A 53,138-nucleotide genomic window follows, 5' to 3' on the forward strand; every position below is an offset into this window, starting at 1 on the left:
AAAACTGACACTATTTAGTGTTAAAGGTCCCCTGACGTTCACAGCAGTTTACTTCTCCACAGTGCCTGACAGTCAGTAGTGACGGGGACAGTCCCCCCCTGGGGACACTCAGGGTTCAGTGTCCTGCTCAGGAAAGACACGATGGAAGTAAGTGGGGTCTGAGCCCGGGTCTTCTTGTCACAGGCGAGTGTCGAAGGCCACTACCATTCCCACATGAAAATGTCCCTTTGTGAGATTATTTAAGCCTGTGCAGGCCACCGACAGTGGCTGGACATCAGGGGACAAAAAGGAACCTTTAAATGACAGTGACTCCGCCCAATCCGGTATTTTCTCTTTAAGAAGCCTAGTTCGACCCTAGTTACTAATAGAAATTTCTAAACCACAGTAATTGTGCCACTGATCTTGACATTTTCGTGTTGTATGTGAAAATGAAAGTGAAGGGACTGTCCTCGACAAATACTGCAGCACCGCACACGGTGACAGGACTAATAAAATGTGACGAAATGTAACTCATAGAAACGTTTTCTCTCGCTGTCGAGGTTCGGTTCGTTTCTTTTTTCGTTCTTTTTTCGTCTCATTTGAAATCCGCGCGTCACAGTGGGGCTGGACACTTCACGTACGAGCCCAGGCTATAAAGGGAATAAAAAGAATTTAACGGTGACTAAAGTGAAAGGTTGGGGTGGAGAGACGAGACACTCACCTGCTCTGCACTGCGGTGCGACACGAAGTGCTGCAAATGTCGCTTCCAAGCTGCGTCTCAGCTGCTTTCGGTTTCAGGAGCCGCGTCCGGGTTGCCAGATCAGGCTCCCAGACTCGGGGTTGCCAGGTCGAGACACCAGGCTCCTTATTTTATTCGCATTCATGACACATCTTTCTGAAAATGTATTTGTATTCAATTCTGTCCATCAGCTTTCCAGGTCAGAGACACCTTCTTCATCTTGGTGGACGTGAGATGTGAAACTAAACAGGAAACCCACATGGCGTTCCATTATAACACTTCTGCACACACTTTAAAGCCTCCAGTGTAAAATGAACATGGCATGATCCTGGTCCAGAGTTCAACCTGGAAAAGAAAAACTCACAGTGACTCCACCCCTCACATTTGGTGTTAAATGAACACTTTGACAAATTTGGCCGACCGGGCGGAGCCGTCGAGCGTTTTCTTTAGTGGAGTCAGCAGAAATGAAATCAGTGTGCGGGTGCAACCTCCACTCCTGGAGATTTCAGGCAGAGTGAAATCTCGAAACACGACAGGCCGATAACAGCACCTTGTATTTCAGCTGCTTTTTACTTGCAGTGAACTGTACGTATCGGAATATATAATCGTATATAATCGGATTGTTACCCATGTATGGAGATGATTGGGCAATCCAGGTTCGAAAAAGTTTGGAGTGGGCTCATGAATCCTTCTTGCAGGGTTCATTTAACTTGGGTATTTTTACTGTCAAGAAAAGCAATAGTTCTTGTGGCTCATTGTAACTAATTGGATCCTTACCGTTCCAGGAATTTTACAACCGGAAATATTCCCTGTAGTGAGGGCACTAAAGGAGCTTCTGCATGGTGACAAGGGTCCGTGGTCCAGGTCCCTACCCAGTGAGGTACAAGAACCGGTCCTCTCCCAGTATCCGTGTCCACGTCTCTTGTTGCTTCTCCAGGACCTTCATACATGATAAGCGCGACCTGTCGGTGAACATCAGCAAGAGGTCCAGGCAGGCATACTTCCACATGCCGAAATTATTGATCCTGTTTTTAAAATAACAGTTCCATATCAATCCCAGGGCTACTTTCAAGGGCCAGGTCGGCTCACAGCCATCGGTCAGCGTGCGGAGCAGGGCCCACAAGCTCGACTCTTACACAATCTAGTACACTACGTAGAGTTCAGTTGGACAGTTTTGGAATTTATTAGCCTACATAAGTAAAAATAAAGTCTGGGGATCCATCTCGTCTGTCATTACTCTGAATTTTTATATAATGTCGGTTTCCAACATACTTTCTTTGGCTTTCAAATGAAAGTAGTAGACTCCTATAATATTAATATCCAAAATATGACAATGCTTTTCCACCAAATACATGAAGTAGTCATTGTGTCTGTGGAAGGTTGCTTCATATGCGGCAATGTAAGGTTTCTTGTGTAAACATACGCGTAGGTCCTCCAGTACATTCAAAGACTCTTTATTTTTTAAAAAGTTAATGAATTGTTATTCTAAGTTCATTTTTTATTCTTTAGAAAATGATTGTTTATTGTTTTTAAATAGGTGAGCGTGAGGCCCGATGGCTCCGCCCACATGTCTCCACCGCGGCCTGGAAGATCGTGAAGATATGGGACCTCTTCATCATCATTACAGTGAGCTGATAATGACGTCCAGTAGGGACAGAGGAGGGGGCAGCTGAGCAGGACGTCCTGGAATCTTCTTTAGGACTGAAACCAATCAATCTCAGATCAAACCTGAAGAATCATACGGTAAGAAACTGATTTATTCTGAGATTTTGCAATAGGACTTACTATTAAAGATGATTAAAAATGTGCTTCCTTTCGCTTCCAGGCCGCGGTGAATTCTACATTCATCCGAGTGGAACTCGTCTCTGAACTTCCAGAAAGTTGACACTTCATTTAGGACGGAATTCCCCCGTTGTTTCTTAATGAATCTAAAGCAAACTTCAAGAAGAAATCAGACAAGAATCGGCAAGAATTGGTTCGGCTTCTTCTCAACGACTGAGTGACGATGATGAAGGAAATTAGGGTGGAGACGTCTGCTCCAGGTCTCGCCATGCTCTGTGTTGGTGAAGTTGTTTCGTTGGTTGGGATTCTGCTTGGTGTGTTGGAGTGGTTGGTGTGTTGGTTTCTGCTTCTGTCCTTTCCTCCCTTTAGTTGACCCCTGGCCTTTAGTTGACCCCTGGCCTTTGGTTGACCCCTGGCCTTTGGTTGGCTTGGTTGTGTGTGTCTGTGCGTTTCCTGGTTGCTCCCTCACGGAACCCTCTGAGACCTTTATCCTCTCCAAAACATGGTCACGTGACTGACTTCCCCGTGACTACTGGATACATGAAGATGCTTTTCAGAGGTCAATCATTGTTGATACCAGGAGACGAAGGTGAACGTGGACCATGGAGCCGGGGGCTAGAAGGGAAGTCCACCGTGTTCATTCAGGCTTTGAAGTGGTACAAGGAGAGAAACAACTCAAAGAACCACACAACATACATAAACGTACACGTGGTAAAGATTATTAAAAATTCTTTTAAAACGCAGACTTTTGCATCGGAAAATGAAAATAACAAAGAGTTAATTAAAGAACAAAAGAACGAATTATGTGCTGATAATGAACACATCGCCTATTTAACGGAAATAGAAATTCTAAAGAACAAGAATGGATTTAGAACAAGAATTGTTGAGAATGTGAAGAAGAAGGTGTCTCGGAGCGATTGGAGGAGCTTCGGCGCCGCTTGTGGCCCCGGTGCACCCCCTGGAGCGCCGCCAGCGAAGCAAGATACCGCAAACACGACCGTTACTTCACGTATCTGGTGAACAAGTACCACTGCGTGCTGCAGATTCCCTGGTTGGCGGTCGATTACTTCTAGCTGAGAGGGGCAGGGGGACGGCTGGGAGAGCACGTCATGTAAAGGGTAGAAGAGGTGGACCCCCACACTCTGTATTTACACATGTGGCACGACGCCTGCGAAGACTGGCCAGTCGAACTCTACGCGGTCTATCAGATGATGGAACAGAGGAACATGTGTGCCCTGCTCCAAATGCTGTACGACGGCTGTGACCCCATCTGGCCTCTGAAACTGGTCCTGGGATAGACCTGGCACTTGTATTAATATACCTCTTTTGCCATGTGTGATTATCCCTGCTTGGACCTCTTGCTAATCTTCACTGACCAGTCTCGCTTGTCATGTATGAAGAAGCTGGAGGAGCATGATGTCTCCTGGATACAGGTACTGGGAGAGAACAGGTTCTTGTACTTCACTGGGAAGAGTCCTGGGCCACCGAAGCTCCTCACCATGCAGAAACTCCTTTAGTGCCCCGGCTACAGGGAATTTATCGATTTGAAATATAAGTGCTTCGAAAGAAATGTTTTGCTTGAGAATTTTTTTGGAGAGGAACCTTCTGTCTGAGGAGGCTCTGTACAGAACAATAAACTACATTAGCGCAAGTGTTCACCCACGGGTTTGGGCCCAAGTTCTTCCATACAGAAGACCTCATACAGGTTCCCCCGATCCAAAATGATTCCAAAGCTATTCCATGTTCCTAAAAACGAAGTCCCACCATTAAAACATCCCTCATGTAACTCTGTTCCTCGTTGCTGCTCCTGGCTCCTATACATAGAGTAAATATTTAAATGAGATGAGGCTATTTACTTACTGTACCGGGTAGCTGCCAGCCTGCCACCTAGGTGGAGACTACACTACAAATATATGATAATATGATATGCGCCTCATCCAGACACCATGAGTATATGAGCCCACTCCAAATCAGTTAAATATAACACTTTCAGTGTAAAGTCTGTAAAAGTGACACTAATTAGTGTTAAATGACCGTGACTCCGCCCCTTCCCAGGTAACACGCCCATATGGGTGGTACACAGGTACCAGACAGGTGGTCCATATCAGCCCCATCTTCATATGACCCCCAGAACCCAGACGGGGAGCACACACGTATGCAGTAGAGTTGTATGATCCAGGTCCGAACAGTGAAAACCCTCACCAGGATTTTTAATCAACCTCTCCAGCAGTGTAGTTCTGGTCCAGAAAGAAAAATTCTCCCTCACTGGCTGGTGTGGGTCTTCTTCATGACGGCGGGTGAATCAGGGGCGACTCTTGCTCCCCGTCTGGGTCCAGTTTAATTAATAAATCTTTTTTTAATAAATAAATCAATACATTTTATTAATACAAGCAGAAAGGTGTGTAACTTTTATGGTGTAAATTGATTTAATAAAAAAAAAAAATATTTATCTTTCTGGACCAGAACTACACTGCTGGAAAGGTTGATAAAAAATCCTGGTGAGGGTTTTCACTGTTCGGACCTGGATTATACACCTCTACTGCACACATGTGTCCTTCAAACACACGTTCCTGCAAACTCATTGGGGACATAAGAGGACATCATTGAGATGCGGATTTCTTTACCGTGACGAAAAGTGATCACATGTTCTTCAGCACCCAGAACTCTTCCTTGGGCTTGATGTTCCAGATAATGTACCTGCTCAATGCTCTGCGCTCCGAAACGAGCGACCTTCCTGTTTACATGGTGAACGCCTGTCATCCATTACAGAGAATGACAAGACATTTCAATTACATTTATTTACATCTGTTCATCCGAGAGGTCCTCCTTCCCTCCAACTACTACACACATTTACATTTTACATTTACAGCGTTCACCAGACACCCTTATCCACTCAGGGTTAAGTGTCCTGCTCAGAGACACGATGGTAGTAAGTGGGGTTTGAACCTGGGTCTTCTGGTTCATAGGCGAGTGTGTTACCCGCTAGGCTACCAGCAACCACTTGTTCCACCACCTGAGGAACCGAAGGTTGTTGATCACTAGATATGTAGCACACAGAAAGGCAACGTGAGAAGAAGATAACATCTAAAGATGTTCATGCACGCAGACAGTGTCCAGACCACCTTGATGAACACTGAATCATTTTCAGGCTTTGCTTAAGCGTCACTACCAAACTCCCCCCTGGTTTCACGTGGACATCATGAGAAGTTGCTTGAACTTGAAGCCTCCTGCTCAACATGAAAACTCAACAGAATTTAGAGACCTTGTAAAGGCTACACACTCCCCACCTCCAGACCTCCAGACCTCCTGCTCACTGAGCACTCTTGCGCTGAAGAACATGAGATGGTCCAATAATCACAGATCATTTCTTCATTTTCTGATTGGTCGGTGGCATCAGGTTCTCACCACCAGCATAATCAATCCTTCCGTCTGGCTCAAGCAAATTAACCAGAAGAATTAATGATTCTAATCTAATCTAAACGATTGTGTGACTGTAGTAGTTTTACATGCGATTTGTTGGACTAATAAAACATCAGCCAGAGGTTTTCACATCATCGCATCTCTTTAATACACGATTTAACCATCCAATTACATTTTACAATTTCAACACATGCACTGTGGTGAGATTTCCCTAGATGCCTCCTTCAGATGATCAGTTTCCTTTATAGCAGACCTTTCTGCAGCACCTCCATCTTCTCAGGAAGTCTCGCGTATGATTTGGAGGTTCTACAAATGTTGAGTGACCAATAAGTGGCATTTAGTGCAGTTGTCCCTCCATTAACACTTGTTGTTGAGACACTTGCAGGAGGAACCGCCATGAAGGTGCCGTGGGGACCACTGGTCCATCCATTCATCTTCTAATCCCACTAATCCAAATCAGGGTAGCTGGAGCCTATCTTCGCCCACGTGGCAGGAACGACGCCTGGACAGGACACCAGACCATGAAATCACATCAGTCAACTGCAACTGATCGCAACTCTCAGATTCTTCTTCAGACAAGAAGTGACATCAAATACAGGATCATGTGCGGACAGTAGATGACCCTCAGCACCATGCTAGAAGATACAGTCTTCATTTATCTGCTTGTGTCCTCACTGGTAAGAGATCAGAGGGTGTTTATCTAAGGACGGAAATGTAGTTTCTGGAGATATCCAAGCTTGACCAAACTGACCTTCAGACAACAGAAGACTTATTTCTTGATGGAGAGAACATTTTCAGATGCATCTTGACCCTTCCTGAAGGTACTTCTGGCTGCTGTGAGTATTACATCACCAGCACTGGAATCTGGATCTACTGCTGTGTCTGCTGCTGAAATCGCTCCACCCACAGCCCCAGCCACAGCACCAACCACTGCAGCACCTATCCCCAAAAAAGCGGCTAGTCCTCCACCACCTCCACTTTTCATGACCCCTAAGAGTCCTCCAGCTGCACTCATGACAAATCGACCAGCAGCACACGTCCCCAGAAAGCCACCAACAAGGAACCCTGTTGCTCCGGCGAGGAATTTGTAACTCAGCAACTTCCACTCAACCCTTTGCTTGGCTTCTTCTCTGACTTCATACTCAGACAACCTTCCTGCTGTTTCCATTCTTACCTTCTCCTGGTCCTCCTGTATTTTTCTCTCCACAGCCTGCAGCATCTCGGGTGTAGCAGCCTCCTCCGTTCCTTCTCACCATCTCCTCTATGTTGTTCAGCAGCTGCTCCACTTGAACCAAGTTGTTCCTGTAGTCATCATGCGGGAGGTTCCAGTCCTTGTTATCTACAACGTGGCAGCATCCTTCACATTTCTGCACCAGATCATTGAGTTCTTCACTCTCCTCCACAAAGTCCTCAATCTTCTGCCCAGCACTGAGCTGATCTCCATGGGTGAACAGGACCACAGCGTATCTGAAGGCCTCTTCTCCAAATGACTTTGTGAATTGCTGCACGGTCTCTCTCTCATGTTTGGTGTATCTCCCTACCTTGAGTACAATGATGAAGGCGTGGGGTCCAGGAGAACATTCCACTACGCATTTCACGATCTCAGGATAGAGTTTCTCATCAGGACAATGCGTGTCAAAGAATCCTGGAGTATCAACGACCACAACTTTTCTGCCTTTGATGGATCCACGTTCCACGGTGCACTTCCCTGTTTCAGAGTGGGGGTGAGGTCCTCACCGAGAACGTGCTTCTCTGGAGTATCGTGTTGGCAGAACTACTTTTACCATCTCCAGTTTTACCAATCAGCACAATCCTCAGTTCCTCTGAGATCCCACAATGCTCCAGTGATGCTTCTAACAAACTCTGTTCTGTATGGACCTTCTGCATCTCTACTAGTTCCTCTACCTGCTGGAGCAGTCGGTTCACCTCAACTTCTTCTCCCACCACCACTGCAAAGCCCTCCTGTACGTAGTACAACCTCAGGTCTTCTGAGAACAGGAACAGTTTTTGCTGCATGATCTCCAGCCTGTCAGTATCCAGTTCATAGTACACTTTGTAGTGGGTCTTCAGTGTCTGAAGCACATCATTCAAATGAGCGTCCCATGCCTGCCGGTCGTGCCGCGTCTGTTGTGATGTCACCACAACCACCTCATCTTCATGACAGATTTGGAAGGAGGTTCTGGCAGGAGAGAGCAGCTGTTTCAGATGTTCTGCAGCCCGTGGACTGTCCTGCAGGTAGTTAAGAAGGTGAGAGTCCAGCTTCAGTGCTTGTGACACCTCATCACCAGCAGATGAAGCCTGGGGAACAACAGAAACTTTCATTTCATCAGATTTGGAATACACATATAACATTTTTATCAGAGAACCCCATAACTCACCGACTGAGCAGCTGTGGGGTCATCACCAGTCACGGAGACGTGGATTTTCTCATCATTGAATAGCAGGATCTCATGTTCTTTAATGTCCAGAACTTTCTCCTGATCTTTTTTTTGGTGGGGTGAGAAAAAGAAGAACTTTAAGTTACAGGGACCCACGCACGACCAGTCACAAGCAGCCACGGGCGGGTAATCCAGGTCCTCAGATGTATTTTGTACCAAGCTTGTAGACATTTACATCATTACATTTTTACATTTACAGCATTTATCAGACGCCCTTATCCAGAGCGACTTACAATCAGTATTACAGGGACAGTTCCCTGGAGCAATTTAGGGTTAAGTGTCTTGCTCAGGGACACAATGGTAGTAAGGGATTCGATTCGAACCCGGGTCTTCTGGTTCATAGGCGAGTGTGTTACCCACTAGGCTACTACCACCCTGAGCGGGAGGTGGTTAATCCAGGCAATGTGAACTTTATTGATGGAGATTGAGACATTATAATATGTTATAAAAGGTTGATTAAATAATCAACAAGAGATATTTCAGCTTCGCATAGGAAGATCAACCTTAAATTGTACAAAACAAACAACCGATAGACAACTTAACAGTAAAAAAAAAAAAAAGTTACAAAAAAAGACAAAAAGTGTTTTTCATGACGGTGGGTAAATCAGGGGCGACTGTTGCTGGATTCAGTTTAATTAATAATTCAGGTTAATATTTAAACATTTTGTAAATTGATTTCATTAAATTTGTAAAATTTTAATTTCTTTTCGAAACTTGAACTCTACACTGCTGGAAAGCTCTTAATGGAGCATTTCTGCATTCAAGGTCGGAACAATCATATTTCTATACATTTTATAGAAATATGATCTAAAAAGTGTTAATTAGAACCACTTTTATTTCTCAGTAACATCAGCAGTAAAAAAGGCAATTTAATTTTTGCTGTCAACGTCGATTGTTCTTGATGTATCTATTTTAAGTACATCCTATATTTTTTAAACCTTTTATTCCAATATAATGCAATACGGGATACAACAAAAAAAATAACATTTATGCGACGCCACTGTGTTCAAATTTGAAGTCACGTGTTTCCGCCTACCGTGGAGGTCACGTGTTTCCGCCTACCGTGGAGGTCACGTGTTTCCGCCTACCGTGGAGGTCACGTGTTTCCGCCTACCGTGGAGGTCACGTGTTTCCGCCTACCGTGGAGGTCACGTGTTTCCGCCTACCGTGGAGCAACACTCATCTGCGCAGGCGCAGTGTGGAGCGACAGTGCCGGTTATAAAACTAGTTAGACTTCAGTTGTCTGATGGCAGAAAAGTCCATCTTGTTCCGCTGTTCTGTAAATATTTAATTGCTCTCGTCTCACGCCGGGTTGTAATAATTGTCACCTTCTTTTCTCCGGAAGGAGATCTTGTAGACGCGCTCCGCCACCTTCTCCAGGAGTCCACACTCGCCGCCGCCGGACTTCCTTCTGATGGTGAAGAAGTTCTTCACCTTCTCCTGCTCTCCGGCGGTGAGGTCCCTCGCTGTGAAGAACACCGGGTGCTCCATGGCGCGACAAGTCAACGCGGAACCTCGGGGACAACGCCCTCTTCTGTCACGTGACCCCAATTCGAATAATCTCGTTTTTCTTCTGTGCTGTGAAAGGGTGTTTTCAAAGGCCGGAGAGGTTGTCAAAAAAAGGAATCTCTTAAAACCAAAAACAGTTGAGAAATTGTTATTTTTTAATAAAAATGAATAAAAAAATTCCCTGTTCTGTACATCATTGTCCAAGTTACACGACTTGCCCTTTCATATAATACTAGCATTTTGTGAAAATATTCACACATAATACACTCGCAGTATTTTATTATACACGCATGGAATCATTTATGTAGAACATTTATTTGGTCATACATGCTTGTAATTACACACCTGGCCAGTAGGTGGGGTCGTGTGCACATGAAGCTTCGAGAAATGAACCCTTTTCTCAAACCATTTGGCTCAAGTGGTGCGACATGACAGGTGGGTAAATCAGGGTAAATCCTGCTCCTCATGTGGGTTCAAATTAAGGTGGGGCTGATATGTGTGTTGATCATGGCGGTGGGTCAATCAGGGGCGACTCTTGCTCCCCATCTGGTCTCGCTCACATGAAGTGAGAGTTAAAGTCAAGTGAGTGTCATTGTGATGACACTGCAGCACAGTACACGGTGACACAACTACAACATTTATTTCTTATAAAGCTCAAAATCACATACATCTCAATGGGCTTTGACAGGCCCTACAGTGGACACCCCCACACTTGACCCACAGAACAAAATGTGCCTTCTGCATGACAGGCGCCCGGGGAGCAGCGTGTGGGGACCGTACCTCCATCAATGGGACCTCAGTGGCACCTTGGTGGGTCGGGATTCGAACCCGCAACCTTCCGATTACGGGGCCGCTTCCTTAACCGCTAGGTCACCACTGCCACATGGGGCCACCAGTCCAGGCCATATACAACCCTATGGCCCCACATGAACGTGTTGGCTTGGTGGGGACGTCTACATGTATTACTGTGGTCCTCTTTGTGTCCAGAAGAACATCCATGGCTGCGATGGAGATTTTAATAAATATATTTATCTGATGTTTTAAAAGAACATTGCGGTGGAAATGACTTTTTTTTTGTTTTTTTTATTTTAAAAGGTCATGGTATGTTAGAGCTAGCATGAATAAACAAAGTAAAATGAACTGTTACAGACACCTAGTCGCTGTTTCTGTGATGGAATGATTATGCAGCCACATTAATAACTTTTTTTTAATCATCTCCTGAACCTCAGAATTTTCTGACCAGTTGTGAAGGTCTCTTCAGCAGCTCGTATTATTACTTCACCAGCGCTTGCATCTGGATCTAAAGCCACGTCGGCTCCCACGAACGCCCCGCCCGCGGCCCCAATCCCAGCCAGGACGCTCATAGCTGGTGAGGCTGGTACGGCCTTCAAGAGGGAGAAGGCCAGAAATGCACCAACCAGGAAGCCCGTGGTTCCAGCCAGAAATTTGTTTCTCACCATCATCCATTCAACTCTTCTCTTAGCTTGTTGTCTGATTTCCAGTTCAGGCAAGCGTCTTTTTTTCCCCTCCATCCTAATCTTCTCCTGCTCCTCCTGTATTTTCCTCTCCACAGCCTGCAGCATCTCGTTGGTGTAGCAGCCTCCTCCGTTCCTTCTTGCCATCTCCTCTATGGTGTTCAGCAGCAGCTCTACCTGCATGCTGCTGTTCCTACATTTGTTATCTACGACGTGGCAGCGTCCTCCACATTTCTGCACCAGCTCATTCAGTTCTTCACTCTCCTCCACAAAGTCCTCAATCTTCTGCCCAGCACTGAGCTGATCTCCATGGGTGAACAGGACCACAGCGTATCTGAAGGCCTCTTCTCCAAATGACTTTGTGAATTGCTGCACGGTCTCTCTCTCATGTTTGGTGTATCTCCCTACCTTGAGTACAATGATGAAGGCGTGGGGTCCAGGAGAACATTCCACTACGCATTTCACGATCTCAGGCTTGAGTTTCTCATCAGGACAATGCGTGTCAAAGAATCCTGGAGTATCAACGACCGCAACTTTTCTGCCTTTGATGGATCCACGTTCCACGGTGCACTTCCCTGTTTCAGAGTGGGGTGAGGTCCTCACCGAGAACGTGCTTCTCTGGAGTATCGTGTTGGCAGAACTACTTTTACCATCTCCAGTTTTACCAATCAGCACAATCCTCAGTTCCTCTGAGATCCCACAATGCTCCAGTGATGCTTCTAACAAACTCTGTTCTGTATGGACCTTCTGCATCTCTACTAGTTCCTCTACCTGCTGGAGCAGTCGGTTCACCTCAACTTCTTCTCCCACCACCACTGCAAAGCCCTCCTGTACGTAGTACAACCTCAGGTCTTCTGAGAACAGGAACAAGTTCTTTTGCATGATCTCCAGCCTGTCAGTATCCAGTTCATAATAAACTCTGTACTGGTTCTTCAGCTTTTTCAACACATCATCCAGCTGGACCTTCTGTGCTTCCTGGTTGTGACACATCGGACCTGATTTGACTATAATTTCCTCTTCATCTGGATGAATCTGGATGGAGATGCCGAGAGGAGATAGCAGGTACTGCAGCTGATGATCTGCTTGTGGACTGTCCTTCAGGTAGTGGAGAAGAAACGGGTCCAGTTTCATCCCTTTTCTTAGCGCCTGAGCAACGTAAAAAAACGTACTTAAAACCTCGTACCGTGGACCACAGTTTTAAAACTGAGTTTACCTGGTGACCGTCACCGTCCTGCAGGCCGCTGGCGGACGTGAAGCATGGAGAGACAGAGAGATGGATCTTCTCCTCGTGGTGGAGGGAGATGGCATGTTCTTTAGCACCCAGAACCCGTTGTTGGGCTTTTGAAAAAACAGAATAAAAAAAAAAGTGAATCATTTCGCTAGGAGTGAACCACATGACCCAGGTTCGAACACCATTGTGTCCCCGAGACACTTGTCTCCAGGGGGGACTGTCCCTGTCTTTGGATAAGGGCGCTTTTGGTAGTTTTTAACACACCGTTCTGCTGCCGTGTGGAATATTTTCCAGGTGAGTCAGTTCACTGGGAGTGGAGTGAGCCACGCCTGCAGGATCCCATGGTGCCACGGCAACGCCAGCGCTGATAATGGAAGGGAACTTGTCTGGCGAGTCACGCCGAACAGTGGCTGGTTTCATTGTGGGCGTGGCCTTGGCTCTCCCGTCACAACAGCGTTTAATGCCTTTGCCGGGATGAGGATTCCCTTGGGAATACGGTACGTGTGCAAATCCACAGATCACCGTCACAATCTGACTTCACGGATCCTTTACTAAAAACGTCTCCAGGTGGAACACCTGGTCAGCAGGTTTGAGAAGTAAAGGTAAAAGGTAAGGTAAAAATCTTTCTCACCTGCTTTTTCCAGAAAACTGATCTTGTAGACGTCACCAGAAACGTTCTCTACATCCCCGCACTCCCCACCACCGGACTTCCTTTTTATCTGAAAGTGCTTCCTGATCCTCTCCTTCTCCCAGTCAGTGAGCTCTTTGGCTCTGAAGAACACATGATGCTCCATGGTCCACCATGAGAAGCCGTCTGATCTTACACTTTCACTTTGGGGCGACTGGCTTCGCCAGGAGCAGGAACAGCCCATGCCAGAGGTGCCTGAAGAGCTGAGAACCACGTTCAATGAAAGAAGAGCAATTCAAAATGTTCAATTCCACTTACATTTACATTTACAGCATTTATCAGACGCCCTTATCCAGAGCGACTTACAGTCAGTAGTTACGGGGACAGTCCCCCCCTGAAGACACTCAGGGTTAAGTGTCCTGCTCAGGGACACGATGGTAGGAAGTGGGATTCGAACCCGAACCCACTTACAGACAAATGGAACGTTGACATGGATGATGATTTACTCAATAAAGGACAATAAAGGCGCGTGAGTTCACGTGAAAGGGGCGGGGTTATGACTGTGAGTGTAATTGATTAGAATTGTTATTCTGGGGGGAATTTTGGTTTTCATGAATATGAGTTCAAACCACGACAACAAGAAACTATAAATAGAACCAATTTACAAAAATAATGATGAGGGAGAATCCAGCAACCATTAATACGTTTCTGTCATGAGTTTCGGGTTGGTCCAGGGTCTCCTGATTGTTATCAGCTGTGTATGATGGTATAAAGCTGCCCCGTTCTGTAATACTTCCTTATCCAGAGCGACTTGCAGTCAGTAGTTACAGGGACAGTCCCCCCCTGGAGACACTCAGGGTTAAGTGTCCTGCTCAGGGACACGATGGTAGTAAGTGGGGTTTGAACCCGGGTCTTCTGGTGTGTTATCCAGTAGGCTACTACCAGCCTAGTGTATTAAACCCTCATTTCGTGACGTCGTGCGTATGCGTTCTTCTTCCTCGTCATGTCCAGCCATCGTGACGGTTACGTAGATGTCCATAAGCTCATTTCTACTGGGAAGACAAGTCACATTGTCACACCTTATTACCAGGATAACCGAGGTATGTGGATAATCCACATTTCTGACGTACGTCAGCTGTGGAGCCCCGCCCGTGCTGTGCTCACATGCCGTACATAAACCTAAAAGCGAAAGTGAAAATGTGCTGGTCCGTTTTGCACAAACCAGCATAAAAAGGAGATTTGCCGTGGACCATGGAGCACAGCGTGTTCTTCAAGGCAGAAGACCTTTCTGACAAAGACAAGGAGAGGATCAAGAACTACTTCAAAATAAAACGCAAGTCTGGAGGCGGGGAGTGTAGCGACGTGGAGAAAGTTGCAGAAAACTGCTACAAGATCTCATTTCTGCAGAAAGAAGGTGAGAGCGCTCGTCTTTTTTAAATAGAAGGATGTGGCAAACGTCACTCTTTCATCCTGCTTTCATCTATGTGTACAGACCAGGAACGGGTTCTGCTGAGAGACCATGAAGTTCTCCTCCAAAACCAAAACTTCCACATCTCGCTATCTCCTCGTGCCACAACGGAGCGTGGCGAACAGGTCAGCTCCGGGTTCTCCTCAGATTTGCAGGTTTTAAAGTCACCTTGTGAATGGATTTGAAGAAGGTATCTGAAGGACCGGCAGAACCAGTTCTGACTGGTCCTGCGTTCATAACAGGAAGTCACTAGCATGCACATGCATATTCTAGATTCTATATTCTATTATACCCCGCATGCATTTATTTGTCTTTCATCAGGCGTTGTCCTCTGATAAAGATGTGGAGCGCATGAAGGAATTTGTCAAGTTCGAGCCCTACCTTCTTCACTATCTGAACGACAGTCCGAAAGCCACAAATGACCTGAAAGTCCAGCTCTCCTGTCTTTGTAGTTCTTTTCAAGTTCTTCCAGAGCAAGAGAAAATTGTAGCATTTCAGGCAGCAGGAGGTCCAGGGTGCTCCTGGCCGACGTTTGAGAAATGGGTGATGCAGGTGGAGCACGTGATTGGTGCCCTGAACCAGAAGTACTGCTGCCATTTTGAAGTGGATCCCGAGAGGCTGAAGATCATGCAGCAAAACCCCACTCTGTTCTCAGAGGACTTGATCCTGTACAATGTAGAGGTGGGCTTTGCCGTGGTGGTGGGACAGCTGGATGAGGTGATGAATCTTCTGGACGCTGTGGATCAAATGGGGCAGAACATGCACGTTCGTAAGGACTGCGATGTCTCAAAATCTCAGTACGCCCTGGTCCAGGAGGATTTTGAGAAGGATGCGAGTTTCGAGTATCCTCATGTCAAGGTCTCTCGGGACAGCACCGAAACTCTGATTCTGGAAGGTCCGGAAAAAGAAGTTCATTTGGCCTCCAAGAAACTTCTGGAGAAGGTGAGCAACATCCGGCGGAAAAAAATCCAACTGCAAGAAACCATCTTAGAGTTCCTGGTAACCAGTGGAAACGTGCACACGTATGAAGTTCGCTTCCAGCAGAGTCTGCGCTGCCCAGTCATGCTGGATATAGGTCCAGATCTGACCCTGTCCAGCACCTCTCCTCAATCCCTGGATGAAGCTGCTGCTGCGTTAGAGAGGGACCTGAAAACCAAGACCGTGATGCTTAATCGAGCTGAGGTGGAATCTCCCGAAATGGACAAGTTGAGGAAAGCCCTAAATGATGCCCTTCAGCAGGCCAACCGTGGAGGAACGAAAGTGGAGATGACCTTCCTAGCTGGAGATGCTAGCTCGCTGGTGAGCTTGGTTGGGTTCTCAAAAGAAGTGGACAGTCTGAACCAACTTTTGCTCGACTACCAGTTTAACCAGGCTGAGATGAGTGATTTTGTTTTGCTGCCGTCTCCGGCCATGGTGGACCATTTCTCCAGAATACTCCAGTTGGTGACCCTGAACTGCAGTGGTCTGAAAGTGGCTGCAGTAAAATGTCCCTCGCCCCGCGTGGAATTTTCCGGCCCTCGTCAGCTGGTGCAGGACTTTCGGATGGCCCTCAACACGGCCATAGGAGGTCTAACATGCACAAAGTGGAAAGTGGAAGGTCCAGGGTCTCCACTGTACTTTCAGCATGAGGGAAAGGATAAAATTGCTCTCCTTGAAAACAACCACAACGTCGTGATTTCACCGGACCTTAACCAGCAGGACCGCTGCTGCAGGCAGACTGGAAGGAGCTCCACAACTCCGACATCATCTAGCCCCATCCCAGCACAGCAGCAGATCCATCAGAATAAACCAGACCTGCAGGTGGTGTTAGGTGGCTTGGAAGATCAGAAGGTACGTGATCATATATTCAGAATTCTCCAGGAAATATCAATGTCTTAACCAATGGGTCATGTTTGCATAGGTGGAGGTCCTGGTGTCTCCAATGCTGAACACCGAATTGCATTCCACCGCAATCGGCAAAGCACTGGCAGCCAAAGGAGGGGATCCGTTCCAACAAAACTTCAAATGCTCCAAAGGCGGCGCAGGGGATCTCCATCCTGGAGACGTTCTTGAGGTGGACGGTACTGTAGCCATGGGGTGTCGAAAGGTCTTCTTCATACAGTGTCTACCCTGGGATCTCCGAGGCAGCGGTGAACAGGTCTGAGATCCATCAGAGGCAGGCCAGAGAGCCGACTGGTTTTGGAGAAAGTCTGAATATGAGGAATAAATAGGTTTTGACAGTAAAGTGAATATTTTTTATGTGTTATATATGTGTTATTGTGGTGTTGTGGCTTCCATTTGCACGCTCAGGCGTTACGCGCCGGACTGGCCCGAGTCCTGGATCTCTGCGTGCACCAGTCGTGGAGCTCCGTGGCCTTTGCTGTCATGGGGCCCGGAATCGCCCTGCGGACCCCCGTCAGGGAGGCGTCTCGCATCCTGGCCGAGGAGATCGGCGCGTTCGGCCACGCGGGGACCACGGGCTCCCTGTCCACCATTCGCGTTGTCGTCCCGCCGAGCTACGGGGACTCTAAAGAGGTGGACGCGTCCCTCGCCTCTGTAGGCCCGTGGTTACAGACAGGCGGGCTTACTGTTGAATTTCTCCAGATTTTTCAGGGCGTGTCCAGTTGCCTGAGCTCGCAGATACTGGACCGTTCTGGTCGAGGAAAGTTGCGTTCAGTATTTTTATATTTATATTACATGTACATGTGTTCTAAACTCCGACTTCTTCATGCTTCTCCCTGCAGCCGTCTTCCGGTCCCTGACCACCGACCTGGACGACGTTGTCCTGCACGTGGGAGGAGTCCAGCTTATTTTGGTGTTTGGAGACATCACCAACGAGACAACCGATGCTGTAGTGAACAGCACGAATTTTACCAACTTTACAACTGGTGGGGTGAAAATGCTCACCAATCAGCGCTGACTCCAGACCAGTATATACATATATGCATATATTTGAATATAAAATGATTTATTTCATATTCTCTACCCCTATAGGCGTATGCAAAGACATCCTGACTGTGGCAGGATCGGAGGTCCAGAAGAACCTCGAATCAGGTGAATTTTCGAACATGTCCTACGTTGTCAGATAATGACATCATTTACTCATTACCGTCGGAGTAGCTCAGAGCGCCACCGTATCAGGATTCCTGAGGACCCGTTGTCCTTTCCGCAGCTCAAGTGACCCGTGGGACCGTCCACATGACACAGTCCGGCTCCTTTCCGTGCCGGGCCATCATGCACGTGTGCGGCGAAAGGGACGCCGGCGTGATACAGGGACTGGCCCGGGACGTGGTGCTGCTCTGCGAGCGCAACCGCTACCAGTCGGTGGCCATTCCCGCCATCTGCGCCGGTCAGTACGGCCTCGGCCGCTCTCGCTAACGAGGACACCGTCGTCCCATACGAACCACCACCCTGCGCCTCTGCAGGTCAGGGCGGAGTAGATCCTCGCGTAGTGGCCAACGCCATTCTGGGCGGGGTGAGAGCAGCCACCTCCGGCCAGACCGTCCGGCACGTCACGACTGTTCGGCTGGTTCTGTTCCAGATCAACGTGTTCCAGCAGTTTAAAGCGGAGGCGCAGTCAACGGTGGGATCAAGTAAGACAGATTTCGTTGGTCTTTAGATGTCCTCCAGGAAAGGTGTCCAAACCGAAGCTAGATAGCAAACCAAAGATCCTGAACTCAAACACTGACATTTAGAAGAACTGGTGTTGGAAACAAATCCATCAATTTCCATTCCTTGGACTTTAAGGCATTACGATGTATTCTAGATAATGGTGATATCAGCCTAAACGTTGTGTTTAGATGGTTTTGGTCAGACCAACCAAGTTCTCTGAGATAACATGCATTTCAAATAGCACCATGATATATATGTCTGCTTCTCTAGCGCCCACTCCACTCAGGCTGAGCAGATCATCGAGCCAGAGGCTCCAGGACCAACCACCGTCCATAACACCAGACCTCAGCTCTCTCCTGCGGCCAGCTTCTTCTGCTGAGGAATCGGTCACCTTCACGCTGATTGGTCTCTCAGCCATCGACGTGTCCCTCGCCTGTGGCGAGCTGCACCAGGCCTACACCACACAGTGCACCACCTACACCATGACCCAGGAGGCCATGAGCAAGCTCCACGAGCCGGAAGTGACCCAGCTGTCCAGCAGGATGCAGGACCTTGGGATACGTATAGAGGAACCATCGCAGAACGGCGATATGGTGGTTAGTGGGCTGAGGAACGGCGTGAACGAAGTCATCCAGCTGGTGCAGGTGGCCCTTGCCAGGGCGGTGAGAGAGTTTGAGCAGCGAGACCTCTATGGAAATGTGGGTGGTGGTGTCTGCTGGGTGACAGAGGGGACTGGGAGAGGTTCCCCAAGGAAGCCAATCAGACGCTGGAGCAGGGCAGGAGCAGCAGCGAGGTGATGGACGGGCAGGGACGCAGGTGGAATGTGGATCTGAAGAAGATGACCGCAAGCGCAGTGGGCTCAGTTCGCCCGTACAAACTTAAACGATTGGAGAACCTGTCCGGTAAGTCAGAGAGAACAACCTAGCTCCTCAACTGCTAAGATGTAGATGCATCAGCTGCGTGTAGATGACGGTACATCTGGTTTCAGATTTCACGTTACCGCTGTACTGGGACGCGCTGGAACGTGGTGAGAGCCTCCAGCTGATAGCCCTGCTCCAGTCCACTGCTGAGTACGGCAAGATCAAGGGCGACTTCAAGCGGACCGCTAAGGACAAAACGGTGATGAAGGTCTGTTGCTGCTGAAGCTGAAACTCTGAGGACCTCTGCAAGTTCACGCCAGACAACAATAATCGTATTAATATGGCTGCAACATGTGCATATCTTCGCAGATTGAGCGCGTGCAGAACGTCCACCTTCGACGAGCGTATGAAGTTAAGAAGCGGCAGCTAGAGGACAAGAACAGTGACACGGTGGGGGCCGGGGAGAAGACGCTCTACCACGGCACCACAGCACAGGCCTGCCGCTGCATCCAGGAGAATGGTTTCAACCGGAGATTTGCGGGACAGAATGGTAGCGTTGTCCCCGACTCTTTCTGACCCTACTACGTTGTCGAGCTACTGGGCAATACGTTTCAGACCTGATGTTGGACACAGTGATGGCCACAGAGTAGAGACGCAGCAGGAGACCTTGACTTGGGGGGTGGACGTCCATCACAACGGGCCGGTTATAATCGTAATCTAGCGGGTAAAAACGCTCACCTATGAACCAGAGGACCATAAAATCACAGGTTCAAACCCCGAGTGTCTCCAGGGGGACTGTCCCTGTCACTACTGATCCCAACGTCTGGATGGTAGATGGGTGGTAGTAGCCTATGACCCAGAAGACCCAGGTTCAAATCCCACTTACTACCATCGCGTCCGAATGGAGACTAGTAAATCCGATACCATGGTGTTCGGTTGTGAGCTTCCAGACTGGACCTTCAGCAGTAACATCCTTGTCTTTGTGTCCCTTTGTCCAGCTACTCTGTACGGAGAGGGAACGTACTTCGCCGTGAACGCCAGCTACTCTGCCAATCCCACGTACTCCCGGCCCGGGGACGACGGCACCCAACTCATGTTTGTTGCTCGGGTTCTGACTGGCGTTTGCACCGCGGGTCAAAGCGACATGAAGGTTCTGCCTCCCATCTCTTCCCAGCAGCCTCAGCTGACGTTCGACAGCGCCGTGGACAACGAGCAGAACCCCAACATGTACGTGGTCTTCCACGACATCCAGGCCTACCCCGACTACCTGATCTGGTTCAAATGAGCACGGACGTTCTCAGGTCAGCAGATATATCTGTCCAAAAAAAGGCCTCCAATGAAGGGAATGGACAATGGACTTCTTTAGTTCCTTGAAGACGTTTTGCTTCTCGTCCGAGGAGCTTTGTCAGTTCTGACTGGGATATGGTAGCTGTTTGTTGGTCCTCCTCCCTTCCCCCTGAGTAGACAGGGTTGTTGGTCCCTGTAGGGTTGGACTGGTCCCCTTGAGAGTTGGTTTGATGAGATGCAGAAGGGTGTGAAGTGGACTGGAAAGGTTTTGGATTCAGGTGCACCTACATTATACAGAGGCCGGGGCCTCAGGTTTCATCTTTCCAGCACTAAACCTGGTTCGAATTCAAAAGGGGACCAGTCCAACACAGCAAAACGTCTTCAAGACTCATTTTCATATTCAATGTTGAGAAATGCAGTTAGATTCTATGCAGCCGGTTTTGGGTTTATGCCTGTTGTTTCTCTTATGAATAAATGCTCAGTTTTCATTCTCATATGTTGAAGAAATAAAAGTGAAAGTTCGTTTCGGTCCATTGCGTCTTGCTTTGTTTGACTGTTTGAATAAAAACTTTATTGTCAGTTCTGAAATGTACTGTAGAGGTATACAGAGCGGCAGCATTTACAGCACATGAATATATGAATATCATATAAAACATTCTGACAGTTCGGTTTAGATGATGGTGATGGAGATGAAGTTCTGTGGTGCAGCAGTTTACTGCTGGAAAGGTAACAGTCCAGGTTCGTGTAGGAACTCTGATGGAATGTCTGTTCTGGATGCTGTGATGGCATCTGCTGGATGGACGCAGTGAAAATAGTCCATGTGAGGGGTTGTGCAGCACAATGCAGGAGGTCTACCTGGTGCAGGGCTTCTGGAGGATCTCCTGCAGCCCCCGATGATGATTCCAGCTGTTTTTACAATCTGTTTGAGTTGAGATGCAGCTTTTCAGGTCACTCTCTACTGGTCCCTGGTGAAGCTGAGAAGATGGAGGTGGGCCTGCTTCAGACGTCTCAGGAAGTGAAGATGCTGCTGTGCCTTCTTATTGATGGAGGTGGTGCTGGTGGTCCTGGTGAGGTTGTCTCAGATGTGAAGTCCCAGGAACCTGGTGTTCTTTACAGCCTCGACAATGGAGCCATGGATGCTGAGTGAAGCAACATCATGTCCGTTGTTTTGGTCTACAGCCAGCTGCTGATTCAGTGCTGTACACATGTAGCCCTGCAGATATTTTATTCTGATGATATTCATTTTACAGGAGCTGATAAATGCCTGGATGAGGGCTTTATTTATTAGTGTGTTGTATTTGCATATAATGTATATTTGATATACGTTATGTATTTCCTTCCACTTTCACTCACTCAGAGACCGGAAGAGAAGGAGAGGAGGAGGATGGAGGTATAATAGGGACATAGCTCATGTATTTAGAACCTTCACAACATATCGCGCTAGTGGGAAACGGACAGTGACCCGATTACGATACTGGACATTATAGTTAAATTACGAGCGCGGCGTGGCAGGCAGGTCACTGGGGGCAGGACACCGCTGAGGCCGGGACCGAGGAGCTCTGCTGGACACCAGGACCGGTCCTGAGAAGGTTTCTTCATGCCGCTCGGCCGGATGACAGGATTAAGGAGCTATCTGGAGTGTAATATTATTTCATTGAACTGTTCATGTTCTAATCATTAATATAATATGTAAATATATTTAGTAAATTATTAGTTAGTGTTAGACTGCTGGTGTTAATTTGTGAATTGAGTGGTTTTCCTTAATGGTAAGTGGTGAGATACAATTAGCATTTCCAGAATTTAACCATAGTTGTACTAGTTAAATACTGAGGTGCAGAGGTATCCCTGGCTGGGCTAGGGGCGCTACATAAAAATGTAATCATGAACAGTACATGAACAGTCCAATAAAATAATATTCCACTCAATATATATAACCACTTAAACTCAGAAATAAAAGTCCTGTCCTTGTTTTCACACTATTTGTGGGGCTATGAGTTGCTCCAGGGAGACTGTCCCTGTAACTACTGATTGTAAGTCGCTCCGGATAAGGGCGTCTGATAAATGCTGTAAATGTAAATGTAAAACTACTGGTTTTGTATTTAGTTCCAGTTTTACCAGGTTATTCCTGTGGGACGTTCATCCATTTCATCTGTACTCACATAGTCCTCCCATGGTACAGGTTATTATCAGCAGAAGAACACAGATACAGGTCAGCAACACGATGACCATCAGACAGGGTTTTGACAGGACTGGCCAGCGTGACTTGGTCTGTGGTGAGGCATCAGCCAACTTGACCAGCACAGATCCACCTGGATCATCTAACCAGACAAAGACATACAAAGAAGGTGAAGGTGACGACCATTGTACGTGTGACAGAGTGCTCAGGAACCTGAAGAACAACAGGACGCTACCTGGACCACTCACACCGGCAACCTGGTCAAGAAGGTCCAGCACCATCTTTTCCTTCATCCGGCTCAGAGGGCGCTTAAGAACTTTTACACCTGCACCATGAAGACCATCATCACGAAGCAGGACAGACAAGCTTGCTACACATATTTCTGAACTAAAGCCAGGAAGATTCTGAGAGATGTCCCATCAATGGACTGATTCCTCTGCCGAGGACAAGGAAGCCTAAACAGCGGTACCGAGGAGGAGCTTCTCTCTCTCGCAGAAAGACAAATAAAAGCGCTAGATTTCCCACCTACAGCAGAAAGGTCCATGTTGGGCCGAGCGTGTCATGACGGTGTGTAAATCAGGGACGACTCTCGCTCCTCATCTGGCTTCGGTGTAATTAATAAATCGGGCCATAACTTAACACAAGAAAAGCGCGTAACTTTACGATATAAATTTATTCATTCAGTTTTTCAAATGGAAACGGAAATCAATACTATAAGCAGTCCCAACAGCATAACCATGGTAACAATTAAAGCGTTCTAACAGTGGTCCTTTGCAAAGACGACCCTTTTGACCCCAGCATCTTTTTTCAGTTCTTTGTTGTTCTTCTTCTCTTTTTTTTTCATGGAATGAACAAAGCTGTAACTTTCCCTGGATGTATATATGTATATAAATAACTTGTGTCTCTTATCAGCACAATTTAACATGGCCGCTGAGGTTGAGGATTTACACAGACACGCGTGTCATTGAGGGTTAAAAGCAGGGGACACATTTGGTGGTGTCCCGCGTCTCGGCCTGGTGCTTTTTTTATTGCTTCCTCTACCGGTTGAAATTTGTCTTGCTCGCCCTCTCTCCGATTTTAAAAACGCAATCATGTGAAATATAACTGTATTTAAATATATGATGTAGATCATCGGTCAAAGAAAAATTATTATGAATATTACAGCAACCACTCCAAAGAAAATTGCACCGGCGCAGACAAAGACTTCGTACGTTATCGGTTCGTCATCCTTATCTGTCAGTTTAAGGTAATTCTTTTATTTGTCCACTTAAAACAATATACCAATAACCATGTAATAACTAATACCCATATATAAGTTCTATTTAAAAATCACTACTTTTTTGGTAATTAGATGAACAAATCAGAGTTCAATTATTATGGTGATTATTTTAGAACTAATATAATGAGACTGCCTCATATTCAGATGAGTCTTTAATTAATTTCGGTTCTGTTGCACCAGGACACAGATGCTGGTGACGTAAAGTTCAAGCGAACAATACTAACAATATTACACCAGTAAGTATGAATAAACCCACGCAGAGGGCGCAAGCTTCATTCAAACTGAATAGCCGGACCTCCTTCATAAGCAACACATCGGCCCAATCCCATAATCCTCTCTTCTTTCCTGATCTCGTCTTTCTCTTTTCCTATTGCATTCGGAGTAAATAATACCACACACACACATGTAGATGTATATATATATATATATAGTATTTTTGGACAATTTGAAGAAATAGAAGAATTTTGAGAACTTCTTAACCAGAGTTTATTTCACATTTTATTTCAAGCATTTTTACAAAGCACAGTACCAACATGAAGAGAACCAGCATCCGGCAACCAAAGCCAGATCGATTTCTATATGGGACCAAAAGGTGCCAACTGGTCGTGCGCTTTGGTTCTTCCCTTAACAGGGTGCAGTTGTGCTTTTCTTCTCCGCTCATATTAGTGTTCTTTCATTGCGTTCTCTGTGCTTTGGTGTAAGAGGCATCACGTCTCTCCACACTCTTACGGCATTTCCCTCCTTTATTCTCACTTCCGTTTGTTTTTTTTTGGAAGGTTTTATGTCAGAATTATGATAATTCACAGAAGGACGACACAAAACATTGTCACGACAAATCCTACTAGTACAAGTAACAAACCGAGCACAACTACGCCCAACACGCCTATTTTTCTGTAGCCTCTAGATCTACAGTTTGTGTGTGTGGGTTCGTCATATAACGGAGCGTATTCATAATCCATTTCAATTATATTATCAGATCATTTAAGTTGTTTTATATAAATATCTTCCTACTTGAAACATTGAGAATTCTTTTCAGTGCTTGTGAACATTATGGACAGAAACTAAAGACTTTCTGGGGAGATTAATAAATACGACTATCACTAGTGAAGAAGCACGTCTGAATGGCTGAAATTGAAATTAAAGAAGTATAGAGAGGGTCTTATTAAAATGTAAAATTAATGAACGCAAATGACTGAACGACGAAAAGGAAAAGATAAATGACCATTTCATTATTTTGATGGGTGTAATAAATCAGAATGGAAAATCACTTCATCACATCCATGCACAAACATGAGCTGAAAAGCACTTAGAATTTTGCAAAGAACAAGAATTTTTATTCACACAGGAGACCTCGTTCAGCAGAAATCTCTTCAATGGTAAATTCTGGATATGATCATTGTATCTCACCACTTAGCATTAAGGAAAACCACTCAATTCACAAATTAACAGCAGCAGTCTAACACTAACTAATAATTTACTAAATATATTTACATATTATATTAATGATTAGAACATGAACAAGTAGATCAAATAATATTCCACTTAACAAATATATCACAACTCAAAAGCAAAAGTCCTCAAAAACTCAAAACAGGCAAAGTGAATAGTTGAAATAACCCGGGTACCCCACACTATTTGTGGGGTACCCGCAGGCCACAAAATGGCTGCTTCTCTCTCGCAGAGCAACAAACCAAAAAATACCAGATAGCTCCTTAATCCTGTCATCCGCCGAGCGGCATGAAGAAACCTTCTCAGGACCGGTCCTGGTGTCCAGCAGAGCTCCTCGGTCCCTTCGCTCGTAACGTAACTACAATATACTCTACTGCACCGCAATACCGCAGGTAGTACAGATATTACGAATATCAAAAATACAGTAAATACGTATACAACACGTTATTCCTCCGTTCATACAGCAACACCTCATCCAGGCGTTTATCCGGTTCTTCAGCAGGGCCACACACACAACTTCTCAGTTAACCGCATTACCAGATAAAGAAAGAGGAACTGAGAGATAGAACATTTTCCATTTGCTTCTGATTTAGATGCATGAAGATAAGCTGCTAAAAGAGACGTGAAGAGATGAGAATTTGCTTAAAAAGTAAACCTGCTTTTGTTCCTCAAGCCACTAAAGCAGCGAGCATGTCCAGCAGTGCCATCTACTCCAACGTGAAGATCAAGGCGAAGCAGGCAGCGGTGGAAGCGTCTGGTACAGGTTTGCTCCTGCTTTTTCATTCTGGAGTCCCTGCTGGATAAACGTGAGATGGTTTTATTGACTCCTGTGGAGAGCGACTCGGGCGTTTAGAACGTCTCATCCGCAACGGAACTGAAAAAAGGTCAAAGTAGAAGTAGAGGATGTTCTGTTAGGTGGACATAGTCTGGATCTGTAGTCTGTGGCTTAGAAAAAGAGCTGAAAATAATACAGGTTCAATGGAACAGGTTACGTTACGGTGGTGTAAAACCTGACCGGCTGTAATAAATACTGCATCGAGTGTAAAAATGTAAAATGCCGTAATTCACAGCTGAATTTTGCTGTAAGAACATCATCATAAAACACAATATTGCTGTAATATTTAGGCAGAACACCGGAGTGTCATGTTCACCAAGAGGGTTGGGTTGTTCTGTTTCAAACTCTACTTCACTTTCAGTTCCTCGAAATGGTTCTTAAAACGAGCAGCTCCCACATCATCAGGCAGCGTAGCGTAGAACCGAGAGAGATGAAGAACATTGTGGGCCTTCCTTGTAGACCTCTTCAGTTCAGTCCCACTGTAGCCTCAACTTCCTCTACTCTGGTGACCACAGTGGAGTCTTCTGGTGTCGGTAGAGGTTAACGTGGCCTTCAGATGTTTCCTCAGACTACACTTAGCTGTATGTCCACTGTATGACCACGGTATGTCCACTGTATGTGGGTTCTGCATATTCTTTAATTGTTTAGTTCACACAAAGCTGGAACTTCCTCAGCACGTTTCCATTTTGTTCTGAGCTTCATTTTTTTGTCTCTTCACCACCAGCTGCAGACAATGATGAACATGACATACTCTGAAGTCAACATCCCAATCACAGGGCAGACCTTATGGTGTGTCAGAAAACTCAGATATGATAAGGACACATCAGAGGAAAAGGACAATAACCAGCTACTGTAGACTGAGATGCCTTCAGAAATTTGACAGTTCCACCTTTCTTTAATGCAGGAGCTGAAGGAAGAGATGTCATCTATTCAGTCATTAACCAGCACCCTCAGAGTATGTTGTGGTAAAAAATGAAATAAATCTTCACATATACGTGTGAAGAGTCGTCACCTTCACCTTCTTTGTATGTCTTTGTCTGGTTAGATGATCCAGGTGGATCTGTGCTGGTCAAGTTGGCTGATGCCTCACCACAGACCAAGTCACGCTGGCCAGTCCTGTCAAAACCCTGTCTGACCGTGTTGCTGACCTGTATCTGTGTTCTTCTGCTGATAATAACCTGTACCATGGGAGGACTATGTGAGTACAGATGAAATGGATGAACGTCCCACAGGAATAACCTGGGTAAAACTGGAACTAAATACAAAACCAGTAGTTTTTCTTGTCCAGTTCCATGTCTGATCCAACAGCTGGGCTAAGCTCCACTGGGTGGGTCCGTCTTGGGAGGTGTGGTGGTAGCCTAGTGGAATAACACACTTGCCTATGAACCAGAAGACCTAAGTTTAAATCCCACTTACTACCATTGTGTCCCTGAACAGGACACTTAACCCTGAGTTGCTCCAAATGTCTACACATAGTCTAGAGTCTAGAACATGTAGGCAAACACTCATTCTGAGGCTGTAATTGTAGTGATGATGGTGATGATTTGTCATCAGATGCTGTGATGAAAAGAGCCACGCAGATGAGAAAGAAAGGCTGATATCGGATGGTAGAGGTGAGTAGAGGATCTGATTGAAAGGTCAGACCATCAGTGTAAACCAGTCCTGGTCCAGGGAAGCCACCAGGTTTGGAGACTGGGTTGGCCCAGTAACTGCGTTTTTATTTCACAAGAGTCAAAGAAAAACCTTGAAAAGGCTTCTGCAAACTACAAGTCCCTGGAATCCAGACTCAACATCACCCTGCAGGGGCTTAATGGCCAATCTGTCAGGTCAGTGGGAAGTGTGTGTTGAGTTTAGTAGAACTTCTCCAATGTGGGCCCATATGGGTTGTATGTGTGGTCTGTCCAACTGATGGGCTTTAGGTGATCTACATGGGCCTTGTAGACACAACTGTTCCACCAAGAGGTTTCCAGCAGTGTATAGATCAGTTTTAGAAAAAGTAATGAAATAATTGTACAAAAGTTACACACCTTTCTTGTGCTCGTTTTAGTCAGATTTATTAATTATGCTGAACCCATAAGGGAGCAAGAGTCGTCGTCCCTGATTACCACCGTCATGAAAAAGACCAACATGGACCTCACTGGCTTTTCTCTTCTGCTAGTACCGTGTGTTGGTGGCTTTATTCTACTTGCAGAACTTAAGAGGCTGAGCCAGTTTTGCTGCTTCTTCTCTTATTTCTTCTTGGAGTTTGAATTAGAGGCAGTAAGGAGTTCTGTTCTAAACTGATAAACCTGCTTGAACCCTTAAAGCAGAAAAGTCAGTGAGGGCCATGTTGGTCCAAGTGTTTTTCATGACTGTAGGTCCCCATCAGAGCTTGCCCACATGGGGCCACCATGGAACCTGCAGACAAACTTGACTTGGACCCAGCTGGGCAGACCACACCAGCCCATATACGACCCGTTCGGGCCCCACGTGAACGTGTTGGCTGGGTTGTTTCTCTGGATAACATCAGTTTCATATGAACAGAGTGTCATCGAACCCTGACGGAGCAGAAGGAAACCATCAGCCTCATCTCCAAAGAAAAACAGGACCTGCAAAGTAATTTGTCAGGTCAGCTGCTATTCTCTATCGGTGTCCATGTTAAAAAGTCTATTTTATATGTTGTTTTTTTATATTCTCCTCAACAGAATCTAAAGAGGAGTTGGTCACATGATCTTCTGTTCTGAAACTGCAGAATAGCATGGACATTAAGAATCAAACTATTCCCAGCAAAACATGTTAAACAAAGTAATGAAACAGGATAAATAGTATTAATGCATTTAATATTAGTTCTAATATGTGATGGTGTGTCAAAGTGTTTATTTTGTGCATCATTGGTGGCAGAAGATCGTCTTTTATGAAGGACAGAAAACAACATAATTCATCCACTAAATGCATTCAGTCATTGACAAAAAAAAACGATGTGAATTTAGTCAAAGCAGAAATATTTTTTAACACAGTAAAGTTAACAACAAAGACACGTTCAGTGTAAAGTCTGTAAAAGTGACACTAATTAGTGTTAAATGACCGTGGACTCCGCCCCCTTCCCAGGTAACACGCCCATATGGGTGGTACACAGGTACCAGACAGGTGGTCCATATCAGCCCCATCTTCTTATGAACCCCAGAACCCAGATGGGGTGCAAGAGTCGCCCCTGATTTACCCGCCATCATGAAGAAGACTCGGTCCAACATGGACCTCGCCGGCTTTTCTGGTTTTACGTTAAAGTAGATTCTTGGTGCTTCTGGAGTTGGACTGTACATGAAGTCATTTTTATCTTTAAGTGCTTGTTGTGCATAATTGACCATTTTTATTAAAATGCTGCTGAAACTGGGATTTAGTTGCAGAGACTGAGGCCTGGACCAGTAATGAACTGGTCTGGAATAAGACTGGACAGAAGACACATGGTCAAGTTAGACTCTGACTCTTCACCTCCATCTTCTCTCTATCAGATATCCAGCAGGAGAAGCTTAGAAGCAAAAAATTACTGAAGAGCATAGAAATGTTTAAAAAAGGTGAAAAAATGTTAATTTGTTAAATATTTTATAATAATTATGAACACATTATACACACTTCAAACTATCTGAATTGTCCTGCTTTAGATTCCAACAGGCCACGTTCAGACAGTGTTGTGGAAGGTGAGTAAATGTAGTTTTATTCAGTGTTTAGTTCTCATGGTGAAGTGGTGATGTGGTCACTCTGCTGAATACAGGTCTTCAGAAAGGTTGTCTTCTTGGTTGGGTGTTCTTCAAGGAAAAGTGCTACTACGTCTCCACTGATACGAAGAATTGGGAAAACAGTCGGGTCGACTGTGAGGAGATGGGAGGACATCTGCTCAACCTAGATAATAAACACAAGCTGGTAAGATGGAGAAGTTCACTGTCTGGCTATTTATTGAGATTTAGTCGTTTTCTTCTCTGAATCCAGAAAACTGGAGTTTCTATCAAACGTTCTTACCTTCATGTAACTTCAGTGGTGGAACATTCACAATAATGGTTCAAAAAAGGAAAAAGCCACACCAGAATTTAACAGAGGCGGGTGGGTAATCCAGGTCCAAAAAGTAAAAATCCTCACGGTGGTTCTTGTCAGTTGTTCTATCCTTTCTGTTCAATTTAAGGAACAAGTTCTTGTGAGAATTTTGATACAGATTGAGAGAATAATAAATCTCAGGTCCATTCAGGTACTTTTTTATGGCAGAACATGTTCCTGAAAGTAAAAGTGAAGTGATTGTCACTTGTAATACACAGCAGCACAGCACACGGTGCACACAGTGAAATTTGTCCTCTGCATTTATCCCATCACCCTGAGTGAGCAGTGGGCAGCCATGACAGGCGCCCGGGGAGCAGTGTGTGGGGACGGTGCTTTGCTCAGTGGCACCTCAGTGGCACCTTGGCAGATCGGGATTCGAACCGGCAACCTCCTGATTACAGGGTATGCTTAACCGTTAGTCCACCACTGCCCCATAATGTCTAGTAAACAGAACAGAAGAACCAACACACAAGTTTAATATTAAAAGACAAAATCCAGGTCCTTCTTGGTCCAAGTGTTTTTCATGGCGGTTGGTAAATCAGGGGCGACTGTTGCTGGGTTCCGTTTTAAATATTAATTCGGTTTAAAACTAACACAAGAAATATGTGTAATTTTGTAAATTGATTTAATGAAATTTATGTCAAATTTCTATTTCATTTCTAACCCTGAACTACACACTGCTGGAAACCTCTTAATACAACAGTTCTGCATACAAGGTTGGTAATAAAACCTGGTGAGGACCTTTACTTTCCGGACCTGGATTACCCGCCTCTGCACAGCTACAGATAGAAATATCTTACCTGGAATGGAATTAAAACGGCAGCGTCTTAAGAGGGTCTAGAAGATGTGGACCTTCTTTTCCATGGTGGTGCTACAAGGCTCTGGTGGAACATCACCATGATGCTGTGTCTAATAATGTGTCCCATGGGCTGATCTCGTGTTTACAGAATTCAGTTAATCAAGTTGTACATTAAAATATGAGCAGAGAACGTACTGAATTATTCATTTTCAAATATTTACTTCAACACAAAATATAATAATTATATTGGCCGTAGTTACTGGATTGGAAATGTGACTAAATATTTTGGGAGGTAAAGAGTTTGTATTTATTTGGATTTCTTATGACTACTTTTCATTTTTGATACACGCCGTATATTACAGAGTAACAAGAGAAATTATTTCACTTTATTTCAGAAACAGAGTCTGGAGAGTTCAGTACAGTCCTGTGTTGCCGTGTATTATCAACCACGGTATTATCGTGACTGTAACTCTGAATTGAGGCGAGTTTGTGAATCCAGTCCAGTAAAGTAACACGCTGCTCGTATTCAACATACAGGAAGTGAAGAACATGCCGGATGACTGTAGAACAATCGTTAGAACGTCTCTGGCGTTTATTCATCATCCGCTAGCAGCAGCATACAAATGCATCAAGAACTGTATTTTTACTGATGTTAATGCATGTTTTTTATATATCGGTTTCATAGTTTTATGTTCATATTGTTTTATTCTAATTCATATTACATGGTTTTGGTGAAATATATGTACACACACTTTAATAAAATACTTTTTAAAATGAAGGATGTGTGTTTTCATTATTGACAGGACTTTTTTATATTCGTACCACTTTCTTTACGTGGCCACCAGCTTCAGGTGGTTGATACCGGGACCCACATGGGCACTGAGGGTGCAGCGGGTCTAACAGCAAATATTAATAAATACCAGACCAGAATGTAAAATCCTGCAGCTTTACACGAACCAGCACCTGCCCTCCACATGAAGAAGTGAAGGTGACGTGATCGTCATTGTGAGACCCTGCAGCACAGCACACGGTGACACGGTGAAATGTGTCCTCTGTATTTAACCATCACCCTTGGTGAGCAGTGACCATGACAGGCGCCCGGGGACCAGTGTGTGGGGACGGGACCTTCATCAAGGGACATTGAACGTCCTTTACTGTTTAGGAGAAGAACATTTTACCACAGGACCAGTGGCATGCATGTCCCAATAAAGAGATATTAATAATGACTGATAAATACGTGTATTCTGTACTAAATCTGAATGATAAGTTTCATTCTATTTCCCAATAACACAATTTAAAGCCACAATCTTGTAGTTGAGCGGCCACGTCGCCCCACCACCGCACCACCATGCAGGGCAGAACGAGTCCGGTAGCGGCCGGTAAAGCGTTTCACCAGATCTACACGCTGCATATTAACATAACGGGCAGAATCTGAACACAGATTTTTTATTTTCTGCTTGTGTTCCGTGTTAATTTTTCATATCCAGATTCCAACACTTCTGCAGTAACGTCAGAGGTGTCTTTATATCATTTAAAACTACACTAATAGACCCGCTAGTTGCTGTATGTAGCGCTTCTTCTTCTGCGTTGTGTAATTTTTTTTATTTCGTTTCTTGAACCGCAATGATGAGCCGACACCCAAGAGATTTTCCGTGCAAAGTGTATTCTGTACAAAAGCAAGGTCACATCAGAACATCGCGTCACAAATCACGTCTCTCTGCACCTCTCTCTACAATATACAGTAATAACAGAACATAAAAAAATATTCACAAAATAACACACATGCAAAATATTCCGAATATGTACATAAATTAAAATAGAAGAAATAACTTTTTACACACAAACCCCACGCACCTCTCACAGCTCATGCCATGTGTCTAAGAGGACTAAACCGGGTCTCCAACCCACTAACCCAAGGGCACGGCCGCATACAACCACTTTTCGGGGGGTGATCAAAGTTTTAGAACCCACATAACTTTTTATAATAATCATAAATTGAACAAACAAAAATACAGAAACATATTTAAATAACCAGAAACATTAACACATTTTAACATTCTACAATTAAACAAACACCCGGATTGTCATTATAATTCCCTTACCCACATCAGAATACAGGTAAACAAAATAAAAGTCTTTAGAAAATAAGAAAATAAAAGACACAAAAAAGAAGAAATACATTTATAAATCTAGTGTAACCATTTAACTGCGGCACATGTAGATCCTTTTCCCCAACTGGGGTCTCTGATTAGGGCCTCGGGCAAAAGAGGTCGTGGTCCAGGCTCCTGTTCATGGCTTCCTGTTCTTCCACCCAACACGTTCATGTGGGGCTTATATGAGGTGGAGATGCGCTGGTCTGGTTCTGCCCCAACTGAGTCCTACTAGTTGGGTCCACATGGTGGCCCCATGTGGACAAGACCAGGTGGGCTTTAGGTGGGCTTCACATGGATCTTAAACCTACACGGGCCTTTTAGACACAAATGTTCCATCAAGAGATTTCCAGCACAGTGTCTAGATCAGGTTTAGAAAAAATGTATAAATCAATTTACAAAAGTTACACCCATTTCCTGTGCTGGTTTTAATTCATTAATGAAGCAGAACCCAGATGGAGAGCAAGAAATGAAAAAAGTCTCGGACCAACATGGACCTCGCCGGCTTTTCACTTTTTTTTATTAAAATGATGTGTTGCTTGCGCTGTTGTACCAGATCTTGCTGATTCTGTCATTATTTCTTATTGAAGTTAGATTTAGGGTTGCTAGTAATAACTGAGGGCTTCTTTTCCACATGATTCTCTTCTGTAGATAACGGCACAGCAGTTATTTTAGATGTACTGACTCTTTAGAATCGACATCGCTGAATCAGTTCTTCACCCCTGATCTTATCTGCTCTCGCAAGTTAAGCAGGGTTTGGATTAAACTTTGATGAATGTTTCCAGCTGAACTATCTTAAGACTCTTCTGTTAGTTCATTTATAAAGTAAGTTTTGGTGACATTTTCAAACAGGCAGCGCTTACGGCCAGACCACCTGAAGAACGCCCCTTCTCGGCTGATCTTGAAAGTTTAGCAGGTTTTTGGCCTGGTTAGTACTTGGATGGGGTTAGTACCTGCCTAGGAATAGCTATAAGTATTTATTCAGTTGACCTATATTACATTTCTTTTGTTGGTTTATTACTAGAGTAACAGGTTCTGGTGCCAAACAACCAGAATCCAAACAGCCATACCCATCCAACACTTTCATGTGGTGCCCATATCGGTTGGAGAGTCAGTACATCTGGTGTGGTCTGCTCAACTGGGTCCCTGATCATTTTATTTGGGGGTTCCATGGTGGACCCATGTGGACAAGCCCACATGGGCAGCAAGTCACCCTGATTTATCCACCGTCATGAAAAAAACTTGGACCACCATGGACCTCACTGGAACATTTAATTTTTTTAGAAGAAAAAATAATTGAGATGGACTCAGGAATGGTTCAAACTCGGGTATTTATTAAAGCTTGATTTTAAATACAAAATATTCACGCTTTTGCTGAAATAAAGATGGCTAATAAACGTAGTTCCTCGTGTCTGATCTGCTCATCACACCTACACGTGACAACCACCATCGTTGGACTCATTCAGGATGGTCACGAATCTGCATACCGACAGGAAGTATACAACCTGGTATACAACCTGGCGCTGAACAAGCTCCAGACTGTGGAGGTGACAGTGGACTCCAAGATATGAGATGTTCCTTAACACTGCTCCCCCTCACCATATCAGACAGGCCAGTGTCTTCTGTGGAGATCTTCAAGTTCCTGGACACGGGCTTTTTGACAACTGAACTGCGATCTGTTCACTATTGCACTTTATGTACACGTGTATTACCTTAATAATCTTTAAATTTTTGAGTATATAATATTTGATTTTGTTGTATCTTGTTGTTACGTCCCTGGACGTATGCTCCTACGTGTTCTGTGTGGCTGGCTGTGTTTTTGTGTCCTGTCTCTTTTAGGTTTACTTTGTGGGAGGAGTTGAAGCCTACCAGCTCCACCTTTAAATTGTATTTTTGTCACATACACAGTCATACACGGTATGATATGCAGTGAAATGTTTTAATTGTTCTACATAAATGATCACATATGTGTATAATAAAATACTGTTTGAGTGTATTCTGTATTATATGATATGGCAAGTGATGTACAGGACAGGGGAATTTTTATACATTTTTATTCTGAAATAACAGTTTCACACCAACTGTTTTTGGTTTCCTTTTTTTTGACAACCTCTCCGGCCTTTGAAAACACCCTTTCACAGCACAGAAGAAGAACGCGAGAGCAAGATTATACAAATTGGGGTACAGTCCTTTTTGCCTGTCAAAAGTACCTCCAAACTATATAAACTCTATCCAAACTCTAGTATCCAAACTATTAAAACTCCTTTAAAATTCTGAACTGACCGCAACTCTCCATATCGCCTCAAACCTTGCGGCAAAATCTGAACCGCTTCCTGAAGCAGTCACGTGGTACAGCTGGCAGCTTCGGAATACACCATTTTAGGCTCCTTCCCTAAATGAAGCAAGCCTCAATACGTGCTTCGCAGAAACACCCCCTCCAATACTCGATACACGCTACGAAGCCTCGGTACGTCCCGTAACATCACTACCGTAACATCACTACCTAGACCCCTAGGAATGTAACAAATGGGGGCTCGTCCGGGATGTTTTTTCCCTGGTTCGGTGTTTGTGATCACAGTTGTACATCAGGTAAGTTAGGGTGTTTCTTGGGGTCTTTGCTGTGGCAATGCCCTCCCTGCAGAGCACCACTTTGGTTTTGTTATTTTTCATTTCTTTCTTTCGGAGCTACTCCGGGTGGGGTACGTCTCCTCTTCTCTCCCATGTCGCATTTCTTAAACCCTAGACCTAGGAACGTGACACTTGTCACTGTTTTTATACTGTTGAGCTTGAGAGACATCTTTGGAATCAAATTCCTTGTACATGTTCACTCATGTACTTGGCCAATATACGTGATTCTGTTCAGCTCTAGTTGACTTGATCTGACTTTGATAAGCGCTGCACATCTCAGTAAAAACAGGTCTTCTGATGGAATGAGCTTTTATTTAATGATAAATGAATGATCTGTTACTTTGCCTGTTTCGAAGTTAAAAGTAGCAGGTTGACTCCTCCCTCCCTCTTTAACCCTAGTCCAGACAGTAAGAGTGTACGGGGTTTCTGGGTTCAGCTCTGTGATTTCTGTGCCTGAACCAGGACAGTCCCTCCAGAAGTCCAGTAAGAGATCAGGAACCTGTGTGGAATCTGATCCATCCCACGTGGCAGAGCCCAGCTGATCTTAGCAGATGTAGCAGAAACTGAGACCACAGTCACCTTCTCTGGAGCTGGGATTTCTGGAAATGATTGTTCTTGATTATAAAGTTGAATAAATAAAATAATTATTAGGTAATATTAATAAGTCGTCTCCCTTACGTGTACAGAAGGGTCTAGTGAGCGTCCTGCTCTTATGTCCACTGCTCAGTACGGTATGGACACCGATCGTATATTTTGTTGCTGGCTTTAATCCAGATAAGGAATATCTGAGGTGATCAGTATAAAAGATCTCCTCCTCTTCACCATCACTACAGAGGGACAGCAGGTAGGACGCCTGGTCCACTCCTTCAGGTTTACTCCATGTTACTGGGGTCACTGTCAGATTCTGTGGTTGAGGGATCTCTGTAATGAAACGTGTTAAACTTGTCAGCAGCTTTTAAAATAAAGTCTACAGTCACACCAAATACAATTACAATGCAACAAATTAAATGACATTTACAGCATTTACCAGACGCCCTTATCCAGCGCGACTTACAATCATTAGTTACAGGGACAGTCCCCCCCTGGAGACATGTGGTAGTAGCTACTGTTACAAATATCAGTACTGATACATGAGCTATAGATCTAAACACAAATAGTAATGCAATACTAATATAATGTAATATAATTAATATAATGTAACAATATAAGAAACTAGGAACCAAAAGAAATTGTAATGGACCTTTCCTGGCTTTGGTGTTCCTAATAAAGTGGACAGGGTTGCTAAGGATTCTCTAGGTGTCTGGTAGAGTTCTAGCAAGTTCATGTATTACGAGTTTGTAATCAAATTAACAAATCGTCTCCACGCAGCGTTCGGAGCTCAGAGATGTTTTAGCAGTCAGATGCAGAGCATTAAACCGGACAATGAAACTGAACCTACCACCGGTCACCGCTGATTTACCCACAGTCATGAAAAACACACCAACATGGACCTCGCTGGCCTGTCTCTTTTTATGTTGTGTCTTGGTGGCTCTGGTCTACTTGTAGGAACATGTACCTGTGAGCCAGCCTCACAGGTACATGTTCCTGGTCCTGCAGAATGTCCCATCTTACAGCATTAGGAGTCATTTTTTAATGACACCATGCGCAGAACCGTGCATTAAGATGCACACAGCTGACACGGTTTACATTGCATTGCTGTGTGCATAAGTCCCGCCTCAACCGGAAACATCCAGCAACCAAAAAACGCGAATAATTTCATGTGGCCAGAAATTCCATTTAGTTTGTCCACATTTTCCGCATCACAAAAACGATGAACAGCAGAGTGATAGGACTCGGCAATGAGCTCGCAGTTAGCAACGATGTGTCAGGGACGGCCACGCGTCCCCCTGCTGGCCCGGAGGACGGGTGGCAACCGTGACAGCAAAATTTGCAGTTAAATCGGTTGTACAGATTTATGCTGTAAAATCTAATGTTGAAAATAACGAAATACATTTACAGTTAAACTAAATTAAATTACTCGAGTTCATCCATTTCTCCGCTTCTGAGTTCACAATATACTCAGTTTAACAGTGACTCCGCCCCTTCCCAGGTAACAAGCCCATATGGGTCAATATCATCAATATCAGCCTCATCTTAATATGAACCCCAGAACCCAGATGTTTGAGGAGATTTTTTAACTCAATAACTTTATTGGTATAATTGTCGATGTACCTGTACGTATTGATGCTTTGACACATGAACTCTGGCTGCCAGCGTCACCAACTGTGACCAGCGAGAATTGGTACTCCTCTCCCGGACTGAGACCCTGTATAACCATTGTTGGAACTGGAACGTCAAGGCAGCGATCGTCTCCTTTCTGTCTCCAGCTCAGCCTGAACCTCTGGTCTCCAGCCAGACCTTCAGGAGCTCCCCAGCTCAGACACAGCGAGTCCGAACTCACTGAGGTGACCTGGATCTGACCAGGAGGAGGGAGACCTGGGATTGACAGCACAGTACCAGTGAAATAGATTAGAACATATAAACCCTGAACTCTAGATAATCTAGAACTTCACACACACAGGAGCATACAGTACCTCTGTTGACAGGAAGCTCTGTGTGAAGATTCTGTATAAATGAATAAAAGAACGTAAATGTAATAATTGAACCAGAATCCTGTCAGATTGTGTAGAAGAACGTGGTTGTAAGCTGTGCTGTTGTACCTGATGTCCTTGTCCAGGCTGGATAATGATGATTTCGTGTCCATTATGCTCCACCACTGAGCACAGGGCACAGACGGGTTTGTGGTCGGTGTTACAGTAAAACTCCAGCTGTCGGTGGTGCTGCTGACAGAGTCTCTGCTCCACGTCTCCGGTCACCTCCACCAGTCGGTGTCTCTGCAGTGCAGGAGACGTGGAGGGGACAGTAGGAGGCACAGCAGGGAATAAGTCCAGGTACGGAGAAGAGGCTGGGACAACAAACCAGAAATCCCATTACTGCACTAAAATAACGATGTAGCACCGAAAATAAAGCCTCAAAACTCCAAATCATTTATAATAAAAGATTATTGATGTTAATGATCCAGACTACCCAGACTGTGTGCTGACGGGATCTTCTGGCTCTTCGCTCCACTCGGACACAGTGGTGGGTGAACGTGGCCTCACCAGCTGAACCCTGGAGAGAAGAGGCGAGTGTGTAACCTGGGTGTGTGTCTGCTTCTCAGTCTGCATGGCGGTACGGTTTGTGTTGAGGATCAAATACTCGGGGATATTAGCAGAGTCCACACTGAAGTTAACAGGTGTCCCCATAGAAGCAGTACTCCTCATGGACAGAACGCTGGGAACAGGAGACTCTGGTCTCACATGTTGGACGCTGTCAGTAAAACACGCGGTTGGTACATTTCAAACGTTCTTACTAATTTATGTAGAAAATAAATGTCTACTTTTGCATATTAAAAATTCAGGGACCGAAGTTTAGTCGGACTCACCATTCATCTCCAGGATCTTTAGATCGTCCTGCACACGTCTCTTCCTGGACATCCTGGTCGTTCACAGGGTCACTCATTGTAGAGAAATGTCCTGCGTACTATGAATAAAGTGTGTCGGTTTCCTGGCACCACGCAACAACATTATTACTTTATTACACCACAAGTCAACATTGGACTTCATTTAACCATGTTGCCATGTGGCCGTTTTATTATTATTTTCATTGTGATTTACAAGAATTTGTGTTTGAGTTTGTGAGTATAGTGTGTGTGTGTGTGTTTACAGCTCTTCACAAAGTTCAAAGTTCGATGTAAAAAAGCGACTGCAAGAAAAGAAGCTACAACACGACAAGCCACACCCTCAGCTCAGGTTCAAGTCCAAGTTCAGGTTGAGCTTTATTGTCGATTCAGCTAATAATAATAATAATAATAAAGTGAAGTGATTGTCATTGTGATACACCGCAGCACAGCACACGGTGCACACAGTGAAATGTGTCCTCTGCATTTAACCATCACCCTGAGTGAGCAGTGGGCGGCCATGACAGGCGCCCGGGGAGCAGCATGTGGGGACGGTGCTTTGCTCAGTGGCACCTCAGTGGCACCTTGGCAGCGAACCTTCCTTAACCGCTAGGCCACCACTGCCCCATAAAATCTAACATGCTACATGCACGTTAGACGGTACAGACTCCACATGCGTCTCTTTCAGGTCACCTTTCCGGTCTGAAGGTGACGAACATCTGCAACACCTCCCTATAACGCCTCCTCGCCGTTAGACTCGGCCAGTGAGAACGTGGAACTGGGTGAGCGTTTTACTACATTGTAAAATCTACATTATCAGTGTTTAAAACAAAATATGCCATTTAAACTTTTATATATATTCTGATTAATACGTTAATTAGTTCAACTGCTTGGATTTACTGGCTTCACACCCACAAACATGAAATGATACAGCAGAAGTCATGAAATGACATTACTGTGATGGCCCTGTGATCATTTCTCATAGACACTTGGAAATAGGTTTTCTTTTTTATTTCCTTCCGTTCTTGTTTTGAACTGGTCTGAACACACAGGGACCCCAGAAACGTTTTTTTGAGGTATAAATGATTATGCATGAGTTTGCTGAGAAATGATCGTTGGAGGAATTATTGTTTCATTTTTCGTGAACTACAATAATTTGCAAGCAGAAGGGGCCCTTTTTGATAAAAATTGTTTACTTACAATTTAAATATAATTGGGAGAAATATTCTGGGCTCCATCTTCAGCCTGGGCTTCCATTTTCCTTCCATGACTTTATCGTTGCAAGAAGTAGGGCAAGACAAACAAAGGCAATAAATGAGACCAAGAGACCTGTGACTCAGTTCCTCATCCATGGTTATGTTGTCTCCAGAAGACCTACACCATTTGTATGGGCTGTTGATCATCCAGCGGCCGTTTCACTTGGTCATGTGTAGTATTGTCCATCTGATTAAAACAGTGTCACCCAGACCAGAGGACCGGTGTCCACAGACAAAAAAGAACACAGCTTCTTCAGACGACCCACGACTACAGCAGCATCTTTCTTGCTGTTCTTGTACTCGTGTATGTTTACAAGAAGCATTAAAAAGAAGAGCAAAAGAGCTGGGCATATCAGTGAGTGAACTGTTCAGGTGTCCATGCAGAAGTGTGAAGAACTCGCTGATCTTGAGCTTAATCTTGAGCGAGAAGTGAGAAGACCTCGCTGATCTTGAGCTCAACCTTGAGCGAGAAATGAGAAGCACTCGCTGATCTAGAGCTCATTTTCAGCAAGAAGGGAGTAGAACTCGCTGATCTTGAGCTTCATCTTAAGCTTAATCTTGAGCGAGAAGTGAGAAGAACTTTCTGATCTTGAGCTTAATCTTGAACGAGAAGGGAGAAGAACTCACTGATCTTGAGCTTAATCTTGAGCAAGAAGTAAGAATAACCCACTGATCTTGAGCGAGAAGAACTCACTGATATTGAGCTCAATTTTGAGAAAGAGATGAGAAGAACTCACTGATATTGAGCTCAACCTTGAGCAACAAGTGAGAAGACCTCGCTGATCTTGAGCGAGAAGGGAGAAGACCTCGCTGATCTTGAGCTTAATCTTGAGCGAGAAGTGAGAAGAACTCACTGATCTTGAGCTCAACCTTGAGCAACAAGTGAGAAGACCTCGCTGATCTTGAGCGAGAAGGGAGAAGACCTCGCTGATCTTGAACTTAATCTTGAGCGAGAAGTGAGAAGAACTCACTGATCTTGAGCAAGAATCAAGAATAACCCGCTGATCTTGAGCGAGAAGAACTCACTGATCTTGAGCTCAATTTTGAGCGAGAAGTGAGAAGAACTCTCTGATCTTGATCCAATGAACAGGATTCCATCAAGAAATAGCCATAAAAGAAACAACTATGAATCTATTTAAATCAATTGTTTACATTAATTTACTTAATGGTGAAAAAGTCAATTCCTACTAACAACAGCTAAGCAATTCCTGAATTCAAAGATGTTCCCAATAAATCGTTCTGGACAGGTAAGCGCTGGAGGCGGATTTAATTCCGAGTCAGAAGATATATATGCATATCTTTCCATGCACTGGTATTTATTATGGGGCTTGCCATGATTATCGCCTCAATTGTCATGTGATGAACGTGTCAAACTGTAAGGTCCTAGATCTAGATAATAACAGAAGTCCGAGTAGCTTCCAAAATTAAAGAAGTAAAAAAAAGAATCAGCAACAGTTGGTTCAGCTTCTTGAGATCCACAAGAGGAACAAGAACTTGAAGATACGGTTTTAATGTAAAAAGATAATTACCAGAACAAAATTAACGGGGACAAACCCATAAAAAAATTGAGAGAGAGATTGCGTGAGAACTTCTCTATTGTTAATGTGAGTTTTCGAGATATACTCACAAAAATATTCAAACCTGTGAAACATTACAGCATTCCATGTAATTTCTCCTTATATTTTCTTTTTCATCATTAGTACATTGAAATCAGCTAAATAATGTTTAAATGAATCAAGTATACATTTCTACAAAAACTCTATTAATTATATTTAAGCTGTGTTAAGGTAAACTTTTACATGAACATAACTTTCCAGCTTGATGCCCCGTCTCGAAGATCGATCTCCCGGGGTTTTGGATGACTTGGAGAAAAGGGGAGCGGGAGGGCGGTTGGTTTTGCATGTTGAGTTCTGTCCGGTGTGTGGTATATGTGAGCAACATGGGGATCCTGGTGAGCCCTGCTCCTTTCTTGCAGCATCGCGGTGAGAAGAACTGGAAATGGCTTTATCCTGGTAGTCTAATAAACAACTCTCTTGATTCTATCGTTTTTGGCGTGTTGGTGTTTATGAGGTTCCTCGAACAGAGAGTCCCGGTCACACCTATATGTTGATCTTAATTAAAGAGAAAAGTTGACTAATCTCAGTCCGACCTTCTCCCAATGGATGGTTCCAAGCAGGTAGTCCATGCCTTGTAAAGTTCTAAAAGCAGGTAGTCCAAGCAGGTAGTCCATGCCTTGTAAAGTTCTAAAAGCAGGTAGTCCAAGCAGGTAGTCCATGCCTTGTAAAGTTCTAAAAGAAATTACATTTCTTTAAGGTTGACAAGAAATTAACTGAAGTTATTTATATTATCGCAGTTCCTTTTTTACCCACCACACAAAATTAAATTTCTTAATATGAATAATATCATTTCAAAGTGCTAAGTTCAAAAGTAAGTCTCAATCTAACAAAGCATTTTGGACTGGTCTAAAAGGTTAATTGATAAAGTGAAACAGTAATTCAAAATAACAAAAATTGTATAATTAAGAAAATAATACTAAATATTATAAATAAATGTGTGGATGAAAGTACCTTAAATAAAAATGCCTCCGCCACTGGTTTTAATTGTTCCAATTGCGATATTATTCACTATCTTATTAATAAAAAATTCCCCATTAGTGTTTTTCATTCACAGTACTCTGTGGTTATTAGTACAATAAACGCTAAATCAACAAACATCAAATCTGAAAAATAACTTAGTATTCATTTATTTTTAGAAATTAAGATTTCATCAAATTATTACAAAACAGGTATTAGTAGATAACTTTTAGACAATGGTAATTCAACCTAGCTTGATCTGGTTGTAGAAAATGTAATTAAGATTTAAAAAATTTTATAAGAAATGTACGGTCGTGGTTAACAGTCTGTCCCGCAAACGTAACTCCACACCTGTAATTAATGGCCGCTAACCAATTGGTAACCCTTCGTATAAATCGGCATGAGGAAGATTTCGCTGCGCTCTCCTGAACTCTGCACACTTGATCGTGTGTTGATGTTGTGGAGATGCTCTTCGAACCAGGTGGATGTCCGAACACGCCGTCTTGGGTTACCTGTTACTGGTGTGCTATGCAAGATTTTGTATAGATTGATGGTAAGTAACAAAAACAGGGTCAGTATTGATGATACCATAACCAACACTTTTTATTATTTGAGCAGATACAGGAAATCAGGGTCCACCAGAATTTTTATACCATCTGGTCTTGCAACATGGGGCAACCATGGATCCTTTGGACCAAATAAGGTGGACCCAGCTTCCTGTGGTCTGCCTAACGGTGTCCCAGTTAATTTATTCCGAAGGGTCCATGGTGGCCTCATGCGGACAAGACCAGATGTGGAGCAAAAGTGGCCCTGATTTACATCATGTTGGTCCGAGTGTTTTTCATTACTGTAGGGGTAACTACAGTAATGAAAAACACTCGGACCAACATGGATATCACTGGCTTTTCTCTCTTTATATTTATATTTATTATATTAATAAAGAGAGAAAAGCCAGTGAGGTCCATGTTGGTCCGAGTGTTTTTCACTTTTTTTCCCACACTTACAGTGTGAAAATCACGCTCACTGGCAAATCCAGTGAACCTTTGGACCTGAACTGGTTGTTACCCATAATTATCCTTAATTTTAACATTGAGGATCATAAAAATACTTCTCACCCAAGTGTACAGACCCATCATTACATACAAGAGCATCATAAATATAATGAATAAGTGGGGAAGGGCTTTGGTCAGTAAACTGCACATTGCCAGGATAGTCAATAGCAGCAGTGAGATATGAGATGACGGTGGTACCTGCCTTCCTCAAAACAACCAAGATCATCCCAGTGCCAGAGAAGTCAACTGTGTCCCGCCGTGTCACCGTGTGGTGTGGCTGTGCATCACAATGACAATCACTTCACTTACACTGGAGCCAAGGCAACAACCTGACTGTCAATGACTGTCCCCACCGCACTGCACAATGATGGTTCTACTGTTGAGAAGTTCCTGGACGTGCACATGACAGACGAACTCTCCTGGAACCTCAACGCCGCCCACTTCTCGGACTTTTGGCTAAGATCAAGGTTAGTATTTGATCTTATCAGTTTACCATTCGATACGTACCCCACACGGGGAATAACGTACTAAGTCGATTTTTAGAAGAGGGAATCGGCAAAATGTAAAAGATTGGACCAACATGGACATCAACTGGCAAATCGAGTGGACTTTTGGATCTGAACTATTAATACTGCCTAATTATCCTTAATAAGAGGGTCAACGGGACTTGTTTCAGATACAATTGCTCAACCTTTATATCAGAAACCTTGATTTAGAACTGACTTCCCCACATTTGATTCTTATTGGCTCGAAAGTGAACTTCAATAAGTTATTAAAGAATCCACAAGAAGTGTTTAAATTTCACAAACAGAACAAACCTCCAACACATAACTTTTATCTTAAAAGTGAAAAGCCGTTGATGTCTTTTTCATGACTGTGGGTAAGTCAGGTTATACAGACTTTACACTGAATAGAGTCTACGGTGGCTGCCACAGGAGACATCGGGACAAGGATTTGACTTGACAGCTGGACAAGAGAAATATTTACATTTCGTTGAATTAATGAATTATTTTTTCAATAAGTTATAGCACGCAAATTTTTATTCACAATACACTTTTATTATTGAGACTTATTTTTTAAGTATAAACAAAGCATAACTTTAACTAAGAAGAGTAATGGAAGACTTAATGTTATCAAAATGGTTGATGTTAACACTACTGGAAAAACCATCATAACTGTCGCAGGGTTTCTTTAAATAGTGCTTAACGCTTGACTATCGGATTTTAGAATCATCTATTCACTATATTTGTCCTATTTCATTTTTTTTACTAACTTAGAACACGCATGCAAAATTTTTCGTTAAACATTTCCTTAATGGTGGACTTCGAAGTTTTCTAACATATTATTACTTGTAAGAAATTATTATTTTTTTAATTTGTGGTATTCACTTAAATAGCTTATGTTTACATCAGACTCTTTAAATACATATTCGGGTTAATTTTTTGACAGCAAATTCACTAAGCAATGTGAATATTCTGTGCATAAATAATAAGCTGATGCCTGGTGTTTTAGCGACAAAGCAGTGCTTCATTTTATTAAATCACCTTTTTATATGGGTGGTGGTTGACTCCAGTAGAGACTTTTATTACACAGTAGAGTTCCAGTAGAGCTTTTATTATACAATAAAAGCTCAATAGAGATTGAGCTTTTATTGTATAATCTTACATAACCAACCATGCAGTATCTTTCTGTGCATTAAAAGTGGGCAGGCGCATTTTTCATTTTTCATCATCATTATCCATAATTTCTGTGGAATATGATGTTTCCATAAAAAACTAAAACAAGAAATGTGTGTAAAAGCACTTCTTGCATTTATTGTCCATATTGTCTGTTTTCATTTAAGAGGTTTAATTTATTTCCATTGGCTCAAAGAATTATTAGTATCATTATGAAAAATCATCTGATAAAAATTAAAAGGTGAATGTTCAGGCAACAAATATTGGCAAAAACATTCCTAACACAAAAAAATTTAATTCAAAAAGTGACCAAAAGATGTATTGCCAGAAGATGTATCTCATTACATTTTTTAAAATAATTTCCTTAATATGATAAAAGTATTCACAAGTAGAAGTTTTATATATATATAGGGTTAGGGTTCACTCTCTCTCTCTCTCTGTGTATATATATATATATATATATATATATATATATATATATATATACACACACACACACACACACACACACACACACACACACACACACATACACACACACACACACACCAAATATATATACCAAACCCTAACCATATATATATAAAACTTCTACTTGTGAATACTTTTATCATATTAAGGAAATTATTAAAAAAATGTAATGAGATGACTAGACTAAGAAGCAGAAGCAGGTGGACAAACAAAAATTACTAAAAAAATGTAATGAGATGACTAGACTAAGAAGCAGAAGCAGGTGGACAAACAAAAACCCACAAATTCTTACAAACTCCAAGCACGGATTATGAAAGAACGGGTCGCCATCAGTCAGGTTTTGTCCAGAAGTTGATTGACAGGTGGTCAGGGCGAATAGCAGAGGACTTGAAATAAAGGGACCAACACTGCAAATATAGACTCTTTACATAAACTTGATCTAATTGTCCCCTGAAAGAATGGGTTTCTTTCCCAGAATCACGGGAAAATGTTCAGTGATAAAATTAACACTGCACAGTGTTTATATAATCCAGACCAAAGTCAGTGTTAAATTATATAATCCAGACCAAAGTCAGTGTTAAATTCTATAATCCAGACTAAAGTCAGTGTTAAATTATTTAATTCAAACCAAAGTCAGTGTTAAATTATTTAATTCAAACCAAAGTCAGTGTTAAATTATTTAATTCAAACCAAAGTCAGTGTTAAATTATATAATCCAGACCAAAGTCAGTGTTAAATTATATAATCCAGACTAAAGTCAGTGTTAAATTATATAATCCAGACTAAAGTCAGTGTTAAATTATATAATCCAGACCAAAGGCAGTGTTAAATTATATAATCCAGACCAAAGTCAGTGTTAAATTATATAATCCAGACTAAAATCAGTGTTAAATTATATAATCCAGACCAAAGTCAGTGTTAAATTATATAATCCAGACCAAAGTCAGTGTTAAATTGTATCAATATAAAGTCCCATCCACGCATCACCAGGATAATTTCCCAAAGCCTGTCGGCTGCCACTCCAGTCATCTTATCCAGAGCTCCGTACAATCAGTAGTTACAGGGACAGTCCCCCCCTGGAGACACTCAGGGTTAAGTGTCCTGCTCAGGGACATGATGGTAGTAAGTGGGGTTTGAACCCGGTTCGTAGGCGAGTTTGTTACCCCGCTAGGCTACCACCACGCTTGGTTGTGGATGATGGCCACGTCTGTGTTTTTGAAGCTGGTTGGTGTGCTTCCACACAGTTCATGGAGGAATTTGAACTTTTTAACATTTTAATGCTGGACAGTTTGGTGATAACAACAACATTAACAACAACAACAACAACATTTATTTCTTATATAGCCCAAAATCACATACGGTATGTCTCAATGGGCTTTGACAGGCCCTACAGTTGACACCCCCCACACTTGACCCTTCTGCACACAAGGAAAAACTCCACACAAAAAAACTCTAGGAGAGAGAAAAAAAAGAAAGGAAGAAACGTTGGGAAGGAGTGATACAGAGAGGGACCCCCTTCCAGGGTAGAGTGAGCCTGCAAATGGTGTCAGTGCAGGGTTGGATATGATATAATGAGTCCTACAGTTGTAGGGTTGGAGAAGTCCAGGATGTATTCAGTGTCATGGTCTAGATTACGTGTCCGTAATGATGTTACTGGTCCATTTGAAGATCCCTGAAGCTGTAGTTGTAACGGTGGTGGTGGCTGTGGTGACCCTCTGGTTTGTTTCATGTTTTGTCCTTGTAAAGCAGTTGTCAGGAACCAGGATTTTTTTGCTGGTCTGATCACTGGGGTCTGCCAGTAGTCTGGACGCTTGATTCCGTGTCTCGGAGAAAAACAAACAGAAGCAGCAGCAGACGGTTGCACTGTACGACCGATACTGAAATATGTGGTTATAGTGGTATATTGGTGCTACAGTGGCCCGGTACCCTAACTAGGACAGCCTAACTGGTGAATTTAACTTTGTCTGTGTCTAACAGGGGGACTCTGTGATAAACTGGACTTTATAATTGACACTGCGTCAAAATCAAGTGAAATGAGGGTCTAGGGCTTTAGCAAAAATATCCCAATATAAAAAAAAAGCCAGAGAAAACAGATAGGTTTTGAGATTGGATTTAAACACTGAGACTGTGTCTGAATCCCGGACACTGACAGGCAAGCTGTTCCACAACTGCGGAGCTCTATAGGAGAAGGTTCTGCTCCCAGCTGTGACCTTCTGCACCTTTGGTACCAGTAGTGACCCCGCACCCATTGATCGAAGGGGGCGTGGCGGTTCGTAAAGAACCAAAAGTTCACTCAGGTATTGCGGGGCGAGACCATTTAGAGCTTTATAGGTTAAAAGTAGGATTTTGCAGTCAATCCTAAATTTGATGGGTAACCAGTGCAGTGATTGTAAGACTGGGGTGATGTGGTCAAATTTCCTGGTTCTAGTTAGAACTCTGGCTGCAGCATTCTGTACTAGCTGGAGTTTACTCATGCACCTACTAGAGCATCCAGACAATAATGCGTTGCAGTAATCTAACCTTGATGTAATAAATGCATGGACCAACTTTTCTGCATCATGCATTAAAATGATATTTCTTATTTTCGCAATATTTCTAAGGTGAAAGAATGCTATCCTAGTGACATTATCTACGTGCGAGTTGAATGAGAGACCTGCATCAATGATGACACCTAGATCCTTCACTTCAATACTCGGTGAGATAGAAAGGCTATCCAGGGTTATTGTGTAGTCAGCCAGTTTATGCCTGGCTGCTTGAGGCCCGATTACGAGCGCTTCTGTCTTGTCAGGGTTTAGCAGGAGAAAGTTGGTGAGCATCCACTGTCTAATGTCCTTCAGACAATTCTCTATTTTGTTCAGCTGCTGCCTCTGATCTGGCATTGCTGACAGATACAGCTGTGTGTCGTCAGCGTAGCAATGAAAGCTAATACCGTGTTTGCGGATGACGTCGCCTAAAGGTAACCTGTATAGAGAAAAAAGTAACGGACCTAGGACAGAACCTTGTGGAACACCAAACTGTACTTTACTATGTGAAGACGAAACACCATTGATGTCCACAAACTGATATCGGTTTTGGTCAAATATGATCTGAACCATTCAAGGGCTGTTCCCTTAATCCCGATAACATTCTCTAACCTGGCAAGGAGAATAGCGTGATCAATAGTGTCAAACGCTGCACTCAGATCAAGCAGGACAAGCAGCGAGATGCATCCCTGGTCAGAGGCCAACAGCAGGTCATTAACCACTTTAACCAGCGCTGTCTCAGTGCTATGATGAGGTCTAAATCCTGATTGATATACTTCATGGATATTGTTACAGTCTAGGTATGTGCTCAGCTGCTGGGCTACGACTTTTTCTAAGATTTTTGATATGAACGGAAGGTTGGATATCGGTCTATAATTTGAAAGCTGACTGCGATCAAGATCTGGCTTTTTAATCAGGGGTCTAATGACTGCTACCTTGAATGAACTTGGTACGTGGCCGGTGCTAAGCGACGAGTTAACAATTTTGAGGATAGAATTTATAATATTGGGTGCTATTTGCTTAAGGAGCCTTGTTGGAATCGGATCCAAAGCTCAAGTACATTGATTTGATGACGAGATTAATTTGATTAATTCATGCTCTTTAATAGGGTTGAATCGTTCTAATCGGTGGTCAATTAGAAGATTATTTTCCATGGAAATATCGGCGGAGCTATTTGTTGTGCTTTTAATCTTCTCTCTATTTGCGACAATTTTCGTATTAAAGAAATTCATAAAATCATCGCTACTATGATTATATTGAGTGATCGCATCCGTTTCTGTCTTATTCCTGGTTAGTTTGGCTATAGTTTTAAACAGGAATCCGGGATTATTTTTGTTTTTGTCTATTAACGAGGACAGATACGTTGATCGAGCTGCGCTAAGAGCCTTCTTATAGTTAAGTAGGCTCTCCTTCCAAGCTATTCGGAATATGTTTAATTTACTTTGACGCCATTTGCGTTCTAATTTCCGGGCGGTCTTCTTAAGCGAGCGCGTGTGATCATTATACCAAGGAATTAAGTTTTTATCTCTTACTATCTTCCTTTTGAGGGGAGCGACTATATCTAACGTACTACGCAGTGTTAATTCTAGACATTTGGTCGCTTGGTCAAGTTCAGCGGGGTCTGACAGTGAGTTTATCAGCGTTGATAAATCTGGTAAGGTATTAATAAACCTCTGTGCTGTACTTGATGTAATTGTCCGTTTGTCTCTATAACGAGGGGGATTGAGTATGTTGTGTCTGAGACATATTTTAAAAGCAATGTGGAAATGATCTGAGACCATTTCAGATTGCGGAAGAGTAACTATATCTTCTATATTTAAACCGAAGGTCAACACAAGATCGAGTGTGTGACCACCTTCGTGAGTAGGTCCTGTTACATGTTGGTTAACTCCAACTGAGTCTAATAAAGACAGGAATGCGATTCTTAGTGAGTCTTCTAATTTATCACAGTGGATGTTAAAGTCGCCGACAATTAGGTCTTTATCCACAGATACAACTATGTTGGAGACAAAATCTGTAAATTCCCTAAGAAACTCAGAATAAGGTCCAGGGGGTCTATAAATAATAATCAATGGAATGAATATAGGATTTTTATTTTGTGAGACTACATGAGTTATATTGGTATATAGAATCTCAAAAGAGTTAAATCCTTGTCCGGGTTTATGAGTAATACCGAGGTTATCCTTATAAATTACTGCGACGCCACCTCCTCTTCCAGTTAAGCGAGGTTGGTGTACATAGATGTATCCAGGAGGACTAGACTCGTTTAATGCTACAAATTCATTTTGTTTTAACCAAGTTTCGGTCAGGCACAGTACATCGAACCCCTGATCTGTAATCATTTCATTGACAATGAGCGTTTTAGGTGTAAGGGATCTAACATTTAATAATCCTATTCTTATGTCGGGGGTGCTGGTGGTAGGTTCAGAAGGAGTGATAGTAACGGGTAGTAAATTCCCGAAACAGACACCCCGCCCAGTCCGTGGAACAGACACAGTGTCAGCATATTTATGAGTTTTATTAATGTTTCTTGTAGAATCTCTTGTTTTAATAGAGCGAGGTAAAGACACAGTGTCAATATAATACACGCTGGGTGGCGGCTCTACGCAAATGGCAGACGCTCGGTTTAGCCGGTCTGTCTGCTGCCTGGTCTCGGCTCTGGCGAGTCAGTTTTGTTTTTTGGTTCTAAGACTATGAGCTAAGTTTTTAGACGATGAGCGGCGCCCGCCCAGTTGGGGTGGATGCCGTCTCGCCCAAAAAGACCAGGCTTCCCCCTAAATATTGGCCAGTTATTAATAAAGCCCACTTTATTTTTTGGACACCACTCCGACAACCAGCGATTTATGTTGAGGAGCAGCTACAGGTCTCGTCGCTACGCCGAAACTGCGGTAATGGGCCAGAGCAGGTTACTGTATCCGACATCGTTTTAGCCAGTTCAAGCATCTCTATAAAATTATCTTTAGTTATTTCCGACTGGCGTAGCCGGACGTCGTTAGCGCCGACGTGAATCGCTATACTAGAGTACCTGCGGTTATTTTTTGCCAGCGATTTTAAATTTGCGCGGATGTCGGGCGCTCTGGCTCCAGGAAAACACAGGAACGTTAGACAAGGTATCTGAGAGCAATTGGTGTTAACAATTTAAAATGCTGCTCCGCTGCTTTCTTCGTGAAAAATCTCATGGTTTGCGTGTCGAGTGGAGGATTAAATATGATTTGAGCCCGTGAGGTTCTTGGCGCGACCTACAGACCCCTGGGTCGTGCTGGCCTGCTGACACAGCTGCTTTTGTAGATTCTGTAGATCACAACCTGGGGAAAAAAGCATGATGAGACGCGAATGGGTTGAACTGTGTGATGCACAAGACAAAATAAAGGGAGATCTTTGAAACAAACCATGAAACAAACCAGAGGGTCACCACAGCCACCACCACCATTACAACTACAGCTATAGGGATCTTCAAGTGGACCAGTAACATCATTATGGACACGTAATCTAGACCATGACACTGAATACATCCTGGACTTCTCCAACCCTACAACTGTAGGACTCATTATATCATATCCAACCCTGCACTGACACCGTTTGCAGGCTCACTCTACCCTGGAAGGGGGTCCCTCTCTGTATCACTCCTTCCCAACATTTCTTCCTTTCTTTTTTTTTCTCTCTCCTAGAGTTTTTTTGTGTGGAGTTTTTCCTTGTGTGCAGAAGGGTCAAGTGTGGGGGTGTCAACTGTAGGACCTGTCAAAGCCCATTGAGACATACTGCATGTGATTTTGGGCTACATAAGAAAAAAATGTTGTTGTTGTTGTTGTTGAGATCTGCACCTGAGGAACCCCACCGGATCCATTCTACTCCAACCAGTTATCATGGCCAGCAGAAGATAGAACTCTACCAGCGAGATCTTCATGGCTCCAGACCTGAAGTTTCACTCCGAACGCGTTCAACTGCGCGGGTCAAGACTGTCCCGGAGATGCTGGACAGATGAAGACGTCTCCAAGCCCTACGACCCAACAATGTGGAGGGCAGAGACTCCTCCCACTACTCATATCCCTTCATTAACGCTCCTCCTCGTACAACCTGGAATGGAGACGGCCCGTCCCTGAATGCAAATGTTCTTGTGGCCGAGAACCTGGGCAAGATCAGGGCAGGATCTGGGACCATCACAGTCAACACTGTTCACAGGTAAGAGGCAGTGGGGGACGTTGTGTCCTGGTGTCCAGCAGTCGTCATGTCTGCCTCTGGCACGTTACGGAATACGTCTCCACTGTAACGGCCAGGCAACTAGAACGTGGCCCAGCTCAGGAACCTTGTTCTCGCCGTTCCGT

General features: G+C 43.8%; 3 protein-coding genes and 1 pseudogene across 3 annotated transcripts; 3 read left to right on the plus strand and 1 right to left on the minus strand.

The window, feature by feature from the left end:
• Window positions 1-6,043: 6,043 nt before the first annotated feature.
• On the minus strand, window positions 6,044-13,509 carry LOC114774337 (uncharacterized). The gene is given in 8 exon segments (XM_028966261.1): window positions 6,044-7,143; window positions 7,145-7,635; window positions 7,637-8,218; window positions 8,299-8,402; window positions 9,687-9,936; window positions 11,082-12,488; window positions 12,556-12,680; window positions 13,205-13,509. Coding segments are annotated over 8 exon segments (3,654 nt in total). The 5' UTR covers window positions 13,446-13,509; the 3' UTR covers window positions 6,044-6,689.
• An 864-nt stretch (window positions 13,510-14,373) lies between these two features.
• Window positions 14,374-20,405, plus strand: LOC114774338 (protein mono-ADP-ribosyltransferase PARP14-like). The gene is made up of 15 exons (XM_028966262.1): window positions 14,374-14,615; window positions 14,694-14,794; window positions 14,991-16,499; window positions 16,570-16,806; window positions 16,959-17,183; window positions 17,253-17,310; window positions 17,393-17,536; window positions 17,643-17,702; window positions 17,821-17,997; window positions 18,074-18,241; window positions 18,531-18,958; window positions 19,012-19,162; window positions 19,249-19,388; window positions 19,490-19,670; window positions 20,119-20,405. Exons 1-15 carry the CDS (start codon window positions 14,453-14,455, stop codon window positions 20,403-20,405), a joined length of 4,029 nt encoding a protein of 1,342 aa, XP_028822095.1. The 5' UTR covers window positions 14,374-14,452.
• Window positions 20,406-28,680: 8,275 nt separating this feature from the next.
• LOC114774345 (C-type lectin domain family 7 member A-like) lies at window positions 28,681-31,650 on the plus strand. Its single transcript, XM_028966271.1, has 5 exons — window positions 28,681-28,753; window positions 29,635-29,697; window positions 29,785-29,820; window positions 29,895-30,043; window positions 31,406-31,650. The coding sequence occupies exons 2-5, from the start codon at window positions 29,685-29,687 to the stop codon at window positions 31,520-31,522; spliced, it is 315 nt and encodes a 104-aa protein (XP_028822104.1). The 5' UTR covers window positions 28,681-28,753; window positions 29,635-29,684; the 3' UTR covers window positions 31,523-31,650.
• A 12,933-nt stretch (window positions 31,651-44,583) lies between these two features.
• Window positions 44,584-44,713, plus strand: LOC114774346 (uncharacterized; annotated as a pseudogene).
• Window positions 44,714-53,138: the final 8,425 nt, after the last annotated feature.

The sequence above is a fragment of the Denticeps clupeoides genome, unplaced genomic scaffold, assembly GCF_900700375.1.
Source record: "Denticeps clupeoides unplaced genomic scaffold, fDenClu1.1, whole genome shotgun sequence".
Lineage (NCBI taxonomy): Eukaryota > Metazoa > Chordata > Actinopteri > Clupeiformes > Denticipitidae > Denticeps > Denticeps clupeoides.

Excerpts from the sequence above, each read along its gene's own strand:
- LOC114774338 (XM_028966262.1), top strand. The coding sequence starts at position 14,453 with ATGGAGCACAGCGTGTTCTTCAAGGCAGAAGACCTTTCTGACAAAGAC. Across the intron at positions 17,311-17,392 it reads ACTGGACCGTTCTGGTCGAG|CCGTCTTCCGGTCCCTGACC; the intron begins GAAAGTTGCGTT and ends TTCTCCCTGCAG. Across the intron at positions 19,671-20,118 it reads GAGATTTGCGGGACAGAATG|CTACTCTGTACGGAGAGGGA; the intron begins GTAGCGTTGTCC and ends CCCTTTGTCCAG.
- LOC114774345 (XM_028966271.1), top strand. Across the intron at positions 29,821-29,894 it reads TTCAGACAGTGTTGTGGAAG|GTCTTCAGAAAGGTTGTCTT; the intron begins GTGAGTAAATGT and ends TGCTGAATACAG. Across the intron at positions 30,044-31,405 it reads TAGATAATAAACACAAGCTG|AAACAGAGTCTGGAGAGTTC; the intron begins GTAAGATGGAGA and ends ACTTTATTTCAG.